Source organism: Stenella coeruleoalba (assembly GCF_951394435.1).
Source record: "Stenella coeruleoalba genome assembly, chromosome: 1".
Taxonomy (NCBI): Eukaryota; Metazoa; Chordata; class Mammalia; order Artiodactyla; family Delphinidae; genus Stenella; species Stenella coeruleoalba.
Window position 1 is genome coordinate 15,148,106 of NC_137169.1, and position 71,581 is coordinate 15,219,686.

The following is a 71,581-nucleotide window of genomic DNA, read 5'->3' on the forward strand; positions in this document are numbered from 1 at the left end:
GTATAGTATTTATCATGTGTATAATCACAATTATCTTGTATCTGTGGATTCAATTAAGCAGATATTTATTTAGCATCCACCATGTGATGGATTCAATAGGGGAGATAAAAATGCAAAGTGTCCTAGCACAGATGGAGCATCTATGATGCTCCAGGCACTTTGAATAAGTTATCTCATTTAAACCTTAAAACCGCCCAGTGAGGCTGATGGTCCCATCCCAATTTTACACATGAGGAAATAAATAATGGGTCCAAGATCACAGAACTGAACCCAGGGCAGTCTGCCTTCCCCATATAGGAACCCAAAACAAGAGCCCAAATAGCTGGGGTAAGTATCCCTAAGAAAAGTATAAACACATTGCTTGGCTGTTCAGAGGAGGGTGAGATCTTCTCCAGGTGGAAAAGCACATGGGAAAGGTGGCATTTGAGATGTGCCTCAAAGCACATGGATGTGAATGTGGTGATAAGGAGCCTGTGAGAGGGAGGCTTCCTGGTTGAAGGAAGCTATTGCACAGAGGTGTGAAGACAGGTGGGCGTGTTCTGGCAGTGGCGAGGAGCATAGAGAAATATATATGGCGGGAAAAGCAGATGATACCCAGCTTGAATGCCAGGGCTTGGTGGACAATGGGGAGCCACTGATGGTTCAGGGGCAGAAGAGTGATATGATGGAAACCAATCTCTGGGAAAATGAAGCTGGCATTGTGGACAGGATGGAGGCTGGATGGAGAACGGAGGGCTGAAGAACCTTAGGTCCTGAGAGCCTGATCTTAGCTCTATTATGACACTTACCAGTGTAGAGTAATTGGTGTTGTCTGTCTATAGGTTGGCCACGTCAGATTTAGCTCTGTCTCCAGGTTTCAGCAAGGGGCCAGGAGCATGGTTTGTATGAAAGCGTACTGAGGGAAAGAATGGAATTTAATACAGTATTCAGTTCTCCAGCAGTGACGCTGCGAAGAACCCTAAAGAAGTGGACGAATGTCCATGAAATAATAATTGGACTTAACTCTGGAATTCCAACGTGATTTGATTTCTAATCGCTTACTCAGCAAGTTATTTAATTGAACACTTGGTTGATAGATTTTGTTAGGGGCCAAGTGGGAACAAAAGCAAAAACCATCCAAATCCTATCATCAAAATTGGAGACGCAAGCTATGAAACATTCAGGTAACAAAGTCCCCTCCCCAGGCTTGATTTAGTCCCCATGCCTCATTCAGCCATTCATTCATTCTCTCATTCATTCGTTTGATAAATTAATAAACATAAAGCCTTTAGAACAGTGCCTGGTGAATGCCGAATGCTTAATAAATGTTAGGTATTTTTTGTTATTATGACTATCATCCATTCATTTATGGGATGCTTCTAATGTGCTAGGCATTATTTTGTGTACATCCACACATGCTAATTTATTAAAACCTCGCTACAATCAACCTACCAGGGAAATGTCATTGTTCTATTTCACAAGTGCAGACACTGAGGCTGTCTGTGGCCATATATCAGTGCTTTTTGGATTTCAGTGTGCACACGAGTCACCTGGGGGTCTTGTTAACTCGGCGGTCTGGGGTCAGGTCCAAGATTCTGCATTTCTAATAAGCTCCCTGAGCAGCGAGGTCTAGAACAGATGCACCACTGCTAACTGGCAGAGCAGAGGGCTCTACCTGGAAGCTCCGACATCAAGTTCAGGGTTCTCCTTTCCTTTTTTCAGCCTTTTCCACCAAGTCTGCACTGGAAATCAAGCGTATGTACTGTACACACACACAAACAGAATTTAGACGGAATCATTCTTGCATTCACCAAATATTTGTTGATTCTTCAAAAAACAGACTGCACCGAGGCTTGTTCTTAAGTTCCAATTTTCACCCTGTCAGATGGTTAAGCAACTGTAACATCACAAGGTACTCCTTCCATCGCTGCCTTGAATCCGTAACGCCCAGAGCACCACCTCTCTCCATCTCCCCCAGGTCAGTTCCTTCTTCCTGTGTTTCTCGTGTATGCAGTCGTACCATCATTCTAAGATGTCTGTAAGGACTTATTGATTATTTCTCAGCATATGATTACTGAAAGTGCGAAGCGACCGGTTTCACTAGCCCAGAAACATACTTTGCCCCCATGATGAAGGGAAATGCAGGCTTAAGCCAAATTTGTTTCCACCTATTAGCCTGAACAAAATGGACAACAGAGGGCGCCTCAGGACCACTCTTCCCAACAAACACTGGGCTCTCTTCCCCACCCACACACACTGTGCTTTACGGCCTGGTCTCCCGGTGATTATTCGCCAAGGATTTGAGTCAAGTCACAGCAACAAAGCACGCACATCTGCCCCCTCATGTTTTGTTTGTTTGTGTTTGTTTTGCTAGCACAGAACTTCTTCACCTTTTAAAATGTATGATGATCATCGATTTGATGGCTTCAGGCTCCTTCCTGCCCTCAAAGTCCTGAAAGTTGCACACGTTCCATGAAATGGACAAAGGGAGGGGATGTTTATTACCTGGCCGCTGAGAGCGTTGCCTGTGCGATGCTTTTTTACATGCTTTATCTCATTGAATAGTCTCATCCCAATCCTGGAAGATTTTATCAGAATATTATAATAGAGGAGATATATCTATATTTAGGAGTAGAATCTGCTGAAGTTCATTGCTTCCCAGATAGGCTGCATTCCATTTGATGGGAATCCTTTGGTGCTTTAAATTGGCTCCAGAGTTGGCCCTAGGGTGTTGGATGTTGAAACCTTTCCTCTTCCCCTCCCTGTATCAGGAGCCTGACCTGGCCTGGGCATCCTCACAGCTGACCTTCCCTGGGCACCCTAGGCTGTCCAAGATGACAACCAGAGGGGTAGAGTGTCAGTGACTGATACCCACACTCATGAGGAAATGAAGGCACACTGGCATGGGAGTGAGGACACCCCTTCAGGTAGAACTTTCCCTCTCTGAGCCCCGGATGCCCATCTGTCAAGGGAGGGCTTCGAAAAAGGTGATTTGAGAGCTTCTTTTCACTTTGAGCCAGTCTTCTAATGGGAGGGATTTGAAGCCTGATGACATGGTGGGGACAATATTTTTAGGTTGGCATTTTGCGTGCTTCTCACATTATGCCATATGGCCAGAAACATTCCTTCTAGAGACTGCCATTATTATCTTGGATAAGATGGTGGAATGTTAGAAAAAGAGAATCACAGAAAGTCACTGTAATGGGAAATTAAAAGGACAGAATGTCAGAGCTGTGCACAGGGGCCACCCATGTCAGACCCACGCTGTGTCCCAGCACTTAGCACACTGTTGGCACATGGTGGGTGCTCAAGAAACGAATGAATGAACGAAACTGTAGACTAATTAAGCCCTACAATGATAGAATCTGAGGATCAGTATTAGAATTATGGGAAAATATCATTCACATATTCGGAAGAGGGAACTGAGATCCCAGGGGGTGGGTTATAGAATCTTCTGGGTGCTAAAGGGCCCCCGGGCATGGCTCTTGCTCATCTGGGAGCTCTCAGGGAGGGATGGGTTTGCAGGAAAGGAATTTTCCAGAGGGAGGGGCTCTGGTGCCAACGTTCCGGAGGTCTGGGGCTCCAGCAGCTGGAGGGCAGGGGGCCGCAGGGAAGAAGCGGAGCACAGCCTTAGCAGGGCGGGGTAGGTCCGGTGCACAGCTTGTTGGGGTAACGGGCGTATTTGCGGTCGTAGGTGCCCACGCTGTCGCGAAAGCAGAGAGCAGCACTCTTGTCACACTCGCAGGTCTGTTGTTGGCAGGTGGTTCTGCCGGCTGGATGGGACGAGGTGAGTCAGGGCCTGGGCGCCTCGGTCCTGCCACTCTCAGACATGCAGGGGACTGCTCTGGGGTCCCTGTTCTCAGCCCCATTCTGCTGGAAGCCCATTCTCATGGGGGATGTTCCAGGGATGGGTGAGAGAAAGGGCAGAGTCCCAGAGGGCCTGCTGGGGCCCAGGATGCTGGGAAGGCTGGAAGTTTGTTCTCCTGTCCTTTCCCAAGCCCACTCCACTGCCCTTAGCCCTTTCCCCCATGGGGAAACCATCTGGTTCACTAACTGTCGTCCACCTCAGCCCAGGGAGAGTGCATTTCCAGGCAACTCCTTCTCCCATGTAATGCGTTACTGACAGTGAGGCAGCCGTCAGCCAGAGAGGAAAGCTGGGAAGCTTACAGCAGCTCAACCTCAGATGGCCTCGGCGTGCCCCAGAGGGACTGAAACTGGGACCTGCTCGGCCGTGCCTATCTCCCTCAGAGCGGACGAAGCCCATTTTCCTAGCATTAACTTTAGGGCTCCCCCTCCACACGTGGCCACACCCTGCCTGGGGAGCAGAGCTGACGTCAGCTCTGCAGGCACCAGGGGCGCCAAAGCCTCCTCTTCCCTCCACTGCCTCTGTCTGCCCTGACTGGCTCTGGCTCCTTTTTGTCCCCGCGAAGACATCCCCCAGCTCAGAAATAACCAGCTTCCTCACTGTGCTTTGCAAAGGTCAGCCTCGTTCCCCATCCGGGTTCTGCTCTCACCTGCTCTTTCAGCAGCAGTCAGAGTTGGAAGGGGCTTAACAGCCACGTCAGCTCCTTTGGGGGGGTTCTTACCAGAAGCTGGACTAAGCCAGGGAACTGAGTGATTGTCTCCCTTTTGTAGATGAGGAAGTAGAGGCTTTTGAGGGGTTACGTCACTTGCCCAAAGACATACAGTGGGTAGGTGACTCCCTGACCCGGTGTCCCTCTTCACCTAACACCTCCCCTCACTCATCCTCTCAGTGCCGTCCCTGACAGGTGGCTTCCTAGCCTTGCATGAACCCCCAGGGATGGGGAGCTTACTACCTGTCAAAGCTGCCTTGCTGGGAACAGGCATCTCTGAGCCAAATCTGCCTCCAGTGGTTCTGGTCCTTGTTCTGCCCCTCCCCCAGGACAGACCTTAGAGATCTGAGCTGAGTTTTCTTTGACCCTCCTAGACCCTCCTGCTGTGCCCCACGCTGGGCCTGCCCTCCTTCCAGGCTGCTCCTGGCTTTGCGGCAGGAAGAAGGTTTGGTTCTCTGATCTGAGCTCCCTCCACGGGGCTGGGCTGCGTGGAGCCCTCCGCACTCTGATTCGGGGCAAGCTGCTTCCTCAGGCCGGGGACCAGAGGAAAGCTACTTGGTCCAAGTGGGCACTGGGCCTGGCAGAGATGAGCACCGGTGCACTCAGCCTTTGGGAGCAGGATCTGCTGTCCCAAATCCAAGCTCCAGCTCTCTCTGTCTGGGGCTCTGCCCTCAAGGCTCTGTCCTGGGAACCTTGCCTCTAGCTGCCACCCAGGCCCTGGGGAGGGCTGTGTGGGTACAGCCGCTCTGGGGCTCAGCTCTACCCCCTTTGGCTCCTCTCCCCAGAGGCTGGAGCTGGGAAGGCTCTGGCTGGGGAAAGTGCCTGGGGTCAGGGCAGGAGCTGATGGGTCACGTGCTCTCTAGGCTGGGTGCCACAGGAGCATCTGGGTGGATGGACAGGTCTCTCCCCACTTCCGTGATGATGGAAGATCCCACGCCCGCCCCAGCCCAGGTGGCCAGGCTCAAGGGGCTCCATCACGAGAGGGTTCCTAGCTGAAGCTCTCCCCCAACCTGGTGTCTGGGGGAGTCTAGGGCTGTTCACTTACCACAGAAGATGCCGTGCCTGCTGGCAGAGAAAAGATACGTTTCCAACATGGGTTCACAGCCCAGCTTCTCCAGACTCCCATAGCAGCAGTCATGGGCGTGGCAGCACCTGTAAGGGTCATGGTTGGCTTGGAGGGGCCCGTGAGCCAGGCTGGGCAGAACCAGGGGCTGCCTGGGGGGCTCAGTGCCCAAAGGGGCTCAAAGTGGAGGTCGGCCCCAACTTTCTAGGTGCCCCCAGCCCCTCCCTCCTCCCAGGATGCTCCCCCGGCCTCTCCATCCTCCAGCGAGGTGCTCTACCTGCTGGGCCACCTGCTCACCAGTCTGTCTGGTCCACTGGCCCGTGGGAGCCGCCGAAACCACAGTAGCAGCCATAGTCAATGTACTGCAGCGCAGGCTGCCCCTTCATTCTCTCAGTCATCACCCCGAACTGGACCAGGTTCCCGACAGCCAGGGCCACTGCTGGGAGGGAGGGTGGAGGAGGTCAGATCCCTCAGGGCCCCACCCTCTGCAGCCAGCTGCCCCTGATGTGCCCCCAAATCTGAGTCCAGACATCTCTCCGATTGTCTAGGTGACCTCACCTCCCTAAGCACCTCATTCCCAATACTAACAATGCTAAGCAGTAATAATGTCCCCATGACATCATCGCACCTTGATCCCCTAGTCCTCACCCGCGTCGTGTCAGCACACGTGACCCCCTACCCCCCACCCCGCTCTCCTTCCACCATCTCCCAGAATACCACCCACTCATCCTCCCGGGTCCCAACCCTTCCTGATCACCTCCCCAGGTGTCAGCCCCATCCCCGCAGGAACTCTGTCCCTGTCAAGTCCCATCAGATGTCACTGGATAAGCTTCCAAACCACCTGGACTTCCCCAAATTCCTCTAGGTCCTGATGATGCAGCAATGGGGGGCTGCTGGCCCGGGCAGGTTAGAGTCAAAAATGGAAACTTAAGTGAGGGATGGAGCGGGGGTGGCAGGAGCTCGTGTGCTGTCTGGGATCCCCGCCAGCCCCTCTCCCCCACCCCACCGGGCCATCCGGGCTGCTGTCTTCCCCTCTCCCCCCTCTCCACTGACTAGTGATGGCTCCGGAAGAACTGGCCTCCTCAGGATGTCCAATCACACCCTCCTCAGGGCCCAGCTCAGGGGCCTCCAGGGAGTTGGGGATTCCTAGCTGGGGCAAGGGAGGGGTAAAGGCAGGAAGGTTACTTACCCATGAGGCAAAGTAAGGTCGGAAGAGGCGGAAGCTTCATTCTGCTGGGAGGGGAGGGGTGCAGGGAGTAGAGAAGCTGGGCTGCAGGAGAAGGAAGTCAGCAGGGGTGCCTCTGATCTCAAGGCCTCTCTGCATTAGTTAAATACCAGGGTCCTGTCCACTCCCCCTCATTAACCCCTGAATGCCCAGTGACATAATGATACTTCCTGGTCTGACACTTTGGCCAAGTCTCCAGGGGAGGAGCCAGCCTGGGGCCTGTGGGCTCTGCTTCCAGGCAGTTTGGGGAAGGTGGGGGTCGATCTGTGGGCCTTCTTCTCTCCGCCCTTCCCCTCCCCTCCTCCTTTCCCCAAATCACCGTGCTTGGTCCCACCGAGGAGCTATATGTCTTGGCTGTGCTAGGCGCTCTTCATTCTTGGTGTCTTTTTCTCATTCCCATTTTACTGATGCAGCCTAGAGAGGCTGAGAAACTTAAGTTCTCAGCTCCGTTGGCCAGGGAGCACCAAGGGCAAGTCTGTCCTGTTTCCATGACGCTAGCTACTTCAGCATGGCCCCGACTCCCCTTCCTGCCCCTCAACCAGCCCCTGAGTGGTGATGGCAACTTGACTCCATAGCAGGGGGCCACTTGTCCAAGAACCTAGAATGCAAAGCCTGGGCGCTCAGCCAGCTGGGCTTAGGGTTCTTTCTTTATTGTTCTTTCCTGGGCAGGCTCCTCCTTGTTTGACAGGTAGCGAAAATACTCCCAGTTAAGAATTCTGTCTCCCCAAACCCTCGAGTAGTGGTGGAGCGTGGCTGCCATAGAAACAGGCTCCATCTGACTCAGCTGGAAAACCCACATTCCGGCATGAACTGGAAACTTCCATCCTTTTGATGTCATCTTAGGGCCTGGGTCGGGGAGACAGTAGCCTCCTGGTCCAACTTGGCCCCCAGAGAGAGCTGCTGTCCCCATCGTCGGGTCAGAACACTGAAGCCGGGCTTCAAAGCTTGGCTGGAGGTTCGTGGGATGGAGGAGAGGACCCGGCTCTGTCGTGATCAGAAATGTCGAGGTCCCACAAAATGCAAGACCAATTTATGATAAAAATCCTCCAGAAAGCATGCATAGAGGGAACTTACCTCAACATAATAAAGGCCAGATATGACAAACCCACAGCCAATATCGTTCTCAATGGTGATAAACTGAAACCATTTCCACTAAGATCAGGAACAAGACAAGGTTGCCCACTCTCACCACTATTATTCAACATTGTTTTGGAAGTTTTAGCCACAGCAATCAGAGAAGAAAAAGAAATAAAAAGAATCCAAATCAGAAAAGAAGAAGTAAAGCTGTCACTGTTTGCAGATGACATGATACTATACACAGAGAATCCTAAAGATGCTACCAGAAAACTACTAGAGCTAATCAATGAATCTGGTAAAGTTGCAGGATACAAAATTAATGCACAGAAATCTCTGGCATTCCTATACACTAATGATGAAAAATCTGAAAGAGAAATTAAGGAAACACTCCCATTTACCATTGCAACAGAAAGAATAAAATATCTAGGAATAAACCTACCTAAGGAGACAAAAGACCTGTATGCAGAAAACTATAAGACACTGATGAAAGAAATTAAGGATGATACAAACAGATGGAGAGGTATACCATATTCTTGGATTGAAAGAATCAACATTGTGAAAATGACTCTACTACCCAAAGCAGGATAATCTGTCTATTGGTGTAAGTGGGGTGTTAAAGTCTCTCTCTATTATTGTGTTACTGTCGATTTCTCCTTTTATGGCTGTTAGCATTTGCCTTATGTATTGAGGTGCTCCTATGTTGGGTGCATATATATTTATAATTGTTATATCTTCTTCTTGGATTGATCCGTTGATCATTATGTAGTGTCCTTCCTTATCTCTTGTAACAGTCTTTATTTTAAAGTCTGTTTTATCTGATATGAGTATTGCTACTCCAGCTTTCTTGTGATTTCCACTTGCATGGAATATCTTTTTCCATCCCTTCACTTTCAGTCTGTATGTGTCCCTAGGTCTGAAGTAGGTCTCCTGTAGACAGCATATATAAGGGTCTTGTTTTTGTATCCATTCGGCCAGTCTGTGTCTCTTGGTTGGCGCATTTAATCCATTTCCATTCAAGGTGGTTATTGATATGTATGTTCCTATTACCATTTTCTTGATCGATTTGGGTTTCTTTTTATGGGTCTTTTTCTTCTCTTGTGTTTCCCACTTAGACAAGTTCCTTTAGCATTTGTTGTAAGGCTGGTTTGGTGGTGCTGAATTCTCGTAGCTTTGTGAAGCTTTTGATTTCTCCATCGAATCTGAATGAGATCCTTGCTGGGTACAGTAATCTTGGTTGTAGGTTTTTCCCTTTCATCACTTTAAATATGTCCTGCCACTCCCTTCTGGCTTGCAGAGTTTCTGCTGAAAGAGCAGCTGTTAACCTTCTGGGGATTCCCTTGTATGTTATTTGTTGTTTTTCCCTTGCTGCTTTTAATATTTTTTCTTTGTATTTAATTTTTTGATAGTTTGATTAATACGTGTCTTGGCGTGTTTCTCTTAGGGTTTATCCTGTATGAGACTCTCTGCACTTCCTGGACTTGATTAACTATCTCCTTTCCCATGTTAGGGAAGTTTTCGACTATAATCTCTTCAAATATTTTCTCAGACACTTTCTTTTCTCTTCTTCTGGGACCCCTATAATTTGAATGTTGTGCATTTAATGTTGTCCCAGAGGTCTCTGAGACTGTCCTCAATTCTTTTCTTTCTTTTTTCTGCTCCCTGAAAGTTGTTTCTACCACTTTCCCTTCCAGCTCACTTATCTGTTTTTCTGCCTCAGTTATTCTGCTATTCATTCCTTCTAGGGTTTTTTTTTTTTTTTTTTTTTTTTTTTTGCGGTACGCGGGCCTCTCACTGTTGTGGCCTCTCCCGTTGTGGAGCACAGGCTCCGGACACGCAGGCTCAGCGGCCATGGCTCACGGGCCCAGCCGCTCCGCGGCATGTGGGATCCTCCCGGACCGGGGCACGAACCCGCGTCCCCTGCATCGGCAGGCGGACTCTCAACCACTGCGCCACCAGGGAAGCCCATCTAGAGTATTTTTAATTTCAGTTATTGTGTTGTTCATCACTGTTTGTTTGCTCTTTAGTTCTTCTAGATCCTTGTTGAATGTTTCTTTTATTTTCTCCATTCTATTTCTGAGATTTTGGATCATCTTTACTATCATTACTTGGAATTCTTTTTCAGGTAGGTTGCCTATTTCATGTTCATTTATTTGGTCTTGTAAGTTTTTACCTTGCTCCTTTGTCTGTAACTTTTTTTTTTTTTTTTTTTTTTTGATGGGTGGAACTGTATTCCTGTCTTACTGGTTGTTTGGCCTGAGGCTTCCAGCACTAGAGTTTGCAGGCAGTTGGATAGAGCTGGGTCTTGGTGCTGAGGTGAGGACGTCTGGGAGGCCTCATTCTGATGAATATTCCCTGGGGTCTGAGGTTCTCTGTTAGTCCAGCGGTTTGGACTTGGAGCTCCCACCACAGGAGCTTGAGCCTGACCTCTGGCCTGGGAACTAAGATCCCACGAGCCGTGTGGCATGGCAAAAAAAAAAAAAAAAAAAAAGAGCAATACAATAACAAAGAATGAAAAACAAAATAAAATTAGAAAGATAAAAAATATAATTGAAACAACTGCAATAAGGTAAAATAAAACCACAACAGAAAAAAAAAAAAAAAAAAAGCCTTGACCATGGCGGGTGGAGTTTAGGCGGGGCAGGAACTTAGGCAAGGGTGGGGTTTAGGGTGAGGTGGGACCTAGGCCGGTCGAGGGGTGATGTTCAGGCGTGGGGCAGGGCCTGGGCCCTGCTTAGCACCTGTGCAGAAGGGGAGAGGCCGCACCTCCAAAGGAGGGCCTCCGGAGTGTGGAGTTCCGGAGTTGGGAGCTAAGGCCCTGGGTGACGGGGTGTGGGTGGAGTTTAGACTCAGCGCACTGGAGGGGGTCTCCCAGTGTAGAGGTGGGCCCTGGGTGGGGGGTGTAGGGGCGGGGCTTGGGCTCTGCGCTGGCAAGAGGGAGGCTCCAAGGGCAGAGGATTAGGCCTGGGAGCCCAATAGGCTCCCCAGTGCCAAAGTGCACAGGGAAAGCGCTGGCCACCTCCCTTCCGTTCCTCCGCCCCCCACCCCCGCACGGTCCACCCCCAGGGTCTCCCCGTCCCCGCTGGACCCCTAGCCATGAGTGGGTCCAAGTGGGTGTAGGAACTCCTCCCCTCCTCCAGCCACCCCTCAGGGGTGCCGATCCTGGAGGTCCAGCCTTTACTTTTGCTCCCCCTTCCCTCCCTCCCACTCCCTCAGGACCCGCGCGGCTGGAGGGGGCCTTGGTGGGCAGAGGATCAGGCCCGGGATCTCAGCAGGCTCCCCGGGGCCCAAGTAGGCAGGGGAAACCTGGCCACGCTCCCGTTTGATCCTCTGCCCTCCCAGTTTCCGCTTCGGGCCTGAGATCCCTTCCCCTCCCCCGCGCCGCCCCTGAGGGGTGCCAGTCCTCTCCTGCCTCCACTTCTCCTCCTCCCTCCCTCCCCCCCGCGCTCACATCATACCAGGTCGCTGGGGGTTCCTCCTGACCCCTTAGGTGTCCGTGGTCCCCCACCGGTGCCTAGTAGGTACCCTAGCTGTGCAGAGACGCGAATTCCACGTCCTCCTAGTATGCCATCTTGACTCCGCCCTGAGCTCTTCTAGTTCATGAGTCATCCAGTTTCCTTTCACCAAATTCCTTTTTGACTTTGGTTAACCAGAGTAGGTTTCTGTAACCGTTCAATGTGCTTGCAAACAAAAACCTTTATTTCATATAGAAATTGGCACCAGAAAGAAGGTTGTAAGCAATAGGCCCTGGGATAGGTTAACGGGCACAGACGGGGCCATGATTTTCGAATGCCAGCTGCCCATGGTACCCATAGTCATTAAACAGCCACCTGCTCACAAGGGCAAAGCTTGGCGTGCTGGATGCTTGCTGACATACAACAACTTAAGAGGGATGAGGAATAGAAATACCTCATGACGGGATGATTGTTTTGACGGCATTTGGTTAAAGAGGAAGGTATTTATCATACCCAGGACCACGCAACATATTATATGTCAGATTTGTTTATTTCTTCTGTTCTCCCCTCACAGAATGTGAGTTCCTTGAGGGCAGACACTTTGTCTCGAGCACTGTTCTTCCTCCAGTGCCTAGAACAATGCCTGGCACAAGGTAGGCACTTAAGTGAGCAAATGCATGCACGACTAAACAGCGAGCTCTAGTTTAGAATTTCTAGAGTAAGAAATAGAAGCGTTATCCCAGAAAGAGTCAAAAGAATTTGCTAATTCGTATTATAAAAAGATCTGGGGAGAAATTGTGAGAAAAGATGTTGAGGCTCCCCCACCAAGAGTAAAATGTTGTGTCAGGTTGAACTTATTACTCTGGATGCCCTAGCCCGAGGTTCTGTAATTCACTGTGCTAATCTGGGCAGCTCTGTGAGTCTAATGTCGCCTGGGTTGGCGAACTCATATGCTGGTTCACGGCATGTGGAAAGTCAGAACTCATTGTCTTAACATGGAGTATCAACCAGAAAACCACAGAAGGCTGCAAATAAGAAAAGAGTGTATTTGGGGTCTTAAGAACTGCAAGTTAGGGGCTTGCCTGGTGGAGCAGTGGTTAAGAATCCGCCTGCCAATGCAGGGGACACAGTTTCAAGCCCTGGTCCGGGAAGATCCCACATGCCACAGAGCAACTAAGGCTGTGTGCCACGACTACTGAGCCTGCTGTCTAGAGCCCGCGAGCCACAACTACTGAGCCCTCGTGCCACAACTACTGAAGCCCGTGTGCCTAGAGCCTGTGCTCCGCAACAAGAGAAGCCACCGCAATGAGAAGCCTGCGCAGCGCAGCGAAGAGTAGCCCCCACTCGCCGCAACTAGAGAAAGTCTGCACGCAGCAACGAAGACCCAACGCAGCCAAAAGTAAATTAAAGAAAAAAAAAGAATAGAATTGCAAGTCAGGAGACACAGATTCCGGTAAAGTGGAAAGAGTGTTCAGGGGAAGAGAAGGAGTCAGGGGCTTATAAAGGCAAAAGCCATGAAGCTGTACTCTGATACAAGAAAGGAAATATTTGTCCTTAAGGGAAGGCTATCATGGGTCGTTTTAGGGTAAGGTCCAATCAGTATCTTGAGTTTTTGCCAGATGTTCTGTTAGGATAATAAGCAGTCAAAAGGTCAGATTCCATCCAGGCTGAGATGTACCTAGGTCATCCTTCCTCAATGGTCTCCCTCCCTGTTCCATTTTAGAGAGCTCTCTTACCAGTACCAACTCCATTTTGATTTTCCTTTCACAAGAGGGAGGAATGAAACAGGTGAAATTATTTCAGTGGGGTTGAGGGATGCCCAGGGCATCTTTAGTGTTCTAAAATTTTGCAGCGATGTGGCTAGGCGTGAGTGTTTTCCCCATCTGATTTTCTAAGCACTCAAGTGAGGCCGTTCAATCTGAGGACAGTTATTCTTCAGCTCTGGGGGATTCTCATGTTTCTTTGAGAATTTCTTTTGCTCTGTTTTCTCTTTTTTGGATTTCCTATAAGATGACTGTTAGACTTCTTGGATTGATTCTCTGAGTCTCTTTTCTGTTATATTTTTTCTTTTATAGTCTTTTGGTTCTACTTTCTAAGAATTACTTTGACTTTTTCTTCCAACCCTTCTTTGCTTTTAAAAATTCCAGCAATCATATCTTTTTTTAAAACTTCTTTCTTGTTATCTGCTTACTGTTTTAACATAACTTCCTGGTGCTTTATGAATGCATTATTTTCTTGAATCTTTCTGAGGTTAACAATTAGAGATTTAAAAAATATATCTTCTGGGGCTTCCCTGGTGGTGGAGTGGTTGAGAGTCCGCCTGCCAACGCAGGGGACACGGGTTCGTGCCCCGGTCCGGGAAGATCCCACATGTCGCGGAGCGGCTGGGCCTGTGAGCCGTGGCCACTGGGCCTGCACGTCCGGAGCCTGCGCTCCACAACGGGAGAGGCCACAGCAGTGAGAGGCCCGTGTACCGCAAAAAAACAAAAAACCAAAACATATATCTTCTGTTCTCTGAATTATCTCAATTTCTACCTTGTTTATGTTGGCCTCCTCCACTTTGTAATGTTTCTTTACATTTCTGGTAGTCCTTGATGGTCTGCTGATATTTGTAAACAAGACCATAAACATCTCCATGCATGTGGGTGGGGCCTGTCATCCAGTGCTTTCAGATGGATGGGCAGGGAGCTGCCTTTGTGGCAGCATGGAGAGAGCTCTTTTATTTTGGTCATGAAAGTCCACATTAGTTACCCTAATTATTGTTAGACAACTTTTTGAAATAGAAGTCCTTTGATTTTTTTTTTTTTTTTTTTTTGCTAGGAGTGTAGTGGGGACTGGGGGTGGGGAGATGGGATGCCCAACCACTAGGCATTCTATGTGTGTATACGTGTTTATGTGAGTGTGTGTGTATACGTGTGTGTGTGTGTGTGTGTGTGTGTGTGTAGTGAGGAAGGTTTGTTTTAACATCTCCTCTCCATTTTGTTGGTAATAACCGCTTTTTACTTCGCAAACCATCTCTCCCCTCCATTCTATGTGATCCTGTACAATTATTCGTCATGGTGCCCTGCATTTTCCACCACTAGGGTAGACTCGTGACCCAAGATGTCCAAGCACAGGTTGTTTCTCCTGGCTACAGGGGTATTTCCAGGAATAAGCACTTAAAATGGACCAATCAGAATCTTTCCTTAGATTTGATTTATGGGTCTCCCCTTTCTCTGGGGCCTTGAGCTATAAAGACCATGCAAGCCTGGAGCTGTCAGTGACCATGTTTCTTGACTCCATGGGAGAAGCTTCCTATAGAATGAAGCCACTATGCTGGTGGAGGCGGGCAGAGAGATAGAGAGACAGAGACAGAGAGACACAGAGAGATATTGAGATTCTTGGATCTAACATCATTTGATTTCTACTCTGAACCTTCAAGTTATGTAGACCAACAGATTCTCTTTGTGACTTAGGCTAGTTTGACTTGGGTTCTGTCTTTTGAAACTGAACAGGATCAAGAATAACCCAGAAGGTTTCTATGGGTAGCAGAAATCTGGTTCTACTTGGACTCAGGAGACCCCAGGAGGGGTATCTGGGTGGTACATGGAGGTGAGGCTGAACACCAGGTGCAGAGGTTGGAAACCTCAACAAAGATCCACGGGCTCAACCATGGCTTGGAAAGAGAATAGCCTCAGCTTTTCAAATGGACCAAGTGACCACCAGGAAGTGCAGCATGGTGTACCAAGACCCTTTCCCAAATGTCCTGGGCTGGGTCAATCCTGAAGACTATGGTACAACTTCAAGGGAGGGGGAAGAGATTCCTCCAAGACATGACTTAAATTGCCTACCAACCTGGGTCAGGTGAGCTAAATTGATTTGATTTGAAAAGCTAAAGCATTGTGACATTTCATGTACTTGAGTGTCATGGAAGACACCATGCTGTTGACTCCCCCTCTTCTTATCATCATCATCATCGTCCACCTATCACTATCCCCATCATCTCATCTCCCAAGTCTATGCTGCTCCATGTTAAGTGACACCATGTGTGAAACACTAACAGCCAAGCTTAGGCCCATTCCTTTCTCATTGTTCCTCACCAAGGGTTAAAACAGGTTCAAGTCTTTTCCCACCCAGGGTCACCTTGTTATACTTTGATGTTAGACATAGAACATCTTCAGATCAAGGTCTGAAATAACGTGTCCATCAAGTCCTTAGCTGCTGAGATAACAGAACAAGAACAGATGAAAGCAAGTAAGTGTCTTCAAACATTAACAAAAGGCCAGAACTAGACAAGGAAAAAGAAATCTATCAGCGAGTTAGTCAACATGGCATAAGATCTGCAAGATAGTTTCAGAGTTGCGATATGAGGGAGCGGCTCCGATCAGGGAGGGCTACCCCACAGAACTAGGCTCTATGCCACGTCTAGAAGGAGTTGAATTAATTACTTAATTTATAATACAATGGCCTAAGGGGCAAAATAGTCATGACTATTCATTACATAAATGTTGACTGAGCATCTCTTATGTGCAAGGTTGTGTCCTGGTCCAAGAACAAACCAGATATGTAGCCCATCCTGCAGGTCTGTTGTCCCAAAGAGGAGATAAGCAGGTGCAGAAATAACTTTGATCCAGTGGAAAGAAATACGTGACGTAGGAGCCATACACTTAGAGATAAAATTCTACAGTATTTGTGTTAAAATGTTTCAAAATGTTAAAAAAAAATTGAGTCAGGTGAGATAAGATGTTCTTCTGGATCTGGGTTAATAAGAGACAGAATTTAAAGTTCACTACAAAAGCTGCCTACATGGGAAGGGAAAAATATTATTTAATGAACTTCCTCCAAAACCCACATCTGTTGTCTGTTAGGAACGTAAGAAATAAACAGGGATTAGAACTAGGGAAGCCCAATACAGGTGGCATTTGATACAAGCTGCTGTTTCCATACAGGTGGAGCTTCAGGTGATATTCTTAAGCAAATATGGGCAGGTTCACGGGGAAGGACTTCGCAAAAGTGTGGGCCAAGCAACTTCACCTTGACCTTGAACTAGGAGCCTGCCTTAGCACAGGTACATGAGATAGCAGAGGTCTTTAGCAGATGCCCTAGGGCTGTGGGAGCTTTAGGCAGTGTGCACAGCTGAGGCAAGGATTCAAGATGGGGGAACGAGGCTTCCTGTAGGCACGTCCTGCAGACACTGGGGGCAGAACGATGACCTGCTGAATTTCCTGTGTTTCTTCAGCCAGGTTTGCAGACCAGGACTTTAGCTTCAGCTAAATTCGAGTGTGTTTTCTCAGGACAGTGCTTCTCAACCTTAATGTGCATATGAATCCCTTGGGGGTTTTCTGAAAAGGCAGATTCTGATTCACTTAGTCTGAGTTGGACTTGACTTTGAATACCAGGTAGGTCCTCTTCCAGACCTGCTGAATCAGGATCTGCATTTTAAAAAATTAATTATTTTTGAAATTGAAGTATAGTTGATTTACAATACTTTATGAGTTTCAGGTGTACAACATAGTGATTCAATATTTTTATAGATTATACTCCATTTAAGTTATTATAACAATTGGCTATATTCCCTGTGCTGTACAATATCTCCTTGTAGCTTATTTATTTTATGCATAGTAGTTTGTACCTCTCATGACTAGTAACCACAAGTTTGTTTTCTTTATCTGTGAGTCTGTTTCTTTTTTGTTATATTCACTAGTTTGTTTTATTTTTTAGATTCCACATATGAGTGATATCATACAGAATTTGTCTTTGTCTGACTTATTTCAGTTAGCATGATGCCCTCTAAGTCCATCCATGTTGCTGCAAATGGCAAAATTTTCATTCTTTTTTATGGCTGAGTAGTGTACTCATGTGTGTGTGTGTGTGTGTCTCCATTGTGTGTATATATATCTCACATCTTCTTTATCCATTCCTCTGTTGATAGACACTTAGATGGCTTCCATATCTTGGCTATTGTAAATAACGTTGCTATGAACATTGGGGTGTATGTATCTTTTTGAATTAGTGTTTTTATTTTCTTCAGATTTATACCCAGGAGTGGGATTGCTGGATCATATGGTAGTTCTATTTTTAGTTTTTTGAGGAACCTCCATACTGTTTTCCAGAGTGGCCCTAAATGTAAGGCCGGAAACCAGAATCTGCATTTTAACAAGATTCCCTGGGAGATTTTCAGACACGTTACATTTTGAGCAGTGCTGCTCTAGAGCATGAAGCCTTTAGCTTTTAGCATTAAAGGCTCCTGTGGTCGGTATAGGTGGATCGCCCAAATTCCTTTCCCTTTACGTTGTTTTGCATGGCCTCAGCGCCAAGGCACTAAACTGTAGAGGATCATTCTCAACCAAGGGTGATTTGACCTCCAGGGGACATGTGGCAAAGTCTGGAGAGGTATTTTGTTGTTGCAACTGAGAGGATGTTGCTGGGATCCAGTTGGTGCAGGTCAGGGATGCTGTTAAACAGCCTACAATGCCCAGGACAGACCCCACAACAGAGAACTACCCAGCCCCAAATGTCAATAGTGCTGAGGTTGAAAGCCCTGCTGTAGAGGGATCAGCCTTGGATTTAGATGGCTTGTCCCATGTGGTCAATCCCACACAGAGTCTCAAGTTAGCTCTGAATTTATCAATGACAGAAGTCAGGCCACGGTCAAATTTTAGACCCACCCATGGAAAGGTGGTAGATTTTATAACAGAGAAAAAAAATTAAAAAGGAATGGATACTTTTACTATAAACATAACATCGCATCTACTTGCAGTTAAGGTATAGAAATGATGCAGTTAGATTATTGTCAACTTGAGGGTTAAGGCAATTAAAGTGGCCTGCATTTGTAACATTTCTCATGACCTCATCATTTTTAATTTAGGAAAGTCTCTTTCCTTTCATTTAAGTCATAGTGTATACTTCCTCTTACACCTATTGCAAGTATTGGGCACAAGGGAATTAAAAATGCCAGGAAAATGCAAACACTGCAAATGTTATTCTCTCCCAACTACTTTGTCCTTCCAGTCCTGTTCCCTGCCCTTCCTGCATCCTGGGAGGCTGACCCCTATGGCTGCATCAACAGGTCCACTTGAGCTGTGGCTTCCTGTTTGGTTTGGCCCCAGGGAGGACCAGCGGAAGAATCAGAGGAGGGAGGAGAGTGAGTCAGGATGTTTATTCCTCTGGGACCCGCTCTGGGGAGGGGTATGGGTGTGTCCCTTGACTGAAGGCCACACCCCCAGGCTCCTCTCCTCACTCCCCCCCCCCGCCCTCCCCGCCCCCCGACTTTCCAGGCATGGAGATGGTAACAACTACCCCACCATTACAAATTCCTTGAGATTTCCCTACACCTGCCCACATCTTTGCTGAAAGTCCTTTTATTAAAGTCTCCTTGAGTTACAGTTCGAAGGGGCTACCTATTTTCCGTCAGGACTTTGACTGATACACACTCTGATCAATCAGTCTCACTCCCAGAACTTCGCCCCATGGCTCTTCCTAAGGTCACCAAGGATAACCATATTGCTGGTCCAATGGCTAATACTCACCTTAGGGGACCTACCGCAGCATTTAACACGCTGACCCTTCCACCTCCTCGGCCCATTTTCTTTACTTGGCTTCTACCACCTTCTCCTGGTTTCCTCCCCAGCCACTCCTTCTCATCTTCCTTCCCAGCTTCCCTTCTCCACACTCACTCCCTTGGTGATGCCATCAACTCCCACGGCTTTTCAGTACCATCTGTTGGCTAATGACTGTCAAGTTCATACCTGAAGCTCAGGTATGCACTTCTGTAAATGGAGATGCCTTTATTCACCTGCCTACTCAACACCCCCACGTGGATGTGTAACAGGCATCTCAAAGTCAACATGACCAAGAGTGAACTCCTGACCTGTCCCCAGAGCACTGCTTCACTCTGTCTTTCCCATCTCATTCCATGGGATTTCTACTGCTTAGGCTGAAAACCCTGGAGTCACCCTTGACCCCTCACACCCCTTATCCAATTGTTTCTCCTTTCAAATTATATCCAGAAACTGACCACTTCTCACCTCCTCCATGGTTCCTGCCTTGTCTGAGCCGCCGCCATCTTGCCACCTGTATGACACCCTCACCTGTATGACTCCCTCACCTGTATGACTGCTTCTGCCTTTGCTTCCTACAGTCTCTTCTCAACACACTGGCCAGAGTGATCGCTTTATGTGCAAGTCACATCATCTCACTTTGTCTCAGAATAAGACAAAGTCTCACGGTGGGAGACAGGGTCCCACATGGTCCAATGCCCTGTTTCCAATCCCTGTTATGCTGTCTTGCTCAGTGTGCTCCAGACACCCTTGTCTTCTGGCTGGTCCTCCAACATGCCAGGCTCACCCTTGCTCTGGGGCCTCGGCCCTGGTTTGTCTCTCTGCCTGGCAGGCTCTTCCCCCAGATGTCTGTTTGCTTGACACCCTCACGTCCTTCAATTTTTTTTTCAAATGTCACTTTCTCAGTGAATCCCCCTCCGACCCTATTTACAGTTACAACTCCTCCCCCATCCCATTCCTCTTAACCAGCTGTACTTTTTCTATATTCATAACATTTGTCACCTTCTAATATACTATATAATTTACTTTTTAAAAAAAAATTCTAGGGGCTTCCCTGGTGGCGCAGTGGTTGAGAGTCCGCCTGCCGATGCAGGGGACACGGGTTCGTGCCCTGGTCCGGGAAGATCCCACATGGAGCGGCTGGGCCCGTGAGCCATGGCTGCTGAGCCTGTGCGTCCGGAGCCTGTGCTCCGCAACGGGAGAGGCCCGTGTACCGCAAAAAAAAAAAAAAAAAAAAATTCTAGATATTTTTTATTAGTGCTTAAAATTTTTTTCAAGCTACATAGCTTTTATTTATCATCAGCATCTTTTCCATCTTCTCTTCCTTCTATATAATTTACTTTTAATTATGTTTACAGTCATTGACTGTCTCCCCCCTCCTCCTCCCTGCCCCCCACCATCCCAGAGCAGGAACCTTGGCCAGACATCTGTTTTATCTGGTGTGATCTGTGCACTTGAACAGTGCTGGAACATAGCAAATGCTTAACAAATGTTTATTAAATGACTGTATAAAGAATCTAATAGGTCTAATTCTATGCCTGATAAACAGAGGTTATTCTTCCTAGTCAAGTGTGCGTGGGATGCAAACAAAAACTGACCACGTGTTAGGTCTCAAAGAAAACATCAGTTAATTTAAACAAAAAAGGTAGAAATAGTACAGACTTGGTCTACAACACAATAAGAAGCGGTAATAACTAACAAAAGAAGAAAGAAAAGCCTCTATCACTGGGAAAGGGAATTCTTCTAAATGACTCTCATATATATGAAGACATTTTTAATATTGTAGAATAATGAAAACAGCATTTCATGGTTACAGGTTATAGATTAAACCATACACAGAAAATTGATAGTCAAATGCATTCATAAGCGAGGAAGAATGAAATGAATAAATTAAGCATTCACTGCAAGAAGTTAGAAAAAGAATGACAAAATACACAGAAAGGAGTGTAGGAAGGAAACAAGATAGAGAAGAACAGATTGTAATAAGTAAAAAAAGAGAAAAATAGCAGAACTGACAAGTCAAAGAGCTGATTCAAGAGGGGAAAATACCTAATAATATAATCTACGAGTCTGATAAAAAAAAAAAATGGAGACAGAGCCAGCGTACACAATCAGAAGCGTGAAAAAGAAATAACTACGGATATAGCAGCGATAGGTACATTTTTTCTGCCCCTCTCCTAGGGTTGGGGGGTGGGCACCTTTTCCCCAAAGACCAGTCACCACTGAACCACAGCTGAACCACTGAGAAGAGGTTCTCCAGCTTCTCAGGGGTCAGTTGCAACACTGGGTGGATTTCCCGACGCCCCTTGCAGGTAGCTGTGCCTGGCTTCTCCACATTGAGCACCAAACCTGCGCCCTGCCTTGCTGTTTCTTCCATGGTCACCATCGGTCTCATTCTGGTCTCGAATAAGGGTTCAAATGTGAAGTCTTCTCCTTAAGGTCTCAGGGAGGCTTCCTGTCTCCCAGGACAACTGAGCAGGTTCCTTAAGTCCCCCAGAGATGTCACTGGATTTCTGCCCTGGGTGTTGCCTCTCCCCTTTGCCACCAGACAGGGTCCATCTGTCTGCCACTGCCTCCTTGTCCGTGAGTCCGTGGGCAGTTAGGGGTCCTCTCTAGCCAGGCTTGGAGTTTGCCTGCTCTCCGGCCCTGGTTGTTTCTGTCTTGGGACTGGGTAGATTCCCCCCAGTTCTTTGACCAGGTGATGGAGCGTGAATGAACTGGTCTGTGTGCTGTGGGGGAGAGGCAGCACCTGGGGTGGGGAACACAGTGAAATTCACCACCCCCAACCTTGGGGGTGTTGGGGAATCTGCTTAGGAGTCCTGGGAATCAGGAAGTCCTTCCTCAGCCCTTAAGACAGAGGACTCAGAATTTGAGCCCATGTTCGAGACTAGAATGAGGCCAACAGTGATAGCAGAAGAGGAAGCAGAGCAGGGGTGGGGTCCGCGTCCAGGTGAACTTTGTCCAGTGGCAGGGTGATGGGTCAGTCTACCACCAGCCACGGTGATGCTGCTTCCACAGTTCTCTGCGAGGCCCCGTCTCCGAGCTGCCCATCCAGGAGCCTGCCGGGGTGCCAACACCACCTCCCCTCACACACGTTATTTGGGGTGGCGGTCGGCAGGCCATTGGGAATTGGCCTTCTGTTCAACTGCCTAAGGCCGGCTCTAGCTCCAGCTGCCAGTCAAGTGCAGGGACCTCCCACCTCCTTCCTGGTCCTTGAGGCTCACCATTACCTACCTTTGTTTATCAGTCCCGGTTTCCTGTAACTACTGGAAAATGGGTGGCTTAAAATAGCACACTTTATTCTCCTATAGCTCAGGAGGTCAGAGGTCCAAAGTCAGTTTCACTGCATAGAAATCAAGGTGTAGGCAGGGCTGTGTTCTCTCTAGAGGCTGTAGGGGAGGGTCTGTTTCCTTGCCTTTCTAGCTTCTAAAGCTGCATTCCTTGGCTTGTGGCCCCTTCCTCCATCTGCAAAGCCAACAGCGCGATATCTTGCTTCAGTAGTCACTTTGCTTTTCTCTTCTTTGGTAAAATCTCCCTTTGCCTTCATCTTATAATAAAGGATACTTCCTGATTACATGTAGAGCCTCCCCTGCCTAATCCAGGGTAATATCCCCATCTCAAATTCCTTCTTTTAATTACTTCTGCAAAGTCCCTTTGGCCACCTAAGGTAACAGTCACAGGTTCCAGGGATTAGGACCTTGATATCTTTGGGATATTCACCCTACCACAGTTTCCATCACTGTGACTTCTCACAAGGGTGTTCAGCTGTTGAGGCAAGTTTTTCTTGCCCTGACACGTGCCCTAATCTCCCACGAGCCCCAAGGTGTCCAAATGTGGGGTGCCCAGTGCAAGCTGTGCTGCTGGTCCTTTTCTTGTCCTGGGCTGTTCACCCAGAGCCCCTGTGTGGGCGGAGTCTGTTCCCACACTGGCTAAGGTCCTGGCACCAGCTCGGTCATATCGCACTCATGAACCTCTTCCTCCAGGCTGCCTGCTGCACAGGCCCCCTGCCTCCCTTGAAATCCTTCAGGGACCTTCCCTTGAGTAGGGCTGGGCATTATCCTGCCCCATCAATTCCGACCTAAAGGAGGAGTCCCTGCTCCTGGTTGAAGTGTCTGTTCCGAAGTCTTCCCCTGCCCCAGTGGCTCTACTGCTATCACCACCCCTGGCCCTCTGCTGCCCCTGGCCCCCGAGAAGGCATTCCGACTCGCTGAAAGCCATGCGGGGTCCTCACCTGCTCAGTCTGCATGCCTCGTGGTGGAGGTCAGCACAATGCACATGCACCTCGTGTCTGAGGCTGGGGAGACTCACTCCGGGTACCATCCCGAGAGAGCAGCAGTGATGTTTATATATCTCACAGTGAAACATCTATGAGATAAATAAATCTCTCTCATCCTACCGCTCATGTCTTTCCATAATATGACATATCTGTTGTGTCAAATATCCCCTCCCCATAAAGGCTGAGGGTGAGGAGGAAAGAGAAGGGGGTCTTAGAAGCCCAGCGTCTGTCAACACCCTCTGCGGGCTCCAACTGCTTTAGTGCTGCTCCACCCACAGGGAAGAAGTGGTATTGCATCTAATTCTCACAAAGAGTCCAGGAGGTAGTATTGTCCTTTTCAGATGAGAAAGCTGAGTCTCAGAGAAATTAAGTAACTTGCTCTGGATGGCACAGCTGGTAAGTGGCAGCCAGAATTTGAGAAGTATACTTGTTCTTTTTACCACAATGTGCAGCTTTTGTGAAGTGAGAATATGTGGGGTTGAAAGACATAAAGATACTACAGCAAAATGGCCACAGTCCTAGAGGACAAAACTCTCTCTTTCTGGAAGGGAGGGAAGAGAGAGACCCTCAGGGGTTCAGAGAACTGGCAGGGGCTCATCCTGAGACCCTTGCCTCCCAGCCCTTATCAAAGGGTTCCCTTAGGGTCCCAATCATTTTGTTTGAGGTAGGTCTCTTTCAACCGCAAATGACAGCAAACACAACTGAGACTGCCTTAGGCCATAAAAGAGCCTATATAGACTTGAGTATCCAGAAAAACTCCAGTCTCTCCCCATCTTTAGCACTCCTTTTTTTCTGTGTTGTTTTATTCTCCATCTCTGAGAGGCGGCAAGCTGGCTGCCAGCAGCTGTTGGTCTACACCCTCCAGGTTCAAATCCACAGAGGGAGCTCCTTCCAAACCCTTGGAACAAAAGTCCGGGTCTGACCATCACTGGCCCAGATTGGCTCACTGCCCAACCCCCAGAACCAATCACAGGAGCCAGGAGAAGGGATTGGCTGATGGGCTCAGGCTTTTGATTTCATGGGGGTGGAGCCCATGAAGCAGTAAGTGGGAGGGTGGGTTTATTTCTTTTTCTAATTCCCTTAGATGAGATTTAGGTTGTTTATTTGAGATGTTTCTTGAGGTAGGCCTGTATTGCTATAAACTTTCCTCTTAGCTTTTGCTACGTCCCATAGATTTTAGAAAGTTATGTTTTTATTTTCATTTGTCTCAAGGGATTTTCTGATTTCCTCTTTGATTTTTTGTTGACCCATTGGTTTTGGTTTTTTTTTTTTTTTAATTTGTGTTGGATCTTCGTTTCTGTGTGAGGGCTTTCTCTAGTTGTGGCAAGCGGGGGCCACTCTTCATCGTGGTGCACGGGCCTCTCACTATCGCGGCCTCTCTTGTTGCAGAGCACAAGCTCCAGACACGCAGGCTCAGTAGTTGTGGCTCACGGGCCTAGCTGCTCCGTGGCATGTGGGATCTTCCCAGACCAGGGCTCGGACCTGTGTCCCCTGCATTAGCAGGCAGATTCTCAACCACTGCACCACCAGGGAAGCCCCGACCCATTGGTTTTTTAATAGCATGTTGTTTAGTCTCCACATGTTTGTGTTCTTTCCATTTTTCTTCCTTGTAATTGATTTCTAGTTTTATACCATTTTGGTCAGAAAAGATGCTTGATATAACTTCAATCTTCTTAAATTTATTGAGACCTGTTTTGTGGCCTAGTACGTGATCTATCCTGGAGAAAGTTCTATGTGCACTTGTAAAGAATGTGTATTCTGCTGTTTGTGGGTGGAATGTTTTATAGATGTCTGTTAAGTCCATCTGATCTAATGTGTCACTTAAAGTTACCATTTCCTTATTGAGTTTCCGTATGGATTATCTTTCCACTGATGTAATTGAGGTGCTAGAGTTCCCTAATATTATTGTATTATTGTCGATTTCTCCCTTTATGTCTGTTAATATTTGTTTTATATATTTAGATGCTCCTGTATTAGGTGCATATATGTTTATAAATGTTATATCTTCTTCTTGGATTGACCCCTTTATCATTATATAATACCCTTCTTTGTCTTTTGTTATAGACCTGTTTTAAAGTCTACTTTGTGTGATATGAATATTGCTACCCCAGCTTTCTATATATATGGACTATCTTTTTCTATCCATTCACTTTCAGTCTGTTTGTGTCTTCAGCTCTAAAGTGAGTCTCTTTTAGGCAGCATTTAGGTAGGTCTTGTTATTTTATCCAGTCAGCCACCCCCTGTCTTTTGATTGGAGCATTTAGTCCATTGACATTTTATTTTAACATTTAAAACTTTTATTGATGGGTCCGGCCTCTGAATATTTGTAGAGCTTCTTGTTCACCATGTAGAGCACATGTATATTATCAAGACCTTCCATGTATTACCCACTTCCTGCTCTTACAGTCTGAATAGTATGATGTCCTTGATATAATTGACCAGTGTGATGTCCTGCAGGATGTACAGATAGTTCAGTTCTCTTCAGTCTATCTTATGATGGAAGGTGAAAGTACTAAAATAGCCCTCAAATAATGTATATTATTGTCAGCTCCATGTGAATGTATATTCATTCTGATCTACTTTCTTGATAGGGATGAAAAAGAGCACATTCACCAGGTTGAGGACTGTAGACTTGAGGACCAATACTATGCTAATATGCTCTACCAAGGAGACACATCTGGCCCAGTTTATTCCATTGGAGCAACTTCTTATTTGAATTTGTGGAATCTGTTATCATCCTCTGAGACCTATCTGTTTTCTTCAGTTAGTCCATTGACATTTAAAGTAATTATTGATAGGTATGTACTTATTGCCATTTTGTTACTTGTTTTCTGGTCATTTTGATGGTTCTTCTCTCTCCCTTTCTTCTTCTTCTAGTCTCTTCCCTTGTGGTTTGATTTTCTTTAATGTTATGTTTGGGTTTCATTCTCTTTGTTTTTTGTGTATCTATTGCAGGTTTTTGACTGGCGGTTACCATAAGGTTTATACCTATATTTACTTGTTTTAGACTTATAGTCATTTAAGTTCAAACACATTCTAAAAGCATTACATTTTTTACTCCCTCCCCCATGTTTTACGTATTTGATGTCATATTTTACATCCTTATATATATCCTTTAATTGTTTATCATAGTTATAGTTGATTTTACAATTTTTGTCTTTTAACCTTTGTACCAGCTTATTTAAGTTGTTGGTCCACTGCCATTAGTATATATTTACCTCAACCAATGAGATTTTTCCTTCCATATATTTTCTTATTTCTTGTTATAGCCTTTTCTTTTTCACTTGAAGTTCCTTTAACACATCTTGTAAGGCTGGTTTAGTGGTGATAAACTCTTAATTTTTCTTGTCTGGGAAACTCTTTAACTCTCTTTCAGTTTTGAATGATAACCTTGCTGGGTAAAGTATCCTTGCTTGTAGATTTTTTCCTTTCAGCACATTAATAAATCATGTCACTCCCTTCTGGCCTGCAAAGTTTCTGCTGGAAAATCACCTGATAGCCTTATGGGGGTTCCCTTGTATGTGACTCTTTGTTTTTCTCTTGCTGCCTTTAAAATTCTTTCTTTATTTTTAAATTTTGCCATTTTAATTATGATATGTCTTGCTGTGGGTCTCTTTGGGTTCATCTTGTTTGGAACTCTATGCTTTCTGTACCTGGATATCTGTTTACTTGTTCAGGTTAGGGAAGTTTTCAGCTGTAACTTCATCAAAAATGTTTTCTGCCCCTTTGTCTCTCTCTTCTCCTTCTGGGACCCCTATAATGTGAATGTTGGTATGCTTGGTGTTGTTCCAGAGTTCCCATAAACTATCCTCATTAAAACTTTGTTTTTCTTTTTGCTGTTCTGATTGGCTGATTTCCCAGTTTTCTGCCTTACAGATCACGTATGCATTCTTCTGCATCACCTAACCTGCTGTAGTTCCTTCTAGTATATTTTTCACTTCAGGTTTTGTATTCTCCAGCTATGATTTGTTCTGTTTTATGTTTTTTAGTTCTTTGTTGAAGTTCTCACTGTGTTCTTCTATTTTTTTCCTGGGTTCAGTGAGCATTTTTATTACTATTGCTTTGAACTCTGTATCCAGTAAATTATTTCTCTCCATTTCATTAGGGCTTTTTTCTAGGTTTTTTAATCTTGTTCTTTCATTTTGAACATATTCCTCTGTCTTCTCATTTTGTTTGACTTTCTCTGTTTGTATGTATGAAATTAGGAGAACCAGTTACCTACCCCAGTCTTGAAGGTGTGTTCTTGTGTAGGAGAGTCCCTGTGCAGTCTGTGTGTGCCCAGTGGCTTCGGTGGGAGAGCTGGATCTGAAGTGAGCATGGGTGGTGTCTTCTCCTGGGGTGCACTGGTGACCAATGCCTTGGTGGGAGGTGAGGTTGGAGTTGGAGGGGCTGGAGCTGGAGCCTGGTGCAAGATGGGGCTTCTCTCAGGCTCAAAGGCAGTCACTGCCTTGTTGGGGGTGGGTGTGCCTGAGCCCTGAGGGGCTAGAGTAGGAGCCCTGAGGGAGTGGGGCTTCTCCCCAGAAAGATGGAGGTTTCAGCTTTGATTGGGGATGGGGTAGAGGCAGGGCCCAATGGGCTGGAAGAGCTGTTTTGAGCTGGCCCCACTTCTCCCTGTGCAAGTGATGGCAGTCTCTGCCCTGGCTGGGGGCGATGGGATTGGCCTGAGGGGTTAGAGCTGCACTTCTGAGCTGGCTATGCTTCTCCCTGGTGTGTGTGATGATGGTTTCTGCCTGGATGGGGAGCAGTGCCAGAGCAGGTAGGGCTGGAGTAGGAGCCTGGTGTGGGCTGGGGGTGTACTGGGATGGTCCTGGAAGGTTGGCCAGAGAACCAGGCAGTTTTCAATCTGCTGCCTCTGTGCCGGGACTGGGAGTAAGCAAATCTGAGTGCACAATCTTCAGCAGCAGAGTCTCAGCTTCTTACAACCCTCTGGTAAGCCCCACTGGTTTTCAGACCAGCCAAGAGGGCTCATCTTCCCAGTGCCAGATCCCAGGGCTGAGGTGCCTAATATGGGACTCGAGCCCCTCAGTCCTTAGGGAGGATCCCCGAGCCTCTGACATCTCCCTTCTCTTCTGGGTCACTCACTAGGGATGTAGGTCCTGACTAGATGGTTTCTCCCCTCCTACGAGACTCTGTGTGGTCCTTTATTTATAACCTTGGTTGTGGAAGAGCCGTTCTCCTAGTCTTCAGATTGTTCTCTGAGAGAGTTGTTTTTTATGTAGATGTAGTTCTGATGAGTTCGTGGGGGGAGGTGAACCCAGGGTCTTCCTACTCTGCCATCTTGATTCTTCCTTTAGGATACTTTTAATGCAAGTAACAGAAACCCTGACTCAAACTGGTTTAAACAATTAAAGAGGTCTATTGAATTTGTGTAAGGCAAACACAAGAGGCTTTCAGGTAAGGTTTGATCCAGATGCACATGCTTATTATTACTATTACTTCCCAAAGCCTCCAGCTGTACATTTTTCTCCATATTTTATTCCAGATACCTAGGACTTACCCCTCCTCCTTTCCCTCCCCCCTTGTCCTCTTTCTCCCCTCCTTCTTTTGTCTTGCTTATCTGCCTGAGAAGAGATTTCACGCATAGGTAAGATTAAGCATCCTCAATTTCATTTCCTATACTTTCCTGCTTGCTAACTATACCTTCTTTTAGTTCCTTCTGTTTCTGTTCTGAACCACAATTTCTTTCTCTCTGTCTGCAAATATGTCAAGCTTGGTCCTCCCTCTGTGCCCTTGACTTAGCTGCTCCTTCTGTCTGGACATTTTCTCTTTGATCATCCTAGGGCTGACTTCTTCGTATCATGCATGATCTCACTTCAAATGCCTTCTCCTATGCAGCGCCTTTCATGGCCATTCTATCTCAAATACATAGCCTGCTTTCCCACTCCCCTCTATCAGTCTCCTGTTTTAGTTTCTTTATATTATGTATTAATATCTTTTTTCCTTGCACTCTGTTTATTGGCTGCATCTGTCTCTTCTCAGTGGCTTGTAAGTGCCAAAGGCAGGGACCTTGCCTGATTGGCTTTTGCTAAATCCTTAGTGCCTGGAACATTGAAAGCTCAATAAATGTCCTGTTGAATGAATGAATGAATGGAAAGTGGAAATAACAAGATTATCTACCTTATAAAGTTGCTAAGAGGATTGAATGAGAAAATGCACTTAAAATGCTTGGCCTGGGACCTGCCACACAGTAAAAGCCAGCAAGTTAGAGTTGTTGAGACACGTCATTTTTGCTGCTGTTGTCAGTATCCTGGCTTCTGAGCACCTGCCTCCATCACACTCTCATTTGGATGGAAGTTACTCCCAGGCCATGACCCGGTCAGCCAGCTGGCTGTTCATCTCCTCTGTGCTGCATAATGTGGTTGATGTGATGTATTTCCCTTAAGGGATGGAATTCATCAGTAGCTTTGCCCTTGAAAAGCCTCCTGGGCTAGGTTTGAACTAAATGTGGGAAGCTCAGATGGTCTAGGTTTGATTTTCCAGGTCTTCAGAGACCAGTAGAAGCCTCACTACTTCATTGGCCAAATAAAAGCCTTGGAAATAAAGTAAAGATGTGCTTTGGGGAAGGTGACTATGAAAAGGGCTGATTTTTTCCCTTAAAGGTTTAGCCTTCCCTAAAAGAGCCTTTTCTTTGAGACAAATCCTTTTCTCTGAGTCCACTCTCAGAGTTTCTTGAGCCAAGACAGGTAACAGTATCATTATTAGACCTGGGTAGCCAGGGCCCTCACTATAGGGTGAGGACTCTGCAGACCAAGGGGAGTGCCTGCCCAGAGCCTGTGGTCCCCCTTCTAGGCTCTGATCTGTGTGCCTGCGACTCTGGAATTTCCTTGTCCAAATGGCCCTAAGTCACCTCCAGGACCTGTGTGTGTTGCTTGCCCATCCTTTTGAGTGAAGGTGACACTTGCTACACGAGCAAGAAATAAGCTAAAGTGTTGGCTGAGAATGAGAAAAATCTGAAATAGGTGTGGGCAGAAGGGCATGGTGAATATCAGTTAAGGTCTTAGAAGCAGCTGAAGCAGCGGGAACAGTGGCTATTTCACTAACCTTTTTTTTTTTTTTTGGTACGTGGGCCTCTCACTGTTGCGGCCTCTCCCTGTTGCGGAGCACAGGCTCCGGACGCGCAGACTCAGTGGCCATGGCTCACGGACCCAGCTGCTCCGTGGGATCCTCCCGGACCGGGGCACGATCCCGCGTCCCCTGCATCGGCAGGCGGACTCTCAACCACTGCGCCACCAGGGAAGCCCTCACTAACCTTTTTAAGGAAAGTGTTTTAGGAGATCTGGATGTGAAGAACTCTGTGACCATTGGCCTTGTATCTCCCTTTCAGTGTAGAAGTGAGGGCATCTTGTGCTCACAAGATAACAGAGGCCCCATGTTTTAACAAGGAAGCGGGGTGTAATGGAAGGGCATAAGTGGATCTGAGTGGCCCAAGGAGTGGACTGTGTTAGGTACCATTTATGTGTCTCCCCAGATTCTTGCAGCCCACCTGTGTCCAGGACCCTCAGCAGTTGTTGCATCCAGGTCAGGCCCCAAGCTAATGGTGAACCAGGTGTGGTTTCTATTACCATTCACTCATTTATTTACTTAATTAATGTCCTGTTCCATCATGTATAGAATATTTTAAGTCTCAGATGGTCACCTTTCTGCCACGCAGCATCAACCTGACTTTATTCTCCTTCCTATCCGGCAGTATGTGCCCTTTTAACTCCATCTTAAAACTGAAGACGAAAGCAAAATAAGATGGAGTTTTGGATTAGGGACAATCTCTGTTAATATAGCCAAGACACAGCAGTCATTGAGAAATGGGTATTTCATTCTGGCCAGATGGTATAAACTAGGACCTGGGGGCCCAGCTGGCTTGTGTGTCAGCTGGCACTCACAGCGACACCCCGGGCAAGCTTTCTAATACCATGGACAGTAGAAAGAACAGACTTTGGATCAAATAGCTCTGGGTTTGAATTCTCACTCTGTCAGTTACACACTGCTCAGGCATCACTGTGTGTGTGTGTGTGTGTGTGTGTGTGTGTGTGTGTGTGTGTTTATAGGGAAAATTTCCAGAAGTGGTTTTGCTGAGTCAAAGGATAAATGCTTTTGTAATTGACCAATTGCACCATGGTTTCTCCTCATAGCAGACTTATCACTGATTTGCGCAAGATACCGCTTTTGTTTTATTTTATTCTTTTTTTCCCCTTCTTCCTCCATCTCCACGACCAGTTGTCCTTCATATGTTTTTTTTTAAATCTATGGTTCCTCGAAAAATATTTAGTGTCTCTGCGTGTGCGCTTTTAAATTGTACACAAGATATTGCACTGTACATTTCCCTTCTGCCAAGATTGCAAAGTGGCATAGGCTGCTGGCTCTCTTTGCCAAAACCTATCTGGCAAAACTACAGATCTGAGGGAGAAATGTGGATTTGAAGAACTAACAAAAGAACCTATGCAGGGTCCTGCAAGGAGGTATGAAGCTGGTCGTGACTGCTGGGCGTGGGTGTCTGGGAGAAGGGGCCGGCTCTGCCCTGGAGCAGAGGAAGGCCAGTTTTGGCAAGGACGGGTTAGGTTCTTAAGCTCTCTTCTTCCTCTCCCTTTGCCTCTTCATCCCAGAAGCCAGAGCTGAGATGCTCAAGTTCTGGAGGGAATAGCAGGGCTGTCCCAAAACCTTGCTGGGTGAGGAATTGTTGAAAACAATGGAGGCTGCTCAGCTACCATCAGGTGTTCATTCTTTTATCTCATCCTTCACCACTTCCTCCTCCACCACACTCTCCAATCCCAGGGATGGTTGATTTCAACCTCAGGATGTGGCTTCCTGCCAGTGCTGCTACTTCCCAGATTTTTTTTTGTATTTATTTATTAGTATTTATTAATATTTATTTATTTATTTTTGGCTGCGTTGGGTCTTCGTTGCTACATGCGGGTTTTCTCTAGTTGCGGTGAGCGGGGGCTACTCTTCTTTGCGGTGCGCGGGCTTCTCATTGTGGTGGCTTCTCTTGTTGCGGAGCACCGGCTCTAGGTGCATGGACTTCAGTAGTTGTGGCACACGGGCTTCAGTAGTTGTGACTTGCAGGCTCTAGAGCGCAGGCTCAGTAGTTGTGGCACACGGGCTTAGTTGCTCCGTGGCATGTGGGATCTTCCCAGACCAGGGCTAGAACCCGTGTCCCCTGCATTGGCAGGCATATTCTTAACCACTGCGCCAACAGGGAAGTCCCTTCCTAGATGTTTAATGAGGAAATCCTGACCAGAGCACCTGCCTGGGGTGGCAGCAAATGACATTCAACGAATCTAGGAGGCACCCCCTCCCTTCACCCTAAATTCACCTGGAGGCACACAGACCACACCCAATAAAGAAAAGGAGACATACTTTGACAACACAGAACATCTGAACAGAATTGTCAGAATAGATGGGCAGGAAATTAAAATAAGCCTGTTATATACACGTATATAGGTAAGGGAAGATATTAGCGCTGTAAGTCAAGAACAAGAAATCATTCAAACAAAATTTAAGTGTAAAAGTTAGTTATGAAGAATATAATCGTTGAAATGGGAGAGCCAGCTGAAAAATGACACAGGGATTTTAGATTGAGGAATCCTCCAAGGAGAAATTGTAAAGAGAAAATATTGAAAATAGAAAATCAAATCTAAGAGTTGTGGAGGACAGATGTGCCAACATCTGGGTAACAGAAGTCTCAGGAGAGAGGGAAAAATGTGGGAAAGGAAATATTCAAAGAAACAACATAAAATTTCTGTACTTAAAGTCAGAAAGAGAAAAACAAATACCGTATGCTAACACATATATATGGAATCTAAAAATAAAAAAAAAAATGGTTCTGAAGAACCTAGGAGCAGGACAGGAATAAAGACGCAGATGTAGAGAATGGACTTGAGGACATGGGGCGGGGAAGGGTAAGCTGGGATAAATCGAGAGAGTGGCATGGATATACATACACTACCAAATGTAAAATGGATAGCTAGTGGGAAGCAGCTGCATAGCACAGGGAGATCAGCTCGGTGCTTTGTGTCCACCTAGAGGGGTGGGATAGGGAGGGTGGGAGGGAGATGTAAGGGGGGGAGATATGGGGAACATATGTATATGTATAGCTGATTCACTTTGTTATAAAGCAGAAACTAACGCACCATTGTAAAGCAATTATACTCCAATAAAGATGTTAAAAAAAAAGTTCCTGTATTTAAAAGGTGAAAGGACCTAAGAATGTACACAGGACAGATAAAAGAAAACTGACAACTAGACATATTATAGTGAAAGTTAAGAACATCAAAAATTCTTTTTCTTAGTTGAACTACAATGACCTACAATGCTATGTTAGCTCTAGGTGCACAGCCTACTGATTTGATATTACTATACGTTACTAAATGATCACTATGATAAATCTAATCACCATCTGTCACCATACAAAGTTATTACAGCATTATTGACTCTATTATCTATGCTGTATACTTCATCCTCATGACTCATTTATTTTGTAAATGGAAGTTTGTACCTCTTGGTCCTCTTCAGTATTTCACTCATCCCCTCCCCGCCCCCCCACACCACTACCCTCTGGCAATCTTTGTATATGAGTCTGTTTCTGTTATGTTTATTCATTTGTTTTGGCTTTTAGATTCCACTTTTAAGTGAAATCATATGGTATTTGTTTTTCTCTGTCTGACTTATTTCACTTAGCATAATACCCTCTGGGTCCATCCGTGTTGTCACAAATGGGAAGATTTCACTTTCTTTTATGGCCAAATAATATGCCATAGTACATATATACCATATCCTTTTTATCCACTCATCTACTGATGGGAACTTTAGTTGTTTCCCTATCTTGACTATTGTAAACAATGCTGCAATAAACATAGGGATGCAAATATCTTTTTAAATTAGTCATTTTGTTTTCTTCAGAAAAATACCCAGATATGGAATTGCTGGATGGTATGGTAGCTCTATTTTTAATATTTTGAAGAACCTCCATATTATTTTCCATAGTGGCTGCACCAATTTACATGCCCATCAACAGTGCACAAGTGTTCCGTTTTGGCTACATCCTCAACAACACTTGATTTGTTGTCTGTTTGCTGATAACCATTTTGCAGGTGTGAGGTGATATCTCATTGTGGTTTTGCTTTGCATTATTGTGATGATTAGTGATGTTGGCTATCTGTATGTCTTCTTTGGAACAATGTCTATACAGGTTATCAGCCCATTTTTAAATCAGGTTGTTTTTTTGATGTTGAGTTGTATGAGTTCATTGTATATTTTGGATATTAACTCCCTATCAGATATGTCATTTGCAAATATCTTCTCCCATTCAGTAGGCTGCCTTTTCATTTTTTTGATAGTTTCCTTTGCTGTGCAAATCTTTCTAGTTTGATATAGTCCTATTTATTTGTTTTTGCTTTTGTTTCCCTTGCCCGAGGAGACATAGCGAAAAAAATTGCTAAGACTGTATGTATGTCAAAGTACATACTGCCTATATTTCCTTCTAGGAATTTTATGGTTTCAGGTCTTAACTGTAAGTCTTTAATTCATTTTGAGTTTATTTTTGTATATGGTGTCAGAAAGTAGTTCAGTCTGATTATTTGCATGTAGCTGTCCAGTTTTCCCAGCACCATTTATTGAAGAGCCTGTCTTTTTCCCGTTATATATTCTTGCCATCTTTGTTGTGGATTAATTGCCCATATAAGTGTAAGTTTATTTCTGGGATCTCTATTTTGTTCCATAGACATATGCATCTGTTTTTGTGCCAGTGTCATACTTTTGGGAACATACAGTGTTTATCGTACTATAGCTTTGTAGTATAGTTTGAAATCAGTGAGCGTGATACCTCTAGCTTTGTTCTTCTTTCTCAAGATTGTTTTGGCTATTCAGAGTCTTTGTGATTCTATATAAATTTTAAAAGTATTTGTTCTAGTTCTGTGAAAAATTCTATTGGTATTTTGATAGAGATTGAATTGATTCTGTAGGTTGCCTTGGGTAGTATGGTCATTTTAACAATATTAATTCTTCCAATCCAATGAGCACCATATTTTTTCCTTTCTTTGGGTGTGTATTGTCTTCAATTTCTTTCATCCATGTCTTATAGTTTTCTGAGTACAGGTCTTTTACTTCCTTGGTTAGATTTATTCCTAGGTATTTTATTCTTTGATGCAATTGTAAATGAGATTGTTTTTGTAATTTCTCTTTTTTTAAAGATATTTTTAATATGGACCATTTTTTAAAAGTCTTTATTGAATTTGTTACAATAATGCTTCTGTTTTACTTTTGGGATTTTTAATTAATTTATTTATTTATTTTTATTTTTTGCGGTACGCGGGCCTCTCACTGTTGTGGCCTCTCCCGTTGCGGAGCACAGGCTCCAGACGCGCAGGCTCAGCGGCCATGGTTCACGGGCCCAGCCGCTCCGCGGCATGTGGGATCTTTGCGGACCGGGGCACGAACCCTCATCCCCTGCATCGGCAGGCGGACTCTCAACCACTGCGCCACCAGGGAAGCCCTACTTTTTGGTTTTTGGCCCCAAAGCATGTGGGATCTTAGCTCCCTGACCAGGGATCGAACCCACACCCCCTGCATTGGAAGGCAAAGTCTTATCCACTGGACCACCAGGGAAGTCCCTTCTCTTTCTGATAGTTCATTGTTAGTGTATAAAAATGCAACATGTTTCTGTACATTAATTTTGTATCTTGCAACACCACTGAATTCATTTATCAGTTCTGATAGTTTTTTGGTGGAATCTTAAGGGTTTCTATATATAGTATCATGCCATCTGCAAACAGTAATAGTTTTACTTCTTCCTTTCTGATTTGGATTCCTTTTATTTCTTTTTCTTGTCTGGTTGTTGTGGCTAAACTTCCAATAATATGTTGAATAATAGTGGTGAGAGTGGGCATCCTTGTCTTGTTCCTGATCTTAGAGGAAATGCTTTCAGCTTTTCACTGTTGAGTATGATGTTGGCTGTAGGTTTGTCATACATGGGCTTTATTATGTTGCAGTATGTTCCCTCTATACCCACATTGTGGAGAGTTTTTATCATAAATTGATGTTGAATTTTGTCATCAGCTTTCACTGCATCTATTGAGATGATCATATGATTTTTATTCTTCAGTTTGTTAATATGCTATATCACCTTGATTGAATTACAAATATTGAACCATCATTGCATCCCTGTAATAAATTCCACTCGATCATGGTATATGATCTTTTAAAGGTATTATTGAATTCAGCTTGCTAATATTTTGTTGAAGATTTTTACATCTCTGTTCATCAGTGATATTGGCCTGTAATTTTCCTTACTTGTGGTATCTTTGTTGGGTTTTGGTATCACAGTGATGCTATTGGTCTCATAGGATGAGTTCAGAAGCATTCCCTCCTCGTCAATTTTTTGGAATAGTTTAAGAAGAATAAGTACTAATTCTTCTTTAAATGTTTGGTAGAATTCACCTGTGAAACTATCTGGTCTTGGCAGTTTGACAGCATAATTTTATGTTCACTGAATCAAATAGTAGAATATTTGGGTTGATATTTTGTGTGTATTTTATCTTGCAAAAGAAGTGGTCTGAGCAGATCAAAGACCAAAAGAACTGGTCTTTCACCAAGGATAGTTTGGGAAGCACCAGATTAGACCAAGGATCTGCACAATTTTCCTGCAGAAGGACACACATTCTCTGTCGCAACTATTCGATTTTGCTATTGTAGCATCAAAGCAGTCATGGACAATATGAAACCAAATAAAACTTTGTTGATTGCCACTAAAATTTAAATTTCATATCATTTTAATGTATGACAAATATTATTCTTCCTTGGATTTTTTTCAACCATTTAAAAATGTAAAAACCATTCTTAGCTTGTAAGCTATACAAAAAGAGGCAGTAGATAGATTTGTCCAGCAGTCTGTAGTTCTCCAGTCCCTGGATTAGACTAGATTGTCTCTAATAATTAGTGTCTGTCTTAGGGAGAGGAATGTTTGTATGTGTTTGATGATCCTAATTTTTTTTGAATAGGAAATACATTCATAGGGCTAAAAAAGCAAAACAATATGAAAAATGACATATTGAGAAATCTCCCTTTATCCCATCTGTGCCCCCCACATTTCCCTATAGCCAGCCCTGCTCCCTATAGACAACCACTGAAATTAACTTCCTGTCTCTTTTATAACTGTTTATGTCAATGTTAGCAAATACATGTTCATATTTCCACCCTTTCCTACATAAATGTAGCACACCATTTATATTCTTCCACCCTGCTCTTTTCACTTGCTGTCATATCCTGGAGATTTTCTATACTGTGACAGAGGAAACTTCCCTCATTAAACAGGTGTATTATATTCTATTTTGAGGTTGTATTATTGTTAATCTAACTCGTCCTCCCTACATGGACACTTGCGGTACTTTTTACTTTTATTAAAAAAATTTTTTTTGAATTTTATTATTGATTTTTTTATACAGCAGGTTCTTATTAGTTATCCATTTTATACATATTAGTGTATATATGTCAATCCCAATCTCCCAATTCATCACACACACACACACACACCCCGCCACTTTCCCCCCTTGGTGTCCATACATTTGTTCTCTCCATCTGGCACACTTGCGGTATTTCCAACCCAATTCAGAACAATGTGGCAATAATAAAGCTTGCTCATGAATCACTGTGCATGTGCTTGTGTGTGTGTGTGTGTGTGTGTGTGTGTGTGTGTGTGTGTGCCTTCATAGGGTACATTTCCAGAAGTGGAGTTGCTGAGCCAAAGGACAAATGCATCTCAAATTTTGATCGATATCGTCAACTTGCCCTCTGTGGGCGTTTTGCCCTGCTACCAGCCAGTCTATGAGAGGGCTGGTTCCCCATACAGCCTTGCCAATAGCGCAGCTAGTCACACTTTGGGATTTTTATCCATTCTAATAAATCAAAATGGTATCTCAGTGGAGATTTCATTTGCATATCTCTTATTATGAGTGAGAGTGAACGTGATCAGGGCTACCACTAGCAAATGCAGCCTCTTTTTGCAGAATTAGAAAAAGGCTCCCAGAAACTAACACAACATTGTAAAGCAACTGTACTCCAATAAAAAAAAGACTCCCATTCTGAGAAGATGAATTACAGAAAGGCACTATCTTTGGGTGAATGCAGAGCTTGCTAAAGTTCAGCTCCCATCCATGCCCCGTAAGCAGGGTGCCTTTGTGGGATCCACAGCCAGCAGCCCTGATGATGATTGTTAAAGAATTAGGTGTGGCTGGTCCAGGTGGGAATATCTTAGAGGAACCCTGGATGACAAGAGGGGAAGTAGCATCCAGGTAAGGGTAGGACCAGCTATCTAATTTGTGGGTCCCAGTGTAAAATAAAAGGTAGGATTCTACGTCATTAAGAATCTTGAGGGCTTCCCTGGTGGCACAGTGGTTAAGAATCCACCCGTCAATGCAGGGAACACGGGTTCGAGCCCTGGTCCGGGAAGATCCCACATGCTGTGGAGCAACTAAGCCCATGCGCCACAACTACTGAGCCTGTGCTCTAAAGCCTGCGAGCCACAACTACTGAGCCCTTGTGCCACAACTACTGAAGCCCGCGCGCCTAGAGTCCATGCTCCGCAACAAGAGAAGCCACCGCAATGAGAAGCCCGCGCACTGCAATGAAGAGTAGCCCCTGCTTGTTGCAACTAGAGAAAGCCCGCGTGCAGCAATGAAGACCTAATGCAGCCAAAAATAAATGAATAAATAAATAAATTTTTTTAAAAAAGAATTTTGGGATGGCTGGGGCAGAGCAGTAAACTAAGTGAAGTGCCCACTGGGACTCTGCATGGGTCACAAGCCCAGGAAGCCAGCCCTGGGTGAGGGGATAAATGCCGTGAGAGTCCCGCTGGTGGCCAGCATTACAATGACCCACCTTCACCAGGCTGGCAACATAGAAGAACATACCACACAGAACATATGGACTATAGCACCCCCAGACGTCAAGAACAGTACTGCTGTTTTTCTCCAATAGGCCAGCAGGAGCTGCTCTTGCCCAGGGAAGGAGAGGTAGATGGCTGGGTTTTACTTGTAATAATAAGGACAGATGCAGACATGCCAGACTCAGTGCGTTACAACCATTATCCTTTTTACTTCTCCAACAAGCCCATGCACTTTGTACCAAAGCCATCTCCATTTAGATGAGGGCGCTAAGGCTCGGGGAAGTGGAGGTGGTGGACTTTTGACTCAGCCAGTCTGACTCTAAGGTTTGTATATTTAACCCCCTACACTCTATTGCCTTTTACTAGTTTGTTCTCACACCAGAAGTGCCTGGGGCAGTGTGTGCACCACACACACACACACACACACACACAGTCACATACAGTTTGCCAAATGAATTGCTTTATTCAGAAGAGCCCACCAGGATTGTAGCTGCTACCGCTAAACATGACATTGAACTTGAAGAAGAGTGGAAATGGGGAAAAAATCTCCTACTGCCCAAGGAAGCAGGGGGAAGGGGCCAGGCATACACGCGCAGAATTGGGGCTTTTCCTTCTGGATAGAAGGCTTCTATCTGGGGAGAGAATGGCTCCTGGCTTGTCTTCAGGATGGGAGAGGCAGTTTCCTTCATTTGCCAGGGAACTTGCCTAGGGTGGGGAGTGGGGTGCTAGAGAAGGAAGTTCAGCACTGGGTGGCAAGGTCTCCAGGATTAGGGGCCTCTCAGCACCGGGGGGCCATCCCTTTGCCCTGCAGGTTGTAGTATTGGAGCTTTTGATTATAGGCCTTCTGGTTTCTCACAACACAATTGACAGCTATTTTATCACATTGACACAGTTGACTCCTACAGTAGTCCTGATCACAAGAAAATAAACACGGGAGAGGGGTTCGTTAATGTTCTATGGTTTCTTGTGGGAATTCTGGGGGAGAAGACACAGCCCCTGTTCTCCCTGGGTTTCTAGTCTGGGACAAGCACCTATGTCCCAGATATTTCTGACTGGTGGGGAGACAGAATTCCTGCCCTCAGGAAGCCCACAGCCAGTCTGATGGGGACACCTGCAGCCGTGCACTGGGATTCTGTTAAAAGTCTTCCTGTTAGCTATTGTCTCTTTTTCCTCCCTAGCAGATGTGTTCAGGTGCAAAGCCCCTGGTCCCTGGGGTCTGGGAATGGGTCTTGGTTGGTGTAAACCAGTCATGGTCATCTCATTTCTTTTGTGGTGATTAGTCTCTGGGTAGCATGTGACCTTGCTCTGGCCATGGAGCCACAAGGGAAAGTCTGCTGTGGGCTTCCGGGAATGATTAATTTCCTCCCTCAGAAAGAGAGAGATGCAAAGGGAAAGCCTCTTTTGTAGGGTGAAGCCATAACCCTTGGAGCTGCAGCCTGTGCCTTGGCATTACATTGCCAACCTGGCAGAGTAGAAGGCTGGGAAAAGGCTGGGTCCTTGGCAACATAGTTGAGAAGGTGTGCCAGCCCTGGCACTGCCCTCTTCCAGACTTCTGTTATGGGAGATAGAGACTTCCTCAATGTCTGAGCCTCTGTTAGTTGGACATCTTATCGCTTGCCACCCGAAGCCTGCTAAAGACACATGACCGATGGAAAGGTCATGATGGGGAGACCTTATATCTGATCTTAGAGAGCTCAGGCTGTTGGGGAACTCACGCTTTCTCAAAATCCTACTCATGGGTCAACTGTCTGGGGGCACTGAGCAATCCCTTCTGGCCACCACCCATCTCTCTCCTCCCCTTCACAGCCAGATGTGCTCCAGAAGGGTGTCTACACTTACTACCTCTGCTTCGCTTCCCACCCACCTTCCAACCTGCTCTAATCTGGCTTTGGCCTCACTGCTCCATGGAAACAGCTCCCACTGGTGTCCTCAGTGGTCTTCCTGCCTCTAAATCCAAGGAGCCGGCTCAGCCCTTAGCCTGGAGGACTCCTCTGTTAAACTGGCTGCCGGTAATCATCTCCTCTTGCCAACTCCTTGACCTTCTTGGTTCTTCTCCTCTCTCTCTGACTGCCCCTCCTCTGTCTCCTTTCTCGGCCTTTAAACATCAAATAGAGGAGTACATCCAACTCTCAGCTCTCTGCTGCCACCTCCTGAATGTGTGTCCAGACCCTGCCCTTGAGCTGCGAGTTCTTCATCCAGCTGCGTGCTGCCCATCTCCCTGGGTGTTCTGGAAGCCTCCAAACTCAACATGCTCCCACTGGAACTCCTCTTCCCCTCACCCAGGACATAGCCACTCTTGAAGGCAGCCAGCGATCAGGGACTGGGTATTAATTTCCGGGTATTTACTTCTCAGAGGATCCCAAGTTGATATCTCCAAGCGACTGCCTTGTTTCTTCTGAACTCCAGTTAAACAGCTGATCCCTCTGGGATCTTAGGAGTTGGTGGTGCAGGGGAATAGGGTGGGGGAATGGCCATTGGTGGATTCAGAGTTTGGCATGCCTCTGCCCCTAGGCAATCCTCATTTTTCCCTCTCATCAGCTGGCAGGACAGACTGAGGATGGAAAAACCTTATGTGCTGTTAGCTGATGCCAAAATTTTAGATTGTTTTTTAATCTTTCCCATGGGCCTCTCTCCTGAGTGAATAAAGCCCCGTAACCAGTTCTGGGTATGACCCTCTTGAACCCACTTCCAGGAGAGGGCAGGGACCATCTGCTGTTGATCGGTTCCTTTCTTCGGCTAAATCTTATTCAGGAATAAGAAACAGGGCATTTAGTGTTATTCATTTATTCGATCTATCAGTCATTCACAGGAAGTACATACTAAGCCTCTGCAAAGTGCCAGGACCCATGAGAGCCTCTCAGGAGGTGATGAGACTTGCCCTTTCCCCAGGGACCCCAGCAGGGGAAGGAGTGCAATGGGGCAGATGGTCCCTTCCCATTGACTTGGATCAGCACCTCCACCTTCTCTTCTTACCCCTCTTTCTTCTCTTCTTCTTCCTCCTCCCCTTCTGGAAGAAGCCAGAGACCGTCCTGGAGTTTCCCCTCCACGTACAGCCGCCACCTCATCCCCAGGCCTCACCTGTTTGGAGACGGAGCTGATTGACGCTCCTTGAATCTATTGCTGTTTCTTCTTCAGCCTTAGGGAGACAGTGACTCTAGCTTTCATTTCTAAAACAGATGCCTTTTTTCCTGTCCTTCAATATTGCTAAGAATTTAGCTCCCATGGCCTTCAGTTAACTCTCCCCAATACCCGTCCCCAAACAGCCAGTGTGGCAGAGGCTATGGTGGTACCTGTCACCATTCCACCTGCTCCCCACATTCTCCAGGCCCCCCTCCAGGTAACAAGGCCAAGGAGAGTGAATCTGGCCAGCAAAACATACGCATCAGTGCTGACGGCCACTGCCAGGCTGAAACAAGGTAAAAACCACGTGCAATGCTCCAATCTTTCTCTGCTCCTCATGGTGGAACCAGAAGTTGGAGGCAGCTTGGATCCCTGAGTCACAGCATGGAGGACACCCGTCCGGGAAATTCCCGCAGGTGTTCAGCAGTCTTTGTGTGAGTGAGAAATACACTTTGGTTGTTTTAAACCACTGATATTGAGATCAGTGACTAGTAAACTGTTGCCTGGTGGTTTCAGCCTATCAATAACCAGTGTTTTGGCTGGACCAGCCCTTATGGTTGTTATGACTGCAAGATGCCCCTCAGCAATTACCATCCGAAAACTTTGACAGAATAAAGGTTTATTACTTACAGGACCTGGAAATTCCATGGTACACCTGGGTCCCCACAGCGAGGTCTTGGGTAGAGAGCAGGAGATCATGGGCCTGGGGTTCTGCTTTTATTGGGGTTGAGAGTGGGGGGCTAGGGTTTTGTGTGTTCTCTCTTTGCTGGTGAATTTAAAACACATGAGTGGTAATGTAAAGCATGGGATGAGATAAAAACACGTGGCCCAAATATTCAGATTAACCAAAATCTCTAAAACAAAGGAGCCTCAGCGAGGGGAGGCAGCCTGGCCCTTTATGTAGGCGTGTGTGGCTGGCAATGTGTTTATTCAAGATCTCCGTCTTTGAAGTGGATGCCTGGCAATCAGAGGTTATCAGGCACTAATCAAGGTTGTCAGGCACTAATCAAAGGTTAAGTCAGGGACTTACATTACAAAAAACCAAACAAACCCCCAAAACAACTGTCAGGGTTTCCACTACAATAACCTAATCTACACCGACTAACCTCACCCCAGGCAGCTTTCATGTTGAAGATACAATTTCCTTGAAGTGCTAGACCTGTATTATGGGTTGAATTGTGTCCCCCACGGAATTCCTATGTTGAAGTCCTAACATCCAGTAAGACCTCAGAATGTGGCTTTATTTTGAAACAGGGTCTTTGTGGAAGTGATTAGTTAAGATACTGTTGTTAGTGTGGGCCTTAATGCAGTATGACTGGTGTCTTTAAAAAGGGGAAATCTGGGGCTTCCCTGGCGCAGTGGTTGAGAGTCTGCCTGCCGATGCAGGGGACACGGGTTTGTGCCCTGATCCAGGAGGATCCCACATGCTGCAGAGTGGCTGGGCCCGTGAGCCATGGCCGCTGAGCCTGCGTCTCCGGAGCCTGTGCTCCGCAACGGGAGAGGCCACAACAGTGAGAGGCCCGCATACCGCAAAAAAAAAAAGGGGGGGAAATTTGGACACACACACACACACACACACACACACACACACACACACTCACACACACATCTTCACTTGAAGATGCAGGCAAAGATCTGGGTGGGGATGCTTTTGTACACGAAGGAATCCTAAAGATGGCCAGGAAACCACTAGAGCCCCGGGAGTGGCATGGAACAGACACTCCCTCTCAGCTCTCAGAGGAACCAACCCCAGTGGCACCTTGATCCTAGACTTCTGGCCTCTAGAACTGTGAGACCAGAAATTTCTGTTGTTTAAGCTACTCAGTTTGTGGTACCTGTCACCTGGTTCAAATTCTTAGCAAATTAATACAACTTCCGGGGATCTCTGTGGGCCTTCACAATCTGGGATTTGTGGACAAAGAATGTTACCTACCGTCTCAGCAAACAAAGGATGCTGTGGGCGTCAAGCCATCAGCCACCCCTGGCGGTGCATCCTGAGGGGATACAGGATGGAGAAAAACAGGGTTCTGGCCCTCGATAGGTAAGGTGCATATCACAGGAGTGATTTCATTAAGCATAGACTCTTGTATTTTCGAATACAGAGAAAAGCACTAAATTCATTAACTTGAGATGTCTGGTTTTTCTTTAATTAGCAGTAATCGTTTGATGTTTGACTACTATTTTTTTTCAACTCTTACTTATCCTGGGTCTTCCTTACCTCTTCAGGAGCTTTCTGAGAGGCTGTATCCTGAGCATAAGTCCTCAGTAATGCCCCAAATAAAATAGAATTCTCAGCTTTTAGGTTCTGCATTTTTTTTTCAGTCAACAGATTTTTGTTCCCATGCCATTTGTTTTAGGCCTAAATGAAGGTTCAGAGGTGATGGGCTAGACCTTGGCCTTTTTATAAGCACCTCAGCTTCAGAATACTGTTGTTTCTAAGACAGGTAAACTGCCTCCCCTTCGTATAACCTGGGTGACCATTGCTACCTGGATATCACTGCTTCTGGGCCTTCTCAGCGGTCAAAGTTGGGAAGTCACTCACACACACACACACACACACACACACACATACACACACACACACACACACACACACACACACACACACTCACATGCACTCACACAATTAGTTTACACTGATATCTCCAATTCCAATCCGACACCGCAGGGTTCAATGTAACCTTCCCCTTTTCCCTGTTTAGAACTCCTTTCTCTAACAAGAGCTTCATTATCCACAACATATTTACTTATTTATTCAATTCTAGGACAAATCAAGTAGTTTCAGAATTGCAAACCCATGTCTCTGGGAGAAAAAAAAGTTATTAGCTTTTGTAAATATTTTCTCACAGTCTGTGTCTTGTCTTCCCATTCTCTTGACTGTGTCTTTTGAAGTATAGAAGTTTTTAATTTAATGAAGTCCAATCTATTTAAAAAGTCATCTCCAAACCCAGGATCATTTAGATTTTCTCCTCTGGTATCTTCTAGTTTGATCGGTTTATGGTTTGCATTTAGGTCTATGATCCATTTTGAATTTTTACAAAGCGTGTAAGGTCGGTGTATAGATTCTTTTTTTTCATGTGCAAGTCAAGTTGTTCCAGCACCCTTTGTTGAAAAGACTATCCTTTCTCCATTAAGTTGCCTTTGCTCCTTTGTCAAAGATCAGCTGATAATATTTGTATGCATCTGTTTCTGAGCTCTTGATTCTGTATCACTGATCTATTTGTCTGTGCTTTGGGCAATACTACACCGTCTTGATTGCCGTAGCTTTATAGTTAGTCTTGAAGTCAGGTAAGTCCTCCAACTTTGTTCTCCTTCAATATTGTTTTGGCTATTCAGGATTTTTTTGCCTCTCCACATAAACTTTAGAATTGGCTTTTCAATATCTTCAAAATAACTTGCTGGGATTTTTATTGGAATTGCGCTGACTCTGTAGATCAAGTTGGGAAGAACTGACATCTTAGCAGTATTGAGACTTTCTATCAATGCACACGAACTATCTCTTCATTTATTTAATTAGTTGATTTCTTCCATCAGAGTTTTGTAGTTTTCCTTGTTTAGGTCTTGGACATATTTAGTATGAGTTATATTTAAGTATTTCATTTTTTGAGTGCTACTGTAAGTGATATTGAAATTTCAATTTCTCATTGTTCATTGTTGATATATAGGGAAAGTAACTGACTTTTTTATTGAAGTATAGTTGATTTACAATATTATATTAGTTTCAAGTTATAGCATAGTTGTTCAGTATTTCTCCAGATTATACTCCATTTAAAGTTATTACAAGATAATGGCTATAATTCCCTGGAAAATCAATTGACTTTTGTATATTAACCTTGTATCCTACAATCTTACTGTAATTGGTTATCAGTTCTAATAGTTTTTTGCTATTGTTGTTGATTCTTTGAGATTTTCTACTTAGACAGTCATGTCATCTGTGAAAAAAGACAGTTTTATTTCTTTCTTCCTAATAAGTATACTTTTCTTTTTTTTCCTTATTACATTAACTATGATCTCCAGTATGATGTTGAATAGGAATGGTAAGATGGGACATTTTTGTCTTGTTCCTTTTCTTAGTAGGAAAGCATCTAGTTTCTCATCATTAAGTATGATTTTAGCTGTAGATTTTTTATAGATGTTCTTTATCAAGCTGAGGAAGTCCCCTTCTATTTCTAGGTTCTGAGAGTTTTTATCATGAATGAGTGTTGGATTTTGTCAAATGCCCTCTGCATCTATTGTTATGATCATGTGGTTTTTCTTCTTTAACCTGTTGCTGTGATGGAGCACATTAATTGAGTTTCAAATATTGAACCAACCTTGCATATCTGGAATAAATCCCACTTGGTTGTGAGGTACAGTTCTTTTTTAATATATTATTGGATTTGATTTGTTAATTTTTTTAAAGAACTTTGCACCTATGTTTATGACAGATGTCAGTCTGTAGTTTTCCTTTCTTGTAATGCTTTTGTCTGGTTTTGGTATCAGAATAATGTTGACCTTATAGAATGAGTTAGGGAGTTTCTGGAAGACATTTTCTGGAAGAGATTGTAGAGAATTGGTATAATTTCTTCCTTAAATATTTGGTAGAATTGACCAGTGAAATCATCGGGACCTGGCTTCTTTTTTTGGAAAGTTATTAGTTATTGATTCAATTTCTTTAATAAATATTGACCTATTCAAATGATCTGTTTCTTCTTGTGTGTGTTTTCATACATTGTGTTTTTCAAGGAATTGGTCCATTCCTCCTAATCTATCAAATTTGTCACCATAGAGTTGTTCATAATATTTGTTTATTATCCCTTTAATATCCATGGGATCAGTAATGATGGCCTCTCTTTCATTTAAGACTTTTTTTTAATAGATATTTATTGGAGTATAATTACTTCACAATACTGTGTTAATTTCTGTTGCACAACAAAGTGAATCAGCCATATGCATACACATGTCCCCATATACCCTCCCTCTTGAGTCTCCCTCCCATCCTCCGTATCCCACCCTCTAGGTTATCGCAAAGCACTGAGCTGATCTCCCTGTGCTATGCTGCTGCTTCCCACCAGCCAACTTTTACATTCGGTAGTGGATGTATGTCGATGCTACTCTCACTTCGCACCAGGTTCACCCTCACAACCCATGTCCTCAGGTCCATTTTCTATGTCTATCTCCTTATTCCTGCCCTGCAACTAGGTGCATCAGTACCATTTTTTTTTTAGATTCCATGTATATGTGTTAGCATATGGTATTTTTTTCTCTCTTTCTGACTTACTTCACTTTGTATGACAGACTCTAGGTCCATCCACCTCACTACAAATAACTCCATTTCGTTTCTTTTTATGACTGAGTAATATTCCATTGTATATATGTGCCACATCTTCTTTATCCATTCATCTGTTGATGGACACTTAGGTTGGTTCCATGTCCTGGCTGTTGTAAATAGTGCTGCAATGAACATTGTGGTACATGTCTCTTTTTGAATTATGGTTTTCTCAGGGCATATGCCCAGTAGTGGGATTGCTGGGTCGTATGATAGTTCTATTTTTAGTTTTCTAAGGAAATTCCATACTGTTTTCCATAGTGGTTGTATCAATTTACATTCCCACCAACAGTGCAGGAGAGCTCCTTTTCACCACACTCTTTTATTGTTTCTAGCTTTTTTGATAATGGCCATTCTGACTGGTGTGAGGTAATACCTCATTGTAGTTTTGATTTGCATTTCTTTAATAATTAGTGATGTTGAGTATCTTTTCATGTGCCTCTTGGCCATCTGCATGTCTTCCTTGGTGAAATGTCTATTTAGGTCTTCTGCCCATTTTTTAACTGGATCGTTTGTTTTTTGATATTGAGCTCCATGAGCTGTTTGTATATTATGGAGATTAATCCTTTGTCTGTTGTTTCATTTGCAAATATTTTCTCCCTTTCTGAGGGTTGTCTTATTTATGGTTTATTTTGCTGTGCAAAAACTTTTAAGTTTAATTAAGTCCCATTTGTTTATTTTTGTTTTTATTTCCATCACTCTAGGAGGTGGGTCAAAAAAAGATCTTGCTGTGGTTTATGTCAAACAGTGTTTTTCCTATGTTTTGCCCTAGAGTTTTATAGTGTCTGGTCTTACATTTAAGTCTTTAATCCATTTTGAGTTTATTTTTGTGTATGGTGTTAGGTAGTGTTCTAAATTCATTCCTTTACATGTAGCTGTCCAGTTTTCCCAGCACCACTTATTGAAGAGGCTGTCTTTTCTCCATTGTATGTTCTTGCCTCCTTTGTCATAAATTAGGTGGCCACACGTGCATGGGTTTATCTCTGGGCGTTCTATCTTGTACCATTGATCTATAGTTCTGTTTTTGTGCCAGTACCATACTGTCTTGATTACTGCAGCTTTGTGGTATAGTTTGAAATCGAGGGAGCCTGATCCCTCGAATTCTGTTTTTCTTTCTCAAGATTGCTTTGGCTATTTGGGGTCTTTTGTGTTTCCATACGAATTGCAAAATTTTTTGTTCTAATTCTGTGAAGAATGCCATCGGTAGTTTGATAGGGATTGCATTGAATCTGTAGATTGCTTTGGGTAGTATAGTCAGTTTCACAATATTAATTCTTCCAATCCAAGAACATGGTATATTTCTCCATCTGTTTATGTCATCTTCGATTTCTTTCATCAATGTTTTATAGTTTTCTGAGTACAAGTCTTTCACCTCCTTACGTAGGTCTATTCCTAGGTATTTTATTCTTTTTGTTGCGATGGTAAATGGGAGTGTTTCCTTAATTTCTCTTTCTGATTTTTCATTGTTGGTGTATAGGAATGCCAGAGATTTCTGTGCATTAATCTTGTATCCTGCAACTTTACCAAGTTCATTGATTAGTTCTAGTACTTTTCTGGTGGCATCTTTATGATTTTCTATGTATAGTATCATGTCATCAGCAAACAGTGACAGTTTTACTTCTTCTTTTCCAATTTGTATTTCTTTTCCTTCTCTGATTGCTGTGGCTAGGACTTCCAAAACTATGTTGAATAATAGTGGTGAGAGTGGACATCCTTGTCTTGTTCCTGATCTTATGGAAATGCTTTCAGTTTTTCACCATTGAGTATGATGCTTGCTGTGGTTTTTTTCATATATGGCCTTTGTTATGTTGAGGTAGGTACCCTATGACCATTTTCTGGAGAGTTTTTATCATAAATTGGTGTTGAATTTTGTCCAAAGCTTTTTCTGCATCTATTGAGATGATCATATGGTTTTTATTCCTTACTTTCTTAATGTGGTGTATCACATTGATTGATTTGCATATACTGAAGAATCATTGCATCTCTGGGGTAAATCCTACTTGATCATGGTGTATGATGCTTTTAATGTGCTGTTGGATTCTGTTTGCTAGTATTTTGTTCATGATTTTTGCATCTATGTTCATCAGTGATATTGGTCTGTAATTTTTATTTTGTGATATCTTTTTCTGGTTTTGGTATCAGGGTGATGGTGGCTTTGTAGAATGAATTTGGGAGTGTTTCTCCCTCTGCAATGTTTTGGAAGAATTTGAGAAGGATTGGTGTTAGCTCTTCCCTAAATGTTTGATAGAATTCGCCTGTGAAGCCATCTGGTCCTGGACTTTTGTTTGTTGGAAGATTTTTAGTTACAGTTTCAATTTCATTACTTGTGATAGGTCTATTTATATTTTCTAATTCTTCCTGGTTCAGTCTTGGAAAATTGTACCTTCCGAGAATTTGTCCGTTTCTTTGTGGTTGTCTATTTTATTGGCATATAGTTGTTTGTAGTAGTCTCTTATAATCCTTTGTATTTCTGCAGTGTCAACTATGATTTCTCCTTTTTCATTTCTTATTTTATTGATTTGCATCCTCTACTTTTTTTTCTTGATGAGTCTGGCTAAGGGTTTATCAATTTTGTTTATCATCTCAAAGAGCCAGTTTTTACTTTTATTGATCTTTGCTATTGTTGTCTTCATTTCTACTTCATTTATTTCTGCTCTGATCTTTATGATTTCTTTCCCTCTACTGACTTTGGATTTTCTTTGTTCTTCTTTCTCTAGTTGTTTTAAGTGTAGGATTAGATTGTTTATTTGAGATTTTTCTTGTTTCTTGAGGTGAGAGTGTATTGCTATAAACTTCCCTCTTAAAACTGCTTTTGCTGTGTCCCATAGGTTTTGGGTCGTCGTGTTTTCATTGTCATTTTTTTCTATGTATTTTTAAATTTCTTTTCTGATTTCTTTAGTGATCTCTTGGTTATTTAGTAGTGCACTGTTTAACCTCCATGTATTTGTGTTTTTTACTGTTTTTTTCCTCTAATTGATTTCCAATCTCATAGTGTTGTGGTTGGAAAAGATGCTTAATACGATTTCAATCTTCTTAAATTTTCCGAGGCTTGATTTGTGACCCATGATGGATCTATCTTGGAGAATGTTCCATGTGCACTTGAGAAGAAAGTGTATCCTGCCAGTTTGGGGTGGAATGTTCTATAAATATCAATTAGATCTATCTGGTCTATTGTTTCATTTAAAGTTTGTGTTTCCTTATTTATTTTCTGTTTGGATGATCTGTCCATTGGTGTAAGTGGGGTGTTAAACTCCCCTATTATTATTGTGTTACTGTTGATTTCTCCTTTCATGGTTGTTACCATTTGCCCTATGTATTGAGGTGCTCCTGTGTTGGGCACATAAACATTTATAATTATTATATCTTCTTCTTGGATTGATCCTTTGATCATTATGTAGTGTCCCTCCTTATCTTTTTTAACAGTCTTTATTTTAAAGTCTATTTTATCTGATATGAGTATTGCTACTCCAGCTTTCTTGTGATTTCCATTTGCATGGAATACCTTTTTCCATCCCTTCACTTTCAGTCTGTATGTGTCCCTAGGTCTGAAGTGGGTCTCCTGTAGACAGCATATATATGGGTCTTATTTTTGTATCCATTCAGCCAGTCTGTGTCTTTTGGTTGGGGCATTTAATCCATTTGCATTCAAGGTTATTATCGATATGTATGTTCCTATTACCATTTTCTTAATTGTTTTGAGTTTGTTTTTGTGGGTCTTTTTCTTCTCTTGTGTTTCCTGCTTAGAGAATTTTCTTTAGCATTTGTTGTAAAGCTGGTTTGGTGGTGCTGAATTCTCTTAGCTTTTGCTTGTCTGAAAAGCTTTTGACTTCTCCATCGAATCTGAATGAGACCCTTGCCGTGTAGAGTAATCTTGGTTTTAGGTTTTTCTCTTTCACCACTTTAAGTATATCCTGCTACTCCCTTCTGGCCTGCAGAACTTCCACTGAAAAATCAGCTGATAACCTTATGGGGATTCCTTTGTGTGTTATTTTTTGTTTTTCCCTTGCTGCTTTTAATATTTTTTCTTTGAATTTAATTTTTGTTAGTTTCATTAATATGTGTCTTGGTGTGTTTCTCCTAGGGTTTATCCTGTATGGGACTCTCTGTGCTTCCTGGACTTGAATGACTATTTCCTTTCCCATGTTAGGGAAGCTTTCAACTATAATCTCTTCAAATATTTTCTCAGACCCTTTCTTTTTCTCTTCTTCTGGCAGCCCTATAGTTTGAATGTTGGTGTGTTTATTGTTGTCCCAGAGGTCTCTGAGTTTGTCTTCAATTCTTTTCTTTCTTTTTTCTTTATTCTGCTCCTTGGCAGTTATTCCCACCGTTTTGTCTTCCAGCTCACTTATGCATTCTTCTGCCTCAGTTCTTCTGTTACTGATTCCTTCTAGTGTATTTTTCATTTCAGTTACTATGTTGTTCATCTCTGTTTGTTTGTTCTTTAGTTCTTCTAAATCTTTGTTAAACAGTTCTTGTATTTTCTCAATCCGTGCCTCCATTCTATTTCTGAGATTCTGGATCATCTTTACTGTCATTACTCTGAATTCTTTTTCAGGTAGATTGCCTGTTTCCTCTTCATTTATTTGGTCTTGTAGGTTTTTATCTTGCTCCTTCATCTGTGACATATTTTTCTGACGTCCCAATTTTTTTTTTTTTTTTAATGAGTGGGACTGTGTTCCTGTCTTACTGGTTGTTTGGCCTGAGGTTTCCAACTCTGGGGTTTGTAGGCTATTAGGTAGAGCTGGGTCTTGATGCTGAGATGAGGAACTCCATGAGACCTCACTCCAATGAATATTCCCTGGGGTCTGAGGTTCTCTGTTAGCCCAGTGGTTTGGACTCAGAGTTCCACTGCAGGAGCTTCGGCCTGACCCCGGGCTTGTGAACCAAGATCCTGCAAGCCGCCTGAGGTGGCCAAAAAAAACAACAAAATAAACAATAACAAAGTAAAAAATAAAATTAGACTAGGAAACTAACAGATGTGTTAGGAAGAATATAAAAATAAAAATATAGATGAATCAACCACTGGAAGGTACAACAGTACCACAATAGTAAAAAGGAAGAGGAGGGAAAGGAAAAAAAAAAAGTGGAGGGGGAAGGTCTTGGCTGTGGAGTGTGGGGCCTAAGCAAGGGTGAGTTTTGGGTAGTGTGCTGGGCCAAGGCTCAGGACTCACAGGGCTGGAAAAGGCCCTGGGGGGTGGGGCTTAGGCTCAAGGAACAGAAGGGGCCCAGGCGTGTCCCCCACCCCTGGTCTCAGAGGACAGGGGGCCTCACCTGGGAGCCCAGCAGGCTCCCTGGACCCGAGTGGGTGGGGCAGTCACCCTCAGCTCCTCTCCTGCTCTTCCCAGAGAGTCCCTCCCACCTGCCTCTCCTGACTTCCCCAGCCTCAGGGGCGCCAATCCTGTCTGGCCTTCACTTCTCCTCCCCCCTCAGTCCCCCTACATCCTACCGGTTTACCTTGGGGTTCCTCCCATCTCCTTCGCTGTCAGAGTCCCTCACCAGCAGCCGGCAGGCGCCCTAGTTTTGGGGAGACGCTAACTCCACGTCTTCCCACACCACCATCTTGACTCTGCCTCCTCATTTAAGATTAATGTTTGTATATTCTCTCTTTGTTTAGATGCCTCCCTAGAGGTTATTGATTTTATTAATCTTTTCTTTTTTCAAAAAATAAATGTATTTGGTTTCCCTGGTGGCGCAGTGGTTGAGAGTCCGCCTGCCGATGCAGGGGACACGGGTTCGTGCCCTGGTCTGGGAAGATCCCACATGCCGCGGAGCGGCTGGGCCCGTGAGCCATGGCCACTGAGCCATGGCCACTGAGCCTGTGCGTCCGGAGCCTGCGCTCCGCAACGGGAGAGGCCACAGCAGTGAGAGGCCCGCGTACTGCAAAAAATAAATAAATAAATAAATAAATAAATAAATGTATTTATTTATTTTTGGCTGTGTTGGGTCCTCGTTGCTGCAGGCAGGCTTTCTCTACTTGCAGCGAGTGAGGGCTAGTCTTTGTTGTGGTGCGCGGGTTTCTCATTGCGGTGGCTTCTCTTGCTGCAGAGCACGGACTCTAGGTACGGGCTTCAGTAGTTGTGGCGCATGGGCTTAGTTGCTCCACAGCATGTGGGATCTTCCCGGACCAGGGCTCGAATCCATGTACCCTGCATTGGCAGGTGGACTCTTAACCACTGTGCCACCAGGGAAGCCCTATTTTATTAATCTTTTCAAAGAACCAGCTTTTGGTTTCATTGCTTTTCTCTACTGATTTCCTGCTTTTAGTTTCATTGATTTCTCTCATTTTTGTTATTTCTTTTCTTCTGCTTACTCTGGGTTTTCTTTGCTTTTTTTTTCTATTTCCAAAGGTGGAAGATTAGACTATTGACTTTAGATCTTTCTTCTTTTCTAATGTATGCATTTAATGCTATAAATTCCCCCCCCCAAACACTGCTTTCACTGTATCCCACAAATTTTGAGGGGTTGTGTTTTCATTTTCATTTAGCTCAAAATGTCTTTTAATTTCTCCGGATGTATTATTTAGAAACTGCAGTGTTTAATCGGCAAGTGTTTTGAGATTTTTCAGCTATCTTTCTGTTGTTCGTTTCTAGTTTAATTTTAGTGTGGCCAGAGAGCATATGTTGTATGATTTCTGTTCTTTTAAATTTAAGGTGTTTTATGGCCCAGAATGTGGTCTATCTTGGTGAATGTTTCACAGGATTTGGGGAAGAATGTGTATTCTGCTGTTGCTGAGTGAAGTACTCTATAGATGTCAATTAGGTACAGTTGATTGATGGTGCTGTTCAGTTTTGCTGATCTGTTGATAGGGACATACACAATAAGGATTGTTATATCTTCCTAGAGAATGAATCTCTTTATTATTGTGTAAATGCCCCTCTTTATTCCTGATAATTTTCCTTGCTCTGAAGCGTGCTTTGTCTAAAATTAATATAGTTGTTCCTGCTTTCTCTTTCTTAGTGTTAGCATGGTGTATCTTTCTCCATCCCTCTACTTTTAACCTGTATGTGTCTTTAAAGTGGGTTTTTGTAGACAACATTCCTGGTCTCTTTTGCAGCTAGGTTTCTGAATTAGATATAGGTTCTGTAAATAAGTTACAATCATATGAGTCTTGAATTCAGAGCAGATTTAATGGGAGGGAGAGCTGGGGTCTGTGGCATCCATGTGGCTGGAGTAGCTTGTAGCAGGGGCATTGTGATTTGGGAACTGTAGCTCCAGCAGCAGCTTCTCGATCTGACAAGTCAGTTTCCTGATTGTGTCCGGGGCTGCAGGTCCCTCTAGTTGGGAGATTAAAGATATTAGTGTCCAGGTAATGAGTACCTTCACTAGGGTATGCCAAATTGGTTCAGTTAAACTGGAAGTTAGTTGCATATGGAATTACCACATGGTCATTTTGGGGTCCTTATGCCACTGGAACAATAGGCTCAAAGGGAGACCACTTAGTTGAAAGTGAAGTACAGATATGGGAAGAAGGGTGTGTATAGCACTTGAATAAACAAAAAGACAGACTGTAGAAGATATCTATGAACTGGCTTGCTCAGCATTTATTTCATCTCCTTCTAGTGCACTGCAGAGGCCGGAAAACTTAAATAAGACTTCCTTGCAGGTAAGATTCCATGTGTTTTAAGATTCTGCCTATCAGGTATATTTGCCTGAGATTTGAAATCAGAACTGAGTGAATGGGAAAAGAGCAAGATGTAAGGCATCAATCTGCTGGCAGAGTGTTCTAGTGAAGGCGTGATGTGACGACAGCTTCACCGTTTGACAAACAGCTTCCTGTTGTGGCAGAAGCAGCAGCTCCCTTGGTAGATTAGTTCTGTGGTGTGACTCTGGGAGTCTTTTCTGGAAACTCAACCTGCTTTTCCAGCACCCCCACTCCCAATGATTGCAGGATGCACTGCCCTTCTGGAAATAGTTTTCTAAATAAATTAGACCTCCAATCTTAAGTGGAGCCCTAAGGGTAGTTTGCTGGGGCCAGTCTAGGCAGAGGAAGCTGTAAGCACTATGACTGTGTTCAGGAGAAAGTATGCTGTTGGAGGCAGTGAGAAAAGGCCAGATGGACAAAGCTCAGAGAGTGAAATAATGGTGGAGAGGTCGGAAGGGGCCAGATTACTGCAGCTCTTCTGGCCTTCTTGGCTCAACCTATGGCACATTGAAGCCATACTGTACAAGATAGAATTATTGTGGAAGATGGAATTATCGCTCTGCCTTTATCTTCAAACAATTCAGTATTTTCAAGAGAGAGGCAGATACAGTATAATGACAGGTTTAAGCTAGATGTGACTCTCATTTTGGAGATGGCTAGTGTTGGAATGACATTTAGAAAGAGGCCAAGAGCCCATTTGGGAGCTAGATAAAGCAAGTCTTTCATTGGAGCCGGGGGCTGGATTTAATGACCCCTCGTGGACCCTGCAGCTTGGTGATTCCTTACCTCTCTTCTGGGTTGGTTACATCTCTCCATTGCTCAGACCTCTCTCCGGGGTTTGATCCAGAGACACAGATAAAACCACCTCTCCGTCGTTTCCAGAGAACATACTTCATTCTGTGTTCCACTTTAAAATGTTGCCACTTAGAATGGTCGTCTCACATTTGCTCCACCCTGGCCTGCCTGCTGTACTTATAAATCTCTCAGCACAATTATGATTGTGGGCTTTTCCTTCATGCCTGAATTGAGCAGGGCCTAAAAGAAACGCTGTTTCCACATATCTTATTTCAAAGGACCTCACCTAGGGATTAGTCACCTCTTTTCCTTCCCTCAGCAGTAAGCCAGCCCACTGCTTTTTAATAAGGTGCTGCAAATCTTTGGATATTAGTATTTATGTATCCAATCTTTCCACCAAACAAGGAGCTCTCTGAAGTCTGGGAGCCCTCCAAGCACAGAGCTGTGTATCTCCCTGATGACTGAGAACCCCTTGGGAATATGGAATGACTTTCCCGTCGGACATGAAACTCCCTGCATCTCTTAGTCTTATATTTCCTTGTGTTGTGCTCCAAGGAGGTGTAAGAAACTTGTCCCTTCCATTCAAACCACATGGAGAATGCCAGGACACCAGAGTGAGCAGGGAAGTCCTGTGCAGAGTAAAACCTCTGTCAGCATTAGGGAGATCAAGTTGAGCATACCCTTCTCTCCTGAGCTGAAAACTCAGAGGGGAGTCGCTATGGGCTGACAAGGTGAGGTGGTCGGCTACTGTGATCTCATTCCCCTAGCACATAGCACAGGGCCTGTTGAATTTGGGTCCATAAATGTGTGTTGAGTGAATGAATGAATGAATGAACAGTAAATATGTTGGTACTGTGAATGAAAAACATTGCCGGCCATAGCAATAAACAAAGGACACGGCAGCCGTCAAGCCATCACATTACAGCAGCCTTGAGGGAACCCAGGATGGAGGCAGGTTGACCCCCCAACTAGCAGTCAGCTGCTGCCGCCACCCCAAGTGGTGCACCCTGAGGAGACTCAGAGTGAGAAGCCCAGATACTGGCCCCAGATAGCTGAGGTGCGTATCAAAGAAAAGATTTCAGTGAGCCCAACTCTTGCATCTTCCCATACATAGAAAAGTGCTAAATTCGCTAAATTCCTTAACTTGAGATATCTGGTTTTCTTTAATTAACAGTAATCTTTTGATGTTCCAACTACCTGGTCTTTGCTGCAAAAACTCCTCTATATCCTGGCTCCCCACCTCGCCTCATTGGAGCAGTCTCTCAGAGTTATCTGAGATGCTGTGTCCTGGGCTTAAGTCCTCAGTTTTGTCTGCCGAATAAAACATAACTCTCAACTTTTAGGTTGTGCATTTTTTTTTTCAGTCAACAGTACAGAGGGCGCATCCCAGACACCAAGTAGTAGGGCAACAAGATTAACTCTAGGCCCTGCCTGAGGAAGACTCTGAGCTGACTGATAAGCTGCTTCTCTGGGTCACAATTGGCTCACACCTGGACAGAACTATGGTCTGAAGTTTCTAGAGGCCCAGGACCTGCAGCTGAGAAGATCCAAGGAAGGTTCAGGAAATGCCCGCTCATGGCTTCTTGAAGACATGGTTTGGTTTAAGTCAAGAGTTTGATTTCCCCATAGCAAATAAGGGCTCTGGTTTGAGCCAGCTGCCTCTCCCGTCATTTCCTCAGTTGACTCTCTGAATTTATTCAGTTGTAGCAAAATCTTCTTTGGTTCCAGGATGGACCCAGGAACTTCTCCAGCCAGATGTCCCTCAGGCCATCTGAGATCAGTGGAAAATGTGGTTGGAGGTATTCTATCTGTGATCAGCATCCTGGGGTCTGCCCAGGAGAGGCCACCTGTCCCGGGACTGGATTCCCCTTGCTTTTGAGACATGAAGTCAGGCATCTGGAAGGCCAGAGCCTCATCTGTCTGCTGCTCAATGGACCAAAGGTGGGATGAGCAAGGTGGGGCAGTGCGGAAGGGGGTGGAGGATGCAGCTGGAAACTTGAAGCATTTGCCCTGGAAAAGGAAGATCTAGGCCCTTATTTGGAATGAATGTGCTTAGAATAAAAAGAAGGAATGCAGAGTTAGAAGCACCCTTAACTAGAATGGAGTGCAATCATCTTATTTTACAGATGGGGAAGCCGAGGCTCAGCAAGTTTGTGGCAGGACCGGAACTCTAATCCCCTGAGTCCTTGCACCGTGCTATGGCTGTCTGCAAACATAAGCTTTGTTCACTGCAACCACCTCCCTCTCATCGTGTTCGCCACCTGGCTTAAGACTCTCATTCAAATAAGCAGCATGTTCTGACTAGCCCCAAAGTAGCCATTGTCTGGGTGACCCCAGCTGTGACCTTCACAGCCTTTAGAACACGATATGCTCTTGACTTATACAAACACAAATATTTGTTGGCCCAATCAACTGCCGTGGGGTGTTATAGACCTTTTGTTGAGTTTCATTCAGACATACAAACTTCCAATCTCAGATGACTCATTGAGTTGAAGCAAGGAGTTCCAGCATCTTTGGAAATAGAAACTGAACGTGATTCAGAAAGAAAGGGCAGTGAAAACAGCCCTTTAAAGATGGATTTAGGGGCTTCCCTGGTGGCGCAGTGGATGAGAGTCCGCCTGCCGATGCAGGGGACACGGGTTCGTGCCCTGGTCTGGGAAGATCCCACATACTGCGGAGCGGCTGGGCCCGTGAGCCATGGCTGCTGAGCCTGCGCGTCCGGAGCCTGTGCTCCACAACGGGAGAGGCCATAACAGTGAGAGGCCCGCGTACCGCAAAAAAAAAAACAAAAGATGGATTTAGAAAAAAACACAAAAACACTGGTAGCATTGTCATGAAATTAGATATTTCTTGCCCCTTTATTTAGGAACCAGATTATAGAGGGCAGAGACTGGGTCTTCCGGTCTTGTTTGTTTGTCTGTTTGCATGTCCTGCTCCTCCAAGTATGGACCACATGCCCACAGTATTGGGATCACCAGGGAGCTTGTATGTAAATTTTCCAGCCTCACCCAAGACCCAGGGATCAAAATCTGCATCTTAAAAAGATCCTTGTGTGATTTGTAGGCACAATAAAATTTATGAAACACTGCACGAGAGCATGGAAGCCAGTCAAACACAAAATGGGCTCTGGGCAAAGAAAGAAAATAAAATCTTCGCCATACTTGTGTTGTAATCAAGATAGTCATCACAAGTCATCAGGGAAATGCCAATCAAAACCACAATGAGATATCACCTCACATCTGTCAGAATAGCTTTCATCAAAAAGACAAGGGCTTTCCTGGTGGCACAGTGGTTGGGAGTCTGCCTGCCAATGCAGGGGACACGGGTTCGAGCCCTGGTCCAGGAGGATCCCATGTGCCACAGAGCAACTGGGCCCTAGGGCCGCAGCTGCCAAGCCTGTATGCTGGAGCCCGCGAGCCACAACTACTGAGCCTGCACACCACTGCTGCTGAAGCCCGTGCACCTGGAGCCCGTGCTCTGCAACAGGAGAAGCCACTGCAGGGAGAAGCCCATGCACTGCAGGGAAGAGTGGTCCCCACTCTCTGCAACTGCAGAGAGCCCGTGTGCAGCAACAAAGGCCCAACACAGCCAAAAATAAATTAAAATAAAATAAATTTTAAAAAAAGACAACAAATAGCAAGTGTTGGCAAGGATGTAGAGAAAAGGTAACCCTCCTGCACTGTTGGTGGGAATGTAAATTGGTGCAGCCAAACAGTATGGAGGTTCCTCAAAAAATTAAAAATAGAACTACCATATGATCCGGTAATTTCACTTCTGGGTATTTACCAGAAAACAAAAACACGAATTTAAAAAGATATATGCACCCCCAATGTTCATTGCAGCATTATTTACAATAGTCAAGATATGGAAACAACCAAAGTGTCCATCAATAGATGAATGGCTAAAGAAGATGTGGTGTACACACACACACACACACACACACACACACACACACACACAATGGAATATTACTCAGCCATAAAAAAGTAAATCTTGCCATTTGTGACAACATGGATGGATCTAGAGGGTTTTATGCTAAGTGAAATAAATCAGACAGAGAAAGACAAATAGTCTATGATCTCACTTATATGGGGAAAGTCAAAAAAACAAAACAAAACAAAATGAAAACAGACTCATAGATACAGAGAACAAATGGGTGGTTGCTAGAGGGGAAGGGTTGGGGGTTGGATGAAATAGGTGAAAGGAATTAAGAAGTACAAACCTCCAGTTATAAAATAAATAACCCATGGGGATGTAACATACAACATAAGGAATATGGTCAGTAATATCGTAATAACTTTGTATGGGGCCAGATGGTTACTAGATCTATCATGGTGATCACTTCATAATGTATGCAAATGTCAAGTCTCTATGTAATACACCTGAAACTAATGTAATATTGTACATCAACTGTATTTCAATATTTTAAAAAAGAATGTGTATAATCATGTAAAAGCACACATTACAATAACAGTTCTTTATAAGTTAATAAACTTTGGTTTTGTTTTTGTATTTAGGAAAGGTTTTAGATTTACAGAAGAATTGTACAGAATTCCCATAAACCTCCTCCCATCCCGGACACAGACATAGTTCCCCCTACTATTAGCATCTTACATTAGTGTGAGACATCTCTTACAATGAATGAATGAATATTGATGCATTATTATTAACTAACGTCTATAGTTTGCATTCAGGTTGAGTCTTTGTGTTGTATATTCTCTGGATTTTGACAAATGGGCAATGTCATGTATCTATCATCACTGTATTTTACAGAATGGTTTAACTGCCCTAAGGATCCCCCTGTGTTTCACCTACTCATGTGCTCTCCCCATCCCAAACTCTTGACAACCAGAGATATTTTTACTCTCAATAGTCTTGCCTATTCCAGAATGTCATATAGTTGGAAACATACAGTATGTAAACTTTTCAGATTGATTTCCTTTACTTAGTAATATACTTTTGGTTCCTCCATGTCTTTTTGAGGCCTGATGGTTCGTGTCTTTTGTTGCTGAATAGTATCTCACTGCATGGAAGAAAAATCATAAAACCTTATTGAAGGACATATAAGAAGACCTAAGTAAATGGAGAGTAAGCCCATGTCATGTTCAGGGTTAGCAAGACTAAATATCGTCACATCATCTACAAAATTCAATGAAGTTCCAATAAAAATTCCAATGGGAGTTGTCATAGAACTTGAAAAACTGATTCTAAAATTCATGTGGAGGAATAAGTGTTTAAAAATAACCAAAACGTTTCTAAAGAAGAAGGAGGAAGAAGAGAGATGTCTTCAGTATACATGAAGACTTAAAAAGCCATAGTAATTGGGCAGAGTGATATTAGGGCAAGTGTAGACAAATAGATCAAAGTAAAATAAAGCAAGCCCAGAAACAGATCCAAGCATAGGTGGAAACTTAGGTGATAGAAGGAGCATTAAAATCAGAAGGGAAAGATTGTACTGTTTGACAAAAGGTATTGAAATCATCAACCTTCCCTACAGAGATACGGAATTCCTACCTCATACCATACTCACCTCCCACCTGATCTATGGAGTATTCTTACCAAAAACGTTTAACCTGATTAACCATCAGGAAACAATCAGGAAATCCAAATGGAGGGGGATTCTGTAAGACAGCTGGCCTGGATTCAAAAACGTCAATGTCATAAACACAAGCAAACAGAAAAGACTGAGGAATATTCTAGATGAAAGATTACCAAACAGACACAACGGATTGCAACTAAATGCAATGCCTGATTCTTGTTTGGATTCTGGATTGAAAAAAAAAATGAAAAAATTGGTTATAAAGAGCATTATTGAGACAACAGGGGAAAATTGGATATTAGACATTTTTAATGTATACTAGATAATAGTATTCTATCAATGTTAAATTTCTTGAGTGTCATAACTGCGTTAAGTTATGTAAGAGAATGTCTATCTTTAGACGATAGATGCTGAATTATTTAGAATGAAGTCTCTGCAACTTACCCTCAAATGTGTGTGTGTGAGACAGGAGTAAAGCAATTATAGCAAAATGTCAACAATTGGTGAATTGAAGGATTTATGAGTATTAGTGACATGAATCTTGCAACTTTTCTGTCGATTTCAAATTTTTCAAGATAAAATTTTAAGAAAACATGTGGATAGTCTATGACCCAACATTGCCTTTTTCATTATATACCTTCAATCAGTTGTATAGAGATCAATGTGGAGAGAGTGAAAAAAGCACCTTGCAAGATGTTAAGTTCACTATTATTCCATTTGTGTAGAAATAAAAACCAGGAAATAATGTTATTAATTTTGTGGCTACACCCCAATTTCATGATTTGTTTATCTGTGGATAGGGAAGGAAGGCTGGAAATAGGGCAGAAGAAGCGTCAAGGAAGAATTCCAATTCAATCTTTAAGGCTTTAATTCTAAAAAATAAAATAAAATAAAATAAAAGCCAATATGGACAAAATCTCAAAGAAAGAGATAAAAATTATTTTTAATCAGAGCTATTTTAAATATTATTCTTAAGAATAGAAATCATTCTGAAAAGTGGTTATCTTGGGGGGATTCTGATTCACTTTTAACTTTATGCATTTCTGGATTGTTTTTTAAGGCTTTTATCTCCCTCTCTGATGATGAGAAAAGAAAAAGACAGTATCTGTATTGTGTCAAGGACTATACCAGTCAAAGCAGGGCCTGCCAATCGGGAGGCTCTGGTTAGCTGTGTGACCTTGGCCAAGTTCCTGGATCACTGTCTGAATAGCCCTTTCCCCCACGGAGTTAATGCCTATGTTAGACGGGATAAATCATGTGTTGCACTTAGCAGGGTGCACAGTAAGTACCCACGAACGTTAATTCTACCATCATTATTGTGGCTGCTGAGTTATTAGTCCCCAGCCTGTGCTGGCTGGGCGGGGCCTCCCTCTCCCCGCTGCTGCTCCGGGCGTATCTATCCCGGCACTTTTGCAGTGTTTTCGGTGGTGTGCTCATTCCTCCAGCATTAAACTCTGAGCTCCTTGAGAGCAAGGACCTTCCCGCACCGCCCCCTCCGTTATTCATCTCTGTACCTGCCTCTCAGCCCAGCAGCTGGCACACAGTAGGTCTTCAGGAAATAATGATGGTAGGTATTCAGAGATGAATGACACCACCTGATTTCTGGCCACTGGTCCCCACTCTCAGAACTCACTTCCAGAAATACATCTGCTTCCCTGACGGCTCCAGTACCTTCCCCTCGGACCACCTTCCTCCCCATCTGTTTTCCTAGGCATCCCATCCATCCCCAGGCTCTGTGTTCAGGCCTCTGCCTCCGTCAAGACTGAGGACCCCAGGGACTAAAATAGCCGAGTTACTTAGCAGACTGTCGGATCCTTAAGAAAGTTCTGAGCTCAGGACCCAGGAGGTGGGTGGGTGGGGGTGATCCCTCCAGGCTTGAGGAGATTAGCAAAGCCTGTGAAACCGGATAAGGCTGTGACCTGGATAATTCAGGACTCACATCAACCCTCATTGGAATTCTCTGGGTGACTGCCCAGGCTTGTTTGGCAGGAGAGCCAGTTCCAGGCTCCAGGCTTTTGCTGGACTTCCTGCACCTGCCAGGGCAGCTGTGGGCTGAGCAGGCGGATGCCCGGCTGGGTCTGGGCAGAAGTTCCTTCTCACCACCTCCAGGCCTGTCTTCACCACTCGTTCTCATTCACGACTTTAAGAATCTGGAAGCCTAGAATCCATTGGGATCCGCAGCCCGTGGACCCCAATGTTGTGGCTGCAGGAGGGGAGCCAGCAGGGCCTGGGGCTCCAGGCTCTGCCTGATGACGCTGCTCGTGGGAACAGGAGCTGAGGCCAGGCCAGAGAGGTCAGTTGTGGGCATGGAGGCTGCAGGCCAACCAGCTGGAGTGGGTGAGACTGGAGAAGATGGGGTCCAGGAAGCCAAAGAGGGGGCCCTGGGAGGGGTGGGCAAGGCACAGACCCTGTAAGAGGAGATCCCTCGGGCTGCAGGGTCCTTTACCCAGAATGTGTCAAACCTTGTGAGCTGTGTCATTCTTAAAGAGGCAAGGCCACACCTAAAGGGAGATGGAGGTTACCCAGAAGATCATTCCTAAGAGTAGGGGCAAAGCTGGGCAGGGTTATCCGTAGAATTCAAGTTGGGACTTCTGTTCGTGTTAATCTGAGGCCTTGCCGGAATTTCTCTTTAACTTAAACCAAACAAAACTATTCCTTTTTGGGAAAAGGAATTATCAACATCTACTTAATATTCCTTAACTTTTACTAAACTCCTCTGTATGCCATACACTTTGGTACATGTGGAGAGGAATACAGAGATGGGGAAGATGCTGTTCTTGGCCCGTATAGGGAGATCTTTCTTCTCCTTTCCTCTATCTCTCCCTACCCCTCCCTCCCTCCACTCCCAGGCTGTCTTCTCTGGAAGGCAGTTTAGCTTTGGGCTGAGCAGACATGGCCTTGGGAGTCAAACTAACGAGGTTCAACTCAGAGCTTTGCCACTTAGCAGCTGTCTGGTTTGGGTGAGTCATTTCTTTTCCTTTGAGCCTCGCTGTCCTAATCTGCAAACTGCATCTGACAGTAGTGCCTCCCTCATAGGATCACTTTAAGGATAAATGGGGTAAGCCACATAAAGGACTTAGCGTGGTGTCTGTGCTTAATAAGCATTAGCTATTTCTATTAGTCATTCAACAAACATTTTTTTTCTAGGGCCCAATCTGTGCCATACTGTGTACTAGATGCTGCCAGGGGTAGAGATGAATGAGACATCCTCCAGGATTCATAGCCTAGTTTGTTTATTCATTGATTGATTCAGTTAGACAGTCAATAAATATGTATTAAGCCCTATGCTGGGTGCTGGAAAGTCAAAAGTCCCCAAGTTGCTCCCTGTCTGGTGGGGAGACGTTGTAATGTACTGTGATTGATGCTATGATGTGGGAGCTCACAGGCTGCTGGGAGAACACAGAGAAGCAGAACTTTTCCAGTTTGGGGCAGGACGATGGGTCCAGAAGAAGGCTTTTTGGCAAAGGTAGACCTAACTTCCTTATTATTTCTCCAACTCATAAGCATGCTTCTGTTCCAGGACCTTCGTACTTCCTTTGCCTGGAGCCTTCTTCTCCAGGGTGTCCCCACAGCCTGCTCCCTCCCCTCCTTCATGTTCCCTCTGCCCTGAGATGTTTCCTGGCCACCCTATTCAAACTGTCTGCTCCCACCATCAGCCCTCTTCCCCACAACACACAGACACACACACACACACCACTCTCCTCCTTTCCTGATTTTTCTCCACAGCGTTTATCAACACCTGCCAAACTCTATATATTTTCTTTATTGACTTGTCTATTTCTGTCTGCTCCCACCAGAATGCAAGGTCTCTGGGGGCCATGAGCGTGGAGTTCTCATCTGTTTTGTTCATTGCTTTTCCCCAGAACAGAGTTTGGCACATAGTAGGTGCTCACAAAAGAGTTACTGAATGCTAAGCATGTTAAATCTAGAAAGAGGAGAAGGAATAGAGGAAGAGAAGAAAGTGGGGGGGGGGGAGTAAAAGAAGAAAGAGAAGGAGGAAAAAAGAGAGAGAGAGAGGGAGGCGAGTAGGGGGTGGAGAGAGAGAGAGAGAGAGAGAGCACAAGACGGTGTGTCTGAGAACTGGAAAGGGTTGGCATCAGTCTTCTTCCCAGCAAAGTGCTGGGTTGTGTGCAGATCCAAGGCAAGCCTGGAGAGGCGTGGCAGCAGGTCCTGATCGGCCACGGACCTGCCGGGGTACTTTGGCAGCTTGTGGCCCGTGCTGTCATAGAGGTGAGACCGATCGACCCAGGAACAGAAGGGGAGGCCGTGAACTCTGCCAGGCAGATATCAGGGAGGCGTCTGGAAGAGGTGGCTCCTCCCCTTAAGCTCTGGGAAGGAGTTCAAACGTCCTTCTAGGTGCCGCGGGCATTCTAAAGCCCTGTTCTCATCTCCCCCATGCTAACAGGCGCCGGATCACCATCTCTTGATTTCGCTTTGCGTCTGTTTCCTTAGTGCCTCACTGCAGCTCTGTCCGCAGGACTTGCTCAGGAAATGGTCGCTGGGTTGGATTGGGGTTGAAGACAAGCGGATTGGCCTGGAATCGTGAGTATCTCAGGATCAGGAGCCTAGAAGCTTTGCTCTTAGGTCTCGGATCTTGCCAGTCAGAGCCATAGGTTGTTCTGGGTTTCTCCTGCCTCCAAAAAAGAGGTGGCATTACTGCATGGAAGAACAGTAGGCTTTTACCAGGTGAAAAAGAGAGTGATGTTGGTGCCTCCATTCCAGATGGAGGGACCAACAGAAACAGAGTCAGAACGGAAGACTCGTTCAGGGAATGTTTCCCGAGAACGAACAGCTGAATTGATTTTTCAAAGACAAAGCAAAACATGTCCTTGCTACCAAGTAAGTGTTTGGATTGCATTTTTAGCAAAAGTTTTGGTGAAAGTTGAACTTGAGCCTGTTACATATGTACCAATAGACTGAGACCAAGACTGGGCTGGCTGTGTGTGTCTTTAGAGTAAACTGCCAACCTACAGAATGGCTGAAATCCAGTGAGGCTGCTACTCCCTCCGGAGTTAATTGGTTTACCAATCCAATTGCTGTTACTCCACAAATAAGTATCAACCAGCGAATATGTATTAGGCTTTGGGCTAGTGGCTGATAATGTGATGAAAAGCAAGACTGACAAGTTTCCTGCTCTCTAGGGGAAGGGGTAGGAGACGGATGTCATAAACAAGTAAAGAAATACATCAAAGAGAGTGAAAGATGATGTCAAAGTGCTGTGAGGGCTGTCGAGTTGTAGAAAGGTGAAATGGGCATGAGAAATTGCTAAATTACTTAGGTTTGGCTAGGTTAATGGGAGAAGTTAAAGTTAGCTGAATGTTGATAATTGGCAAAAACTTATAAAGGGAAAAAAATCCAATTTAGTAGTTTATTGAGTTGGGTCAGAATATTTCTATGATTTGTTGGTTTAATCTTGAGGAATATGATCACTGAATGTGAAATCATTTCAACTATATAGAATTTTCATCATTTGTACCTAAGTAGATAAATCATCTGTATGTTTGCAGAAGGAAAAAAAATTTTTGTTGAATAATATATTGCATACAACATCAAAAAAAAAGATGGTGGTAAGTGCTGTGCAGGGGGAAAACAGTGATATGGGATTAATGGGAGGAGGAGGAGCTACCTTGGGTAGATGGTCAGGGAGGGCCTCCTGGAAGAGGTGTCATTTAAGATGAGACCTAGAGGATTAGGAATGAAGAGCACCATGTCTTGCTAAGTATCAGTATTCTAGGCAGGGGGAACGGCAAGTGCCAAAGTCCTCAGTAGAAAAGCTTGGAATGTTCAGGAACAGGTTAACATGAGAGCACCCACTGTCACAGAAGGTCGGCCCTGGAGCTCAGCCAGCCCGTGTCCGACTTAATGTTGCTCTTTGCAACATCCCTGGACATGACTTGGGCGTGAATCAGTGCTGGGGCAGGACCCCCAAGAAGGTGGGGAGCAGAGAATATTTGATAGATTTTTCCATGCCATAGAGCAACTGAAGGGGTCCTGAGTTTTCTGGGTTTTTTTTTTTCTTTTCAATCTTGGTAAAATGTAATATTTTTTCTACACTTTTACAAACCTATGAACCTAATCTTCGTAACTGGCATGACTGACTTCATGTGTTTCTGATGAGGCTCTCGTGTCCCCAACACCTAAAGAAAGCTCCTTTTCCTGTGGAATCATGTGAGGGCGTGACTCCCCCCCACCCCGTCCCCCCTGCCCCTACTACAGTTCTGTTACTAAAAAGTGGTAAATAAAAAGTGTCCCTGGAGACAGGAAACTCACCACTCCCAAGACAGCTCATTATTTCCCCAGGACACTGGAGTTGCTAGAAAAATCTTTCTTGTCTCTAGCTCAAACCTGACTCCTTGGGGTGCCCACACTTGGGGCCAGCTCTGCAGTGGAGCCACGTGGGACAGCGATGCTGCTTTTTACCCCTGAATATCCTTCAGAAGTTTGGAGACAGAGGCTGGGTACCCCAAACCCCCTTCCAAACACCAGTCGGCCCCCATTCCGTCTATCTGACAGGCATCCTGTGACCCAGACACCCCCAGGTTTCAAGAAGCCCTCCTGGAGATGGGGCTCAGGAACAGGCCCTCCCCTCCAGGTAAGGTCAGCTAGGACCACATTCTGGGCACCCACTCCTGCCGTCACTGCCGACACCGCTGTTGCTTTTGTGATCTGACTGGTCCCAGGCTTGGGGACCATACATATGACTGCTGAGCTGTGTCACCCACCCCTGTCCTTGTGTGCTTCAGTTCTGGGGATCTTAGGATAAGACCTATTCAGTCTCTTCTTATTGAAGTCACATCATCTTGCTATTGATCGAGGTCATTCTGGGACACTCAGCAGAAGAGTAAAACTCCTTAGCCTGACACCCAAGACTCTTTGTTGACACACCCAGTTGCATCTCTTCAGCTAGCCTTTCCCACCATTCCTAAATTCCTACTGTACACGTAGGAACTTCCCTTTTCTGAGAAGTCAAGAGCGTGCATGTCTGTCTTTCCTAGGAAGAAGAGCAAACATGAATTGAGCCTTTACTCTGTGCCAGCGCAATTCTAAACGCCTGCCATGTGTCAACTCAGAACATAGGGATGAGGCAGGGAAAATGATTCACCCCATTATTCAGGTGGGTAAACTGAGGAGCAGAGCACTTGCCCGAGGTCACAGCTAATAAGTGGCACTTCCAGAACGCGGGCTCTTAGCTAACAAGCATCCTTGCCTGGTAAGTGTGTGTTCCCAGCTCTACATTCAGTGACATGATGTGAGTTGCATGAAATTGCTCAGGGTGAGAGTATTTACACGACAGAAATTGGCAAATGTTAAAAACCAGGGCTTTTTACCCCCCTGGAGGCTCATTTATTAAATATTTACTAGAATATCGCTGCCTAACACCCTCAGCTACCCCGTCTGTTTGCAGTTCCCTGAATGAGCCCTTATAATTCATGCCTATGAGTCCTGCATGTGCTGTTCCTTCTACCTGAATGCCCTTCCTCACATTCTTGTCCTGGTGAACTCCAATCCACTTTCTCTCGCTCTCTTTTTTTTTTCATTTTTAAAAATTGTGGTAATATACACATAACCTAAAATTTACCATCTTAACCATTTGAAGTATGTAGTTCAGTGGCATTAACTACATTTATAGTGTCGTGCAACCATTACCACCAGCCATCTTCATAACTCTTTTCATCTTATAAAACTAAAACTCTGCATCCATTAAACATTAACTCCCCATTCTCCCTCCCCCAGCCTCTGGCAACCACTATTCTACTTTCTGTTTCTATGATGTTGATTAAGTATCTCATGTAAATGGAATCATACAGTCTTTTTTTCTTTTTCATCAATTTATTTTATTTTTGGCTTCATTGGGTCTTTGTTGCTGCACACGGGCTTTCTCTAGTTGCAGTGGATGGGGGCTACTCTTCGTTGCGGTGCGCAGGCTCTCGGCGCGCAGGCTCAGTAGTTGTGGCTTGCGGGCTCTAGAGCGCAGGCTCAGTAGTTGTGGTAAAAGGGCTTAGTTGCTCCGCGGCATGTGGGATCTTCCCGGACCAGGGCTCGAACCTGTGTCCCCTGCATTGGCAGGCGGATTCTTAACCACCGTGCCACCAGGGAAGCCCAGTCTATGTCTTTCTGTGACTGGTTTATTTCAGAATTCCCTCCCCGTTTAAGGCTGAATACTATTCCATTGTATGTACACACCACATTTTACCTATGCATTCACCTGTCTGTGGACGCATGGGTTGCTTCTATGTTTTAGCTACGTGAAGAATGCTGCTATCATCATGGTTGTACAAATATCTCTTTGAGACTCTGCTTTCAATGCTTTTGGGAACACATCCAGAAGTGGAATTGCTGGGGTGTATAGTAATTCTACTTTTAACTTTTGAGGAACTGCCATATACTGTTTTCCACAACAACTGTACCGTTTTACATTCCTACCAACAGTGCACAAGGGTTCCAATTTCTCAAACCTACTTTTAGAGATTCAGTCCAGGTGCCTCCTCTTGTAGAAAGCCCTCAGTGACCTCTTCATCCTGGGATGGGTTCCTTTAATGTGCTTATAGTACATTTACTGAGCAACTACTATGGACTAGGCTCTGAGCTGAGCACTTCAAACACGCGTTTGCAGAAGAGATGGTTTCTGCTCTCAAGGCACTCCCTGTCCCATTACTGATGAACACATGTGGGATCTTCCCGGACCGGGGCACGAACCCGTGTCCCCTTCATCGGCAGGCGGACTCTGAACCACTGCGCCACCAGGGAAGCCCTACTAATTCCATGTTTTAAAGTCACTTGGTAGGACAAGCAAAGCATTTCCAAGGTCTGGGCTGGGAGTTCATTGTTGCCCTGGGCTGAAAGTTTATTGTTGAGTGAGAGTTAGTGCCAGATACTGCTTGACCTGGGATATCTCGGGACATCTGCCTAGAAATAAGACCTAAATCCCTGTACACGGATAACTCACCTTGAGAGAGGGGTAGAGAGAGAGGAGCAGGTCCCTTGAAAACATCTGCATTTGGGGGTCAACAGAGATGGGGGGTGAGCCGCCGGAGGAGAGATGGCAGACTGTGGCCTCTTGAAGGCCAGAGGGAAAGAGTTTCAAGAAGGAGGAGGTGATCAGTGGGATGGAGTGTTCAAGAGAAGCCCAAGCTTGGGCAATGCCAGGCTTTGGGGGATCCCTGAGAGCCGGCTTAGGGATGCAACAAAAGGTACGCAGCAAGGGGTTCAGAAGAGAGTGGGTGATGGACAAGAGGAGGTGTCTCTGTCCTGAATTTTGGCTTTTAGAGGAAAAAGAGCTGGAGAGAGGTCAGCAGAGGCAAGTGATGTTTTCCTTTTTTTTTGTTTTGGCTTCCTTTTGTTTGGTTTAGGATGGTGAAGCTTGTTTATACCTGTAGGCAGAGGAAGGAATTGGTTGAGAAAAAGAAATGAAAATGCAGAACAGAGAGGACTTTTCCCCACAGCGGTTACTGCCCTTGGACGTACTGTATATTTATTGGATGCCTTTACTATCTGTTTTCCCAACCAGAAGAGAAGCTGTCCTATTCACAGTGGATCCCCAGCAGTAACCTGGCAGGGATTAGACACTCGATAAGTACTTTCCGTATTGAAATGAATTCACAGCGTTCCTGCGGGTGCCTGGTGCGTAGGTCCTGGGAAGAGAAGGGCTCATCGGAGCCCAAGGAGGGGCTTCTCTCTGATACTGCCGTGAGGGGAGGGGGAGAGAAAAGGGAGTCAAGAGCAAGGAGAGGAAGGAGCTCACACCCACATCTTCTCAGAAAATTGTGTGTGGAGTGGGGGTGTGTCAGGGAAAATGGGCCATGGATGGAGAATAACCCTGACTGTGGTTATTCCCTCCTCTGTGTCTCTCCCGGAAGCCTTCCAGGCGCCTGGCGTGCTTCAGGAAATAGCTACTTCTGAGCGCAGACAGGAAAGATATCCCCAGCGGTCTTGAGGGGTGAAGTAAGGCTTTCTGTGGGAGTTACCATGCATCCTGGAGCTGGCCCAGGTGGGGGGTAAGAGGTGGGCAGGGAGGCCCTTAAAACCAGCTGGGCCCAGCTCCTCCCTCTACTCCAGACAGAGGACAGAGAGAAGGTGTCACTGGTGAGGAATCTCATTCTGGGGGCTGCCTTGCCCGAGGGG

At 44.8% G+C, this 71,581-nt stretch overlaps 1 protein-coding gene across 2 annotated transcripts; it reads right to left on the minus strand.

The window, feature by feature from the left end:
* Positions 1-3,218: 3,218 nt before the first annotated feature.
* LOC307186088 (group IIE secretory phospholipase A2-like) lies at positions 3,219-11,490 on the minus strand. Of its 2 annotated transcripts, none has more exons than XM_079920770.1 (5): positions 11,374-11,490; positions 6,806-6,849; positions 5,914-6,055; positions 5,599-5,705; positions 3,219-3,752 (listed from the first exon to the last, which is right to left on the minus strand). In XM_079920770.1, exons 2-5 carry the CDS (start codon positions 6,843-6,845, stop codon positions 3,610-3,612), a joined length of 432 nt encoding a protein of 143 aa, XP_079776896.1. In that variant the 5' UTR covers positions 6,846-6,849; positions 11,374-11,490; the 3' UTR covers positions 3,219-3,609. The 2 variants fall into 2 exon arrangements, with proteins under 2 accessions (XP_079776896.1, XP_079776895.1); XM_079920769.1 differs by having other exon boundaries at positions 6,806-6,886; positions 11,374-11,434.
* Positions 11,491-71,581: the final 60,091 nt, after the last annotated feature.

Bases quoted from the DNA above. Each gene is read 5' to 3' on its own strand.
- LOC307186088 (XM_079920770.1), bottom strand. From the start codon at position 6,845: ATGAAGCTTCCGCCTCTTCCGACCTTACTTTGCCTCATGG. The intron at 6,056-6,805 runs GTAAGTAACCTT...CCTCCCTCCCAG, and splicing joins GACCTTACTTTGCCTCATGG to CAGTGGCCCTGGCTGTCGGG. The intron at 3,753-5,598 runs GTAAGTGAACAG...CGTCCCATCCAG, and splicing joins CAGGCACGGCATCTTCTGTG to CCGGCAGAACCACCTGCCAA.